Source organism: Phyllobates terribilis, unplaced genomic scaffold (assembly GCF_046119375.1).
Source record: "Phyllobates terribilis strain yellow unplaced genomic scaffold, ASM4611937v1 Scaffold_2__4_contigs__length_985480577, whole genome shotgun sequence".
Classification (NCBI taxonomy): Eukaryota; Metazoa; Chordata; class Amphibia; order Anura; family Dendrobatidae; genus Phyllobates; species Phyllobates terribilis.
The window spans coordinates 18928462-18999262 of NW_027362762.1; the positions used below are offsets into that span (position 1 = coordinate 18928462).

The window sequence follows — 70801 nt, forward strand, 5'->3', positions numbered from 1 at the left end:
AAACACTTTGAAATGTCGTAATATTTTGCAAAAATTTTGTGATGTTTGTCAGTTTTACGCTGGTTTTCTCCAGCTGTAACTAAAGTAAGCAGACAGGGGGGCTGGACGGGACATGGGGAGCCCCGATAAGCAAATTAATCAAACTTTATGCTACTTTAGTGGTGTAAATTATGCCAGAAATGTACTCCAGCCCCTGGCCAGAATAACAATTCTGGTGGACACACAGAAAGGTGAAAGATGGGTCTAATTCATCAAGAGGTGGGCGCCTCTAAATGATTTAGTAGAAATGAGCAAATTTTACAAAAATCTGCCTTTGCCAAAATGTGGAATTTTTTTTTTATAATTTGCTTCCATGTGGATTCAGCAAAATTGTTTTCAGAACCATCAAAATGTAAAAAAAAAAATAATAAACTGCTCACCTCTCCGGCCACTCCGCTCTCTCCCATCACTTGTTCAGTCCCCGGCCTCATCATAGCCGGAAGTCCCGGTTTAGTGTGAAAGGCTGAGGATTTCAGCTTGAGCGGCGGCAATGAGAAGATGCGGCGAGGGCCGGAGGGGTGTCGGTAAAGAGCATATTAGAGAGACCCTAAAAGCATAATTAGGGACATTACATTTGCAAAGTATAACTTCTCTGCAAATAGAATTTTCCATGAAAAATGCACGAACAGGTGAATTGCGAATTTATGCCTCCACTTATCTCTATAAATTAGGTGCTGTAAAGGATCCACACCTCGTCTCCTGCCAGATGTCACTATTACGTCAAATGGATCACGTGATACGGATCCGCACTTTGCACCAACGTGACATTCCGTACCGTTCGAGGACACATAAGGTCAGATTGGTACAGTTTTACATAGACACCACCTGTCCGCACGGGTTCAAGAAGGTACCGAGAGTGAGAAGAGGTAGTCCACTCAGTCACTGACGTGGCACCACACTCGCTCACACGCCTGACAGGCTGAGAGGCCCCTTTCACTAGCCCCAGTGAAAAAGAACGTTATCAGCCCGGTAGAGCCACCCCAGTTCCTATTCGATATAAGCCCCAGTCCGTTAATGGGAATTATATCAGGCCAGAAACCCGCCCCGGTAGCATGAGAATTAAACCAAACAACGGACGTGTGGATTCGTGGATAGAGATAAAAGAGCAGCCCAAGGTAAAATTATATATTTAATCGCCTTAAGGGTACACTAGACAATACACTATATACACAAGGGTTAAACATATAATGGTCAGAGAGGCAAACACAACAGAGATAGGACAAAAGATATAAGCAGATCATGTCAATTACCGGTGATGTCTGACCATGTGTGCGCTGGCCATCATGGGGACCTGAGCTTCCAGTGAGTTCCTTAGTCCTTCGCAGCACATTACTGGACATGAGCCCCCCTGTTCGAAGTGGCCGCGTGCATCATAGAGAGAGACACATGGCCTTACTCTAGCTTATATCTCGTAAGGGTACCTCCCCTCCTGCCCTCTGGGCTGAACCTGAGTCCCCTCCCCGTGCCCCTGGCAGATAACTCCAAAACTTCAGATCGGTCATAACTCCTTTAAGGAGTCCTATGGAGGTGGTTCTGGTGTCATCGGATCCAGCCCTGCTACAAGTAGAGACTAAGCACAGCTGTACTATCTGTGTACTACTGTTTATTATCTGTACTACATATCTGCCCACCCTGTGAGGACAGAATCGATCGGGACACTGGACGGTGTGCTGTCTGGTTTGGGGATCTCTGACATAGGACGTACAATAAGTTTATATTCTCCTTATGAAAATATAGCTGACTCAGACCACATGGTATCCACAGGGCAAGCAAGTCCTTTGTTCTGAGTTGAGCTGGCTTGAGGTGTGATATCCATCACTCACAGTGGTTTGACTCTGGAGCCTCCTGGTTCTGCTAGCTGTTGTGTTACAACTGCACACTGAAGGGGTGGTTATAATCCCATGCCAAATAGGATACAAATGATTGACATGGAATTATATCTCCAATATTCTTCACAGGCGCATCTTATTCCAGCGTTGCCTTAGATAAGACTGGTATGCAAAACTCTAGTCTTAATGAATCGAGCCCATAGCATTTTCCACATTTCACACATGAAACACGCTTCTCCCTTATGTGATTTTTCTGACGTCTCACAAGATGCTATTTAACCATAAAGCATTCTTCCCATTCAGAATATTAAAATAGCTTCTCCTCTGTGTGAGTTCTTAAGACGTTTCATAAGGTTTGACTTCTGAACAAAGCATTTTCCACATTTGGAATACGAAAAATTTCTTCTCCCGTGCGTGATTTCTCTGATGTTCAACGAGAAGCGATTTCCGGGTGAAACACTTTTCACATTAACGCGAAAACTGCTTCTCCTTTGTGTGAGTTCTTAGATGTTTCGTAAAATATGACTTGTGGCTAAAACATTTCCCACATTCAGAACATGAAAATGGCTTCTCTACTGCGTGAGTTTTCTGATGGCTCTCCAGATGATCTTTAACCATAAAGCATTTCCCACATTCAGAACATGAATACGGCTTCTCCCCTGTGTGAGTTCTTATATGTTTCTTAAAATATGATTTGTGATTGAAGCATTTCCCACATTCAAAACATACCAAAATTTTACCCAGTCTATTTCCAGTGCTACTTTTTCCAAGATGGGATTGATTATCTTCTACTTCATTAGAGGGTAATAAAAAGAGGCATCCATGGGGGCTTTTCTGTTTTTCATCTGAAAAAAATAAAAAATATCCCAAAATCTTAATTATATTGATTGATATTTTATAATTTCTATGTGAAGGAAAAAAAAAAAGAGCAAGATATGTATCAGAATAGAATACAACCGACTGATCATTGTCCGTTCAATATACATGTACTATGTCCTGTCATCGAAAATAGAATCTACAGTTTCATCTACAAATTAAACAATCCTACTCTGTGTGCCGTCTATTAGGTCACTAATAAATACATTCCTCATCCTTGAAATTAAGTCACAAACAGAAATCCCAGCACTTTCAGCCTCGCCTGCTATCACTGAGGTTATTAATGGTCGTCTGAGGAAGGTGCTGCCACTGATTGTACAATTCATCAAGATCAGCTGCCGGCAGCATCTGTGTAATCACCGACCATTGACGTCCTCGATGTGCTCGATCTGAGACAAATCCAGAGACGCTGAGGCCATGGACATTATTACAGGAAGGAATACAGGACAGGGATATTATTACAGGAAGGGGCCAGGATGGGGGACATTATTACAGGAAGGAGCCCAGAATGGAGAATATTATTACAGGAAGGAGCCCAGGATGGAGAACATTATTACAGAAAGGGGTCCAGGACAGGGAGTATTATTACAGGAAGAAGCCCAGGACAGAGGATATTATTACAGAAAGGGGCTCAGGACCAGGGACATTATTATAGAAAGGAATACAGCGTGGGGACATTATTACAGGAAGGGGCCCGGATGGGAACATTATTACAGGAATGAGGCAAGGATGGAGGACATTATTACAGGAAGGAGCCCAGAACGAAGGACATTATTACAGAAAGGGGTCCAGAACAGGGAGTATTATTACAGGAAGAAGCACAGGACAGAGGATATTATTACAGAAAGGGGCACAGGACCAGGGATATTATTATAGAAAGGAATACAGGACGGGGACATTATTACAGGAAGGGGCCAGGATGGAGGACATTATTACAGGAAGGAGCCCAGGATGGGGGACATTATTACAGGAAGGAGCCCAGAATGGAGAATATTATTACAGGAAGGAGCCCAGGATGGAGAACATTATTACAGAAAGGGGCTCAGGACCAAGGACATTATTACAGTAAGGAGCCCAGGATGGGGACATTATTACAAGAAGGGGCCAAGACAGGGGACATTATTACAGGAAGGAGCCCAGAATGGAGAATATTATTACAGGAAGAAGCCCAGAACGAAGGACATTATTACGGAAAGGGGTCCAGGTCAGGGAGTATTATTACAGGAAGAAGCCCAGGACAGAGGACATTTTTACAGAAAGGGTTCAGGACCAGGGACATTATTACAGAAAGGAATACAGGACGGGGACATTATTACAGGAAGGAGCCCAGGATGGAGGACATTATTACAGGAAGGAGCCCAGAATGGAGAATATTATTACAGGAAGGAGCCCAGGATGGAGAACATTATTACAGAAAGGGGCTCAGGACCAAGGACATTATTACAGTAAGGAGCCCAGGATGGGGACATTATTACAAAAAGGGGCCAGCACAGGGGACATTATTACAGGAAGGAGCCCAGGATGGAGGATATTATCACAGGAAGGAGCCCAGGATTGGGGACATTATTACAGCAAGGAGCCCAGGATGGAGGACATTATTACATGAAGGAGCCGAGAACGGAGGATATTGTTACAGGATGGGACCCAGAACGAAGAATATTATTACAGGAAGGAGCCCAGGATGGAGAACATTATTACAGAAAGGGGCTCAGGACCAAGGACATTATTACAGTAAGGAGCCCAGGATGGGGACATCATTACAAGAAGGAGCCAGGACAGGATATTATTACATGAAGGTGCCCAGAATGGAGGACATTATTACATTTTTATTATACTAAATAAAATATCATCAGTGTACCCCTATTTTGTATCATTGTATTAGTGCCAGGCAATATGATGGCATGGACCTGGATTAACAAAAAAAATAATACAAATGACTACAAGGAACACATTTTTCTGGAAGACCTATTAAAATATAATTTAATATTACTCTGATCCTTGTAGTAAAACCTTGTGTTGTTATCAACTAATCCAACTCACTGGATGATGAATTTAGAAAAATATCGGCAGGTTTTTATGCCATAGATGTCTCTCCTCCATTGGAAAATAGATCGTACATTTTAGGTAAACTCAGTCTATTAAATCAACTGGCTCTTACCACTTATTAATCCTGACATGGATTTATCCTGTTCATTCGTCATTTCACCATGATTTTCCTGAAAATATTCCGCGTTAAGGACATGAGAAAAAAAAAGAATAAAAAAAACACAAGATTATCTTCAAAAACCTCAGAAGTCATGAACCAATTTGATCTCCTCCAGTTTTTTGATCGGATGGGATCACCAACCAGCCAAATAGTTTACTGCATTTACTTTTAATCTCGGAGGATGCAGTTGTGTCTTATAATAACAGTTCTTAGATTATTCAGAAAAATATTTAGATTTGAGAGTCCTCAGTGGTTGATACCTTTTAATGGCTAACTGAAAAGATGGTAACAAACTGCAAGCTTTCGAGACTACTCGGGTCTCTTCATCAGGCATAGTAATGGCTAACTGAAAAGATGGTAACAAACTGCAAGCTTTCGAGACTACTCAGGTCTCTTCATCAGGCATAGTAATGGCTAACTGAAAAGATGGTAACAAATTGCAAGCTTTCGAGACTACTCAGGTCTCTTCATCAGGCATAGTAATGGCTAACTGAAAAGATGGTAACAAATTGCAAGCTTTCGAGACTACTCTGGTCTCTTCATCAGGCATAGTAGTATACTGTGCCTGATGAAGAGACCCGAGTAGTCTCGAAAGCTTGCAATTTGTTACCATCTTTTCAGTTAGCCATTAAAAGGTATCAACCACTGAGGACTGTCAAATCTAAATATTTTTCTAACTACTGGCTAACACGGTACAAGAATATATATTTTCCCTAGATTATTCAGCAAAGTCACAATTTTTAGTCTAAAGAAGATTTTTTTTTTTTGCATGAGATTAAACCTCTCCAGCCCCCAGCTAGTGAAGGGAAGGTCTCATCTGTGGATTCCTTACTGTGTAAAGGTGCTCGCCGGATTTTCGAATAAATGAACTATGCCTTCAAGATGACTTTGGTACCTAAATCTGATAATCATACCCTAGATTAGAGTTGTTAATGAGTAAGACGATCACCATAACTCATAAGTCAATGACTCTTAGGCAGGGTTCACATGTTTGTGGCTCCGTTGGGTATTCCATCTGACATCCTTAATAATGAGATTAAGACGTAATCCCCCACGGAGTCACTTGGTACTCTGTCTATGGCCTCCATACTTTTAGGTGGACACAAAAGTGTGGTAGACTGTGCCTCCCTAAATTATAAAGGCCAGACAAGGTACAAGGTGACTCCGTCTGCTTCCTTTTATGAATGGCTCCATCGGTAGTTCTGTCCAATTCATGTTTTTAAGAACTTAAGATGGAAGGCACACAAAGCCACAAATGTATGGCAGAAACAAAATGTGAACAGAGCCAACAGTACATGACTGTATTATTCTAGCCTTAGAAGCAGCTGATTGGCATTGTGCTGATATTTTCATCTACATAACAGAACTCAACATTCATCCTCACTGAATATTATTGACCAAGTGAATGTCCAAACTGGCGGAAATTTAACTTCATCTTTTATGAAACCAGAAACTAACAATTTGTAGCCGCTGCCGACACCAGCCGGCATCGCGTCTACACTCAGGGCCGTATTTGGAGTTTCACCCTCACCCCCCATCACGTCCCCCCACATCGTGCCCCCTTTGCATCCAATATCTCCCCCCCCCCGTCGCGGCCGTTTCCCCAAGTTTCATGTAGCTTCTCCCCCCCCATTCCATGTAGCACTTATAAAAGGTTGGGGTGGGGGGGGATGGGAGCGGCGCACACAGACCACAGGGCTGCAGCATTGCATATGGGGGTGGGGGGGATGGGAGCGGCCCACACAGACCACAGGGCTGCAGCATTGCATATGGGGGTGGGGAGGATGGGAGCGGCCCACACAGACCACAGGGCTGCAGCATTGCATATGGGAGTGGGGGGATGGGAGCGGCCCACACAGACCACAGGGCTGCAGCATTGCATATGGGGGTGGGGGGGATGGGAGCGGCCCACACAGACCACAGGGCTGCAGCATTGCATATGGGGGTGGGGAGGATGGGAGAGGCCCACACAGACCACAGGGCTGCAGCATTGCATATGGGGGTGGGATGAGAGCGGCCCACACAGACCACAGGGCTGCAGCATTGCATATGGGAGTGGGGGGATGAGAGCGGCCCACACAGACCACAGGGCTGCAGCATTGCATATGGGGGTGGGGAGGATGGGAGCGGCCCACACAGACCACAGGGCTGCAGCATTGCAGATGGGGGGTGGGGGATGGGAGAGGCCCACACAGACCACAGGGCTGCAGCATTGCATATGGGGGTGGGGGGGATGGGAGCGGCCCACACAGACCACAGGGCTGCAGCATTTCAGATGGGGGTGGGGGGGGGTGGGAGAGGCCCACACAGACCACAGGGCTGCAGCATTGCATATGGGGGTGGGGGGGATGGGAGCGGCCCACACAGACCACAGGCCTGCAGCATTGCATATGGGGGTGGGGAGGATGGGAGCGGCCCACACAGACCACAGGGCTGCAGCATTGCATATGGGGGTGGGGGGATGGGAGCGGCCCACACAGACCACAGGGCTGCAGCATTGCATATGGGGGTGGGGGGGATGGGAGCGGCCCACACAGACCACAGGGCTGCAGCATTGCAAATGGGGGTGGGGAGGATGGGAGAGGCCCACACAGACCACAGGGCTGCAGCATTGCATATGGGGGTGGGATGAGAGCGGCCCACACAGACCACAGGGCTGCAGCATTGCATATGGGGGTGGGGAGGATGGGAGCGGCCCACACAGACCACAGGGCTGCAGCATTGCATATAGGGGTGGGGAGGATGGGAGCGGCCCACACAGACCACAGGGCTGCAGCATTTCAGATGGGGGTGGGGGGGGTGGGAGAGGCCCACACAGACCACAGGGCTGCAGCATTGCATATGGGGGTGGGGGGGATGGGAGCGGCCCACACAGACCACAGGGCTGCAGCATTGCAGATGGGGGGTGGGGGATGGGAGAGGCCCACACAGACCACATGGCTGCAGCATTGCATATGGGGGTGGGGGGGATGGGAGCGGCCCACACAGACCACAGGGCTGCAGCATTTCAGATGGGGGTGGGGGGGTGGGAGAGGCCCACACAGACCACAGGGCTGCAGCATTGCATATGGGGGTGGGGGGGATGGGAGCGGCCCACACAGACCACAGGGCTGCAGCATTGCACATGGGGGTGGGGAGGATGGGAGCGGCCCACACAGACCACAGGGCTGCAGCATTGCATATGGGGGTGGGGGGATGGGAGCGGCCCACACAGACCACAGGGCTGCAGCATTGCATATGGGGGTGGGGGGGATGGGAGCGGCCCACACAGACCACAGGGCTGCAGCATTGCATATGGGGGTGGGGAGGATGGGAGAGGCCCACACAGACCACAGGGCTGCAGCATTGCATATGGGGGTGGGATGAGAGCGGCCCACACAGACCACAGGGCTGCAGCATTGCATATGGGGGTGGGGAGGATGGGAGCGGCCCACACAGACCACAGGGCTGCAGCATTGCATATGGGGGTGGGGAGGATGGGAGCGGCCCACACAGACCACAGGGCTGCAGCATTGCAGATGGGGGGTGGGGGATGGGAGAGGCCCACACAGACCACAGGGCTGCAGCATTGCATATGGGGGTGGGGGGGATGGGAGCGGCCCACACAGACCACAGGGCTGCAGCATTTCAGATGGGGGTGGGGGGGTGGGAGAGGCCCACACAGACCACAGGGCTGCAGCATTGCATATGGGGGTGGGAGAGGCCCACACAGACCACAGGGCTGCAGCATTGCAGATGGGGGTGGGGGGGGTGGGAGAGGCCCACACAGACCACAGGGCTGCAACATTGCATATAGGGGTGGGGGAGGATGGGAGCGGCCCACACAGACCACAGGGCTGCAGCATTGTGACTCGCCCCCTGGGCCGTGGGGCACTCGGAACCGGGCAATAGGGAGACAATGGGGGTAGTAGTGGCGACCCGGTCCCGTGGCTCAGGGCGGTCAGACCAGTGGCAGTCTTTTAGATGTTTTAGATAATGTCCGACTACGCCACCCGTGGATTGCGGTTATTAGGAACCGCCGCTGCAGGGCAGACCGCTGGGGCCGATGATGTATGCAGCTGGGATGGTGTGACTCCCCACGGGAAGAGTGCAGCCCCAGGGCAGTGTAGTGGATGGTGGGAGTGATGGTGGTGAGAGTCCCAGTACCGGTAAAGCCGGAGGAGCGAAAAAGCACACATACAACGTACTGCAGTCCAGGGTCTTTACTCACGGTTAATATCCAAGTCACTTCTGCAGGGAATGACTGCCCGAGCCGTGCTGCGTCCACCAGGTGAGGGGCTCGGTCAACTCCCAGACAGCTCAGGAGTATGGCTCAAGACCCCCTTTTGTCCTTTCTCTGGCCTGCCTCACCAGTGACCCACTTTTGTCCAGCTGCCGCGGACTTGTGCGGTTAAACGTGGGCCCCGTCCTCCGCTGTCCTATATGGTGCCTTCCTAGCAGGTTTGATGAGGTGCTGCACCAATAAATGATCACAGCCTCCGGTCTTTGGCTGAGGGTTGTTTCTCCTCCACCAACTTGGGATCCGGTACCCTTAATCTGCCTGACCCTGCACCCTGGATTCTCGTGGGTTCTTAGGGTCCCTTCCACCTTCTTGTTCCTGAGCCCTTCTGTTTCTTCCTCTCTTTCTTTGCTGTTCCTTTCTGTTCTTGTTCCTTTCTGTTCCTGGCCCTCTCCTCAGGCCTGCCTCATGGAGCTGGGCCCAGACTGAGCCACAGCTCCCTGTCAGCCCTCTCTGGCCGAACTCCTCTCTCTTCTCCTCCTGCTTGAACTGACCCAGAACTAAGATGGTGCCCACCTTTTATACCTCCCTCTAGAAACATGAGCCCAGGTGACCAGCAACCAATGGGCTCCTTCCTACGCTCAGGAACCGACCCTATCTGCCCCTACAGCACTGGGTGTTCCACCCCCCTCCCCACTCCACACAGGGACATAGTCGGTCGTGCCTGCACTTCTGTCTAATGGGAGCACCGTTGAGCTGTCCCTCGGAAATGGGGTGTGTGTGCTGTATGCAGCTAACTGAGCCCTGGTCCATACTCCATCCTTACCCGGGAGTGGAATACCACACCTCTGGCAGAGGTGCAATACCCCTGTAGCGGCCGAACCCTCGGGGCGCTACATTTCCCCCTGGTAAACCACAGCACGTCCTCGGGCTGGAAAAGAGCAAAAACAGTTAATTACAGGACATGCAAAAACTTTTTCAATAACTTTTTACATTTAGAAGCGGACGACACAGATGAATTCCCTTTATGGGACACACTTTTCTTTCACTAGGCATTATAAAATATTTTCAATACTTCCGGAACTCTTTTGTATAAAACACCTTATAAAACTCTTGCATTATCACCTAGCAGCATATAAAACTTTCTTATGTCAAACATTTTTAAGTAAAGCACATTCTTAGATTCTTCGGTCATGGCCGCGGTGCAACTTGCGACCAAGTGTTCTTTCTTCTTAAGGGTGCAACAGTCCAGCAGATTTGTCTTGAGGTAGACGTTGCAGTCTTTTTATAAAACCAGTAGGGGGCGCTTTAGGAAGCGCAACTATTTACAGGGAATTGGCCGCTCTCAGTCCTCGGCCAGTTTTGGGAAGGGGAATGGCTGCTCGCAGTCCTCAGCCTGTTAAAGGGAAGAGGGATGGCTGCTCTCAGTCCTCAGCCAGGTTACTTAGGGGATAGGGCAACAGTCACACAGTCCTTTATCAGTCCCAACGGGGACCACACTTTATTCTGGAAACAGTCCCAAACAGTTCCTTTGTACCCAGACGGGTAACTATTTACACTGGTATGCTACTGTTTACTGGTAGCGATACCCTCCAGCCGCTCCTTGCTCCTCATAATCTTCAGGCCCGTCCGGGTCCTCTTGGTACTCAGAGTCCGAGTAGTGCTGTTCCTCCTCCTCTACTACTCTGTGGACGTGGAGGGCGTACCATCCCTTCACGCCTTGGTGCCGGGTGTAAGACACCACATCCCTTGGATATAGATCCCTCCCTCGATGACCTTCTGGCAGGTGGCTCTCTACATCCCTCCTCGTCACAAACACGTCGCTGATGGTCTCAGGGTCTTCAATGAAACCCCAGCCATGTTCCATGTGAAATTTCACGACAGTCCCGGTGACTCGGGGACCGCGGGCAGCTTGGGGATCTCGCCGGGCCTTCATTTTCTGCTCCGCACTTCGGGCCTGCAACTTCTCCTGTTTCACGTGCCGCTCTCGCTGCTCCCTCTTGAACATCTCTAGCTGTTGGCGGCAGGTCTCCCGTCGGCTGGCGGCGTCCGGGGGCGCTAGGCCATGCGACCGGGCCTGCGATTGTGGTCTGCTGATCATGCCCGGGGTCAGAGGGCACGGCGTGGGGCGGGGCTCGCTGGCGGTGTCGATGGCCTGGGAACCGGTTGGTAAAGGTGGAGGAACGGTGTCAATGGCGGGTTCAGGTACGTTGGGCTCCGCAACAGGGTGCAGGGGCAGGTCAGCGGCCCCAGGGTTCGGGGTAGGGGCGTCTCCGTTACCTGCCTCTGCTGTCGCGGCCTCCTCCGCAGCGTCGTCCTCGGCCTCCGCTCGGCTTTCACTGCCTTCGGTGGCTGGTGTGCCGCTGGATGTCGACGGCGCCTCCTGCTGCAGGATCACGGCCCGCCGGGCCATTTCTTCTTTCCACCCGGCAATCACGTCCCGCTGCGCCCGGACCATCCTCCGGTCCAGCTCCTCCAGCGCAGCCCGCACATACTCGGGGTCTTCCTTGGGGAGGTGTGCTAGCAGCTCCGTGAAGCTGCATGGGGATTCGGCCTGCAGCAGGCCACGCGCCAGGGCGCTGGAGCTGGTTCCTGTCTCTATCTTCGGGTGCGTCCTGGCCAGACTGATCCAGACCACCCCCTGCCCCGCAGTTTTCTTCTCTTTCCGCCCCCATGGGGGTTGGTCCTGGGGCATTCTGCTGACAATCACTCTCAGGGGCAGCCCCCCCACGTTGACGGACATTTCTACCGCCGTGCTCATGGTTGTTGGGGGCGGACTTCCTCTTTGGCGCCATTCTGGGACCCGGCCCACGATGGGAGGCGGCCTCCTGTGGTCTTTTGGCGCGCACATTATGGCGCTCGTTCTTCTGGGGCGGGCGCCATCTTTAGTACAATGAAACAGTCTCTTTTCAGGCGCGCAGTACCCGTTGTTAGCGGGCACGAAATCCTGCCGACTACGCCAAAGCTGACTCGGTGGGGGGGATGGGAGCGGCCCACACAGACCACAGGGCTGCAGCATTGCAGATGGGGGTGGGGTGGGGGTGGGAGAGGCCCACACAGACCACAGGGCTGCAGCATTGCATATGGGGGTGGTGGGGATAGGAGCGGCCCACACAGACCACAGGGCTGCAACATTGCATATAGGGGTGGGGGAGGATGGGAGCGGCCCACACAGACCACAGGGCTGCAGCATTGTGACTCGCCCCCTGGGCCGTGGGGCACTCGGAAACCGGGCAATAGGGAGACGATGGGGGTAGTAGTGGCGACCCAGTCCCGTGGCTCAGGGCGGTCAGACCAGTGGCAGTCTTTTAAATCTTTTAGATAATGTCCGACTACGCCACCCGTGGATTGCGGTTATTAGGAACCGCTGCTGCAGGGCAGACCGCTGGGGCCGATGATGTATGCAGCTGGGATGGTGTGACTCCCCACGGGAAGAGTGCGGCCCCAGGGCAGTGTAGTGGATGGTGGGAGTGATGGTGGTGAGAGTCCCAGTACCGGTAATGCCGGAGGAGCGAAAAAGCACACAGACAACGTACTGCAGTCCAGGGTCTTTACTCATGGTTAATATCCAAGTCACTTCTGCAGGGAATGACTGCCCGAGCCGTGCTGCGTCCACCAGGTGAGGGGCTCGGTCAACTCCCAGACAGCTCAGGAGTATGGCTCAAGACCCCCTTTTGTCCTTTCTCTGGCCTGCCTCACCAGTGACCCACTTTTGTCCAGCTGCCGCGGTTAAACGTGGGCCCCGTTCCCTGCTGTCCTATATGGTGCATTCCTAGCAGGTTTGATGAGGTGTTGCACCAATAAATGATCACGACGTCCGGTCTTTGGCTGAGGGTAGTTTCTCCTCCACCAACTTGGGATCCGGTACCCTTAATCTGCCTGACCCTTCACCCTGTATTCTCGTGGGTTCTTAGGGTCCCTTCCACCTTCTTGTTCCTGAGCCCTTCTGTTTCTTCCTCTCTTTCTTTGCTGTTCCTTTCTGTTCCTGGCCCTCTCCTCAGGCCTGCCTCATGAAGCTGGGCCCAGACTGAGCCACAGCTCCTTGTCAGCCCTCTCTGGCCGAACTCCTCTCTCTTCTCCTCCTGCTTGAACTGACCCAGAACTAAGATGGTGCCCACCTTTTATACCTCCCTCTAGAAACATGAGCCCAGGTGACCAGCAACCAATGGGCTCCTTCCTACGCTCAGGAACCAACCCCTATCTGCCCCTACATCACTGAGTATTCCACCCCCCTCCCCACTCCAGACAGGGACATAGTCGGTCGTGCCTGCACTTCTGTCTAGTGGGAGCACCGTTGAACTGTCCCTCGGAAATGGGGTGTGTGTGCTGTATACAGCTAACTGAGCCCTGGTCCATACTCCATCCTTACCCGGGAGTGGAATATCACACCTCTGGCAGAGGTGCAATACACCTGTAGCGGCCGAACCCTCGGGGCGCTACAATTGCATATGGGGGTGGGGGGGATGGGAGCGGCCCACACAGACCACAGGGCTGCAGCATTTCATATGGGGGGGGGGAGCAGCCCACAAAGTCCACAGGGCTGCAGCATTGTATATGGGGGGGGGGTGGGAGCGGCCCACACAGAACTGGGCTGCAGCTGGCACTGCAGCATTGCATATGGCCCATATGCAATGCTGCAGTGCCTGATGCTGCCCATGTCTGGGATTCAGACCCCACTGTGTCCCTCCCTGCTGCTGCCTGCCATCATGTCTGACCAGTGTCAACAGTCACAGACTAGTCAGACTCCTCAGACTCTGAGACTAGTCAGAGACTCAGGCAGTTTGGGTTCTGTCAGGCTGGCACTGCTGCCCGCTGGCTGTACTGTCTGTGCACAGCACAGAACACAGTACCGGCGGCAGCTGCTGACTGCGCGTCTGCGCCTAAACTATGATCCCGCCGCCCGCCTCGCCGCCTGCCATCATCAATTAAGCTGCAGAGCAGACTGTCTGCAGAAGCAGCAGCTCCTCAGCCAGCATCATGCACCGGCACCACGGCCCGGGTGGCAGTGTCGTCGCAATGGCACATCACAACAGGACACAATTACCGGTGCTGCCTGCTGAGATGAGCCGCCGCCAGTGATATGCTGCCCGGGCCTCTGCGGGAACTTCAAGTGCCCGGGCTCCTTTCCAGATCGCAGCAGCAGAGCAGACTAGAGTGGGTGGGCGTGATCGGTGGGCGAGAGGGCACGATCAGGGGTGGATTAAGAGTAGCAAGGGCCCCGGGCAGTTTAGAAGGCGCGGCCCCCCCCACACACACACACACCCCCACCCCTGATGTATCACGTGTCACATGATCCCCTGTGATAGATCATGTCATACTTCACGTGAAATTAATTTGGCACCATATTAATGATAATAATTTTTTTTAGGCTGTGTGCCCACTATGCGTTTTTTAAGCAATTCCGCTGCAGAAACGCTTAAAAAACGCTTGGTAGAAAGTCTGCCATCTTCCCCAATGATAATCCGCATGTGCTGTGCACATGCTGCGGAAATTTCCGCTGCGGATTTTCATTGTGGAAAAATCCGCAGCACTACCAATTATTTTGCGGAAGCGCGGCGTTTTCGCCGCCATTGACTTGCATTGGAACACATGGAAACCGCATCACTGCATCTGTACATGCAGAATCCATGCGTTTCAATGTGCGGATGGTACCCGGGTGTGGACAGGAGACTCTCCTCAGGACCTGGGTACCATAGAATCTGTAAAAAAAAGAATAAAATAAAAAATAAATATTATACTTACCTTCTGATGGCCCCCTAGTCCTTATACGATGCGTAATGACTTGCCGGCAGCTCGCGATGGTCTGAAAAGGACCTGCCGTGACGTCATTTAGTCATGTGACGGGTCACGCGACCGCTGACGTCGGCAGGCCATCAGAAGGTAAGTATATATTTATTTTTTATTTTTTACCATTCTTTTGGTCACACTATATATGCAGGTTGCCGGTTGCATGGATTTATATAGTGTGACCAAGTTGTCAAGCACGTTCCAAGTGCTGCTAAAATCGCTTGTCAACCCGCATGCGGAAATGCATGTGAAGAACGCTTCACATCCGCATGTCCCTGGCAGGAAAAACGCATGTACAATCCACATGTACAATCCGCATGCACAATCCGCATGTACAATCCGCATGCGTTTTTTCTGCCAGGGAGATGCAGAAACGCTCAAAAAAAATCCGAAGCATTTCTGCATCATGGGCACATAGCCATACATTAATTGTATGACTCAATATTGAGCACATGTAGCCATCTCTACACAGCGGGAGGCTGCACGTAGCCATCTATACACAGCGGGAGGCCACACGTAGCCATCTATACATAGCAGGAGGCCACACGTAGCCATCTATACACGGCAGGAGGCCGCACGGTGCCATCTATACACGGCGGGAAGCCACACGGCGCCATCTATACACAGCGGGAGGCCGCACGTCGCCATCTATACACAGCAGGAGGCCGCACGTAGCCATCTATACACAGCAGATTGCCGCACGTAGCCATCTATACACAGCAGGAGGCCGCACGTAGCCATCTATACACGGCGGGAGGCCGCACGGTGCCATCTATACACGGCAGGAGGCCGCACAGCGCCATCTATACACAGCAGGAGGCCACACAGCGCCATCTATATGTGGCACCCCAGGGGTCTGGTTGCCACAGTGATAGAAATATTACGTCTGGGAGCAAGTGGGAGGTTCCCTGGTCAGGAGACCTTGAACATGCAACACCTCCTGTCCCAGACCAGATAGGGGAGGAACCTGCCCTATATAAACTGGATCTGGGGCGGGGTTAGAGAGTCAAAGCCTGGAGTTTGTTCCAGACACAGGGAAAGTAACAGCGAGGAGCTCTGTAGGAGCAGGAGCTGAAGACCAGGGACTTGAGCTAAGCGGAGTTCGTCCTGGCAGAAGACGCCAAGAACCGGACACAGGAGTCCGAGGCTGTGGGGACTTATATATACCCAGCAGCAGAAACCCGCCGGCAGGGGATTTCAGGTCCTCTGGCCATAGAAGCCCGGAGGCTCAGTCACGAGCAAGGGACCAGCACCGCCATCGAGGAGCGGGGACTATCAGAAGGCCCCAAGTTACCAGCCATACGGGTGAGCACCACACGGTACACTCAGGGACGTGGGCTACTTCCACTCGCTTACAGCAAGGTAGCCAGGAAGAGTGCAGATAGACGGGGAGGCCAAAAACTCCACCTGGCCAGGGGAACTCCAGTTTGCTCACAGACTGACCAGGCCTCTTATGCTAGCCAGTACTCCTGGGAGGGTCTGCCTTAACATCATCAGTAAAGACCCTGAACTGCACTGCAAAGCCTCTGAGTCGTTCCTGCTTGCGCCCGTACACCATCACTCCCAACATCCACACTCACTACCCTGAGGCTAAACTCCTCCCGTGGGGAGTTGTACTACACTCTGCTGCCCTCACAACATCAGCCTCAGAGGTCGGTCCAGCAGCGGCGGTTCTTATTGACCGCAATCCACGGGTGGCGAAGTCGGGCATTGCATTATACCGATACAGAGACTGCCATAGCATTTAGTCTGACCACCCTGAGCCACGGGACCGGGTTGCCACTACTACCCTCCAGCATCGTTTAGAGGCCCGGTTCCGGGTGCCCCATGGCCCAGGGGGCGAGTCATATACACAGCAGGAGGCCGCACAGCGCCATCTATACACGGCGGGAGGCCGCACAGCGCCATCTATACACAGCAGGAGGCCGCATGTAGCCATCTATACACAGCAGGAGGCCGCACGTAGCCATCTATACACAGCAGGAGGCCGCACAGCGCCATCTATACACAGCAGGAGGCCACACAGCGCCATCTATACAGAGCAGGAGGCCGCACAGCGCCATCTATACACAGCGGGAGGCGGCACGTAGCCATCTATACACAGCGGGAGGCCGCATGTAGCCATCTATACACAGCAGGAGGCCGCACAGCGCCCCCCCAGAGACAGCGGGAGGCCGCACGCAGTCACGCACACACAAACATATACAGACATATACATACACGCATAAACACATTTGAAACACAAAAATACATATAAACAGTCATCACACAATGATATCTGCATGCACACACATACATACATACACACACACACACACACTCAATCACACATACACTCTGTCATACACACACACAAACACACACACTCTCACACACAGACTCACCATCCACCGGCTCGGCTCCAGTCCTCTCCGGTGCAGCACTGCAGGCCGGGCGCGCACTGCGTGACGTCACAACTAGGAGACACGGCGGCGCACAGGGAAGTTAACTGCTGCAGTGCTGGCCTGGCCGGAGAAGAAGCAGCGGCCGTGCGCTACTACTGGGGGAGCGGTCCAGGGGTCCCCTCGCCACTGTCTGCCAGTTTGTGCCACAGCGCCGCACATATAATGAGGGCAATCCGGCCATAGACACCCCGGATTGCCCTCATTATAATCCGCCTATGGGCGTGATGACCGGGGGGGGGGCGGAGCCACCCGGCCAGCTCGAGGCACGAACCAAAAAAAAAAACCACACAAAAAAACCCGCTCAGGCGCCGCCCTCCCCGAATTCCGGCGCCCTAGGCACGTGTCTACAAGTGCCAAAGGGCAAATACGGCCGTGTCTACACTCCACTACTAAAGAAGGTTAGTAGAAAGCTTCATTACATCGGTCTATCGAGGATTTCCAGAAATCTCAGCTCCATCTACCTGAGGATCCAGGGGGACATTCTGCTTCTCCTCTGGAGGATCCTGGGAATATAGAGGACTGGGACTTCTCTCCGGTGGATTTCCAGAAATCTCAGCTCCATCTACCTGAGGATCCAGGGGGACATTCTGCTTCTCCTCTGGAGGATCCTGGGAATATAGAGGACTGGGACTTCTCTCCGGTGGATTTCCAGAAATCTCAGCTCCATCTACCTGATGATCCAGGGGGACATTATACTTTTCCTCTGGACGATCCTGGGAATATAGAGGACTGGGACTTCTCTCCGGAGGATTTCTCGGACTGGATCCATCTATAGGAAATATACACAGGACTGAATACATCGTCTACATGTGATGATCAGATGATGGGGGAGTCTAGGTGACCTCAGACCCGGCCTCTCCTCTATAATCAGGACGGTCTCCTCTTACCCGGTGATGTGAGGGGCTGGTGATCCTCCGTCATGACGTCCTTGTACAGATCCTTGTGTCCTTCTATATACTCCCACTCCTCCATGGAGAAATAGACGGTGACGTCCTGACACCTTATAGGAACCTGACACACACAATGACCCGTCATTAGCAGACCCCTCCCCCGGCGTTATTATATAACGTCCCAGCATTCCCGGCAGCGCTCACCTCTCCGCTCAGCAGCTCAGTGATCCTGTGGGTCAGTTCTAGGATCTTCTGCTCATGTATCAGTGAATGAGGTGGAGGCTCGGTGATGTCACTCGGGGTCCTGCTCTGCCCTCCTGACACACGGGGGGTCACACACTCCCCAGACGACGTCTTCACTACTGTGTGATCCTGTGTATGGGGAGACGCCGATCACTACATCTATTCTAAGGTTCCTTCACCTTTCCCGTCATTTCCCGGCTTTATTCCTAGAGATCACAGTGATGTGATGTGAAGCTCTCACCTCTCCAGTGATCCAGTAGATTATCTCCAGGGTGAGGTCTAATATCCGAGCAGCCATGTGGCTTCTGTCATGCTCCATCCTCGGAGGGTCATTGATGGAATGGACCATCATTTTATGAAGAAAACTTTAGGTGTGAGAGTCCTGAACCTGAGGGATAATAAGGACTACTGAGCTCTTCTTACATGTCGTAAAGTGCTTGACAAATTGTGAATGACTAAAAAATAATTAACGCAAACCATGGGGCAATGTTGGGGACTTTCATTAACCTGTATATTGATCATATCATATGAAGAAAAGTTAGTTTAAGGCATCAGGACCGGAGTTTGGGGGGCCCTATTTCTGAAAAAGTCTCCAGCAGAGATTGCAAAACGCCTGTATCTCCTGTAAATGCAGTGTTATTCCTTAAAATCAGTCTCATGGGAATATTTACACATGAAACTGAACGCGGAGCAGAAGGTGAGAGCAGAGTCATGGAGGGCGGCACAAGTTTGGATTCATCGGATCAGTAGCACAGAACCGGTGACCCACGGAAGATGAGCTGGGAGGTCCGTAGGTTCTCCATAGTACGACTGCTAATTAATCTATTTGGACCCAGTAAAGGGGAGTGATCGATGAGGGAGAAGGTGTCTAGGTGCTAGTCTGCTTGAGACTAGATTACTGGTCGGATGGTACTCCCCTTCCTCGGCTCTTGGTGCTCCGGTCTCTGTTAGGTGGCTGCAGTCGTGACGTAAGAACTGATATGTGGAGACCGGAGCAGTGGTGGAGAGACGAGGAAGGTGGGAACCATCTGACGTTTTACAGGTTCTTCACTGAAGACAAGTTCTCACCTGATGGTAACTTTTAGAACGGTTGCAGTCCGACCACTGATGGGCGGAATAGGGAACTTTTATCCCCATTAGAACGGAGCAATATCTTCGCATTGGGTCCCACTTTTACTTTTTTTGCCCAGGGCCACATGTCATCTTATCCGCTCCCGGCCGGGCATAGGCTGTTGTCCTGGCCTCATCACTGTCCGGCGCTTGCAGTCCCTCATAAACTGACGATTCACTTGCAGGACAGCAATGGAGCCGGGCGCCAGAGATATTCTCTGGGAGCTGCATTGCCTTTATTTGCACCAAATTTGTTAAAATTTGGCATAAATGTAGTAAAGGTGTAACAACACCTTTGTCCACAGATACTTTAACAGGTTTTGAAAATGACAAATGAATAGATGTAAGGAACTTACCCTTGTCCGGGATCTATAGATCTTCTCACGCTGCGCAGGGAGACTCTGCAGGAACAGCAGGTGGAGGAGCGCAGCGCATCGCAGGTGGAGGAGGGTTAAAGAAGGAGTTTTTTTTTTTCAGTGAAGGAAAACAAAAAGAATCCTGAAATGCGATCACTGCGTCTTCTCCGATCTCCGGGGAGGTTTTTTTTGTGATGAGATTTGCAGCCTCTACTCAGTCTTTTTGCTAAGTGCTTCCTGCCCCCTCTAGACTACAACTCCCAAAATCCTTTGTGGTCTGTAATCCCTCCCCCGTCATCAGTAAAGGAACCTCCCCCATAATCAGATACAATGCACATGTGTCCTTCATTCCCTCCTGCAGAGGTTGTTCCCACCACTGGGTACGGCAACATTGTGAAGCTGCAATGGAGACCGATCCAGAGCAGTTTCTAATTATTGATGACACCTTTCATGCTGCTTAAAGAAAAATTGTGTCTATTATTTCCTCCTCATTATTGCACTGTTAGTAGCTCGTCTATTACATCATCTATTTAGTCTATTGAGCCTTCAGTCTTCTATCATCTTAGGCCGACCAATCAAAAAACCCCAACTCGGCTCTGATGACGTCATCATAATTACAGCAGCATCATCTACTTTTATAAATGTTCTCCGTATAAAGTATACAGTTGTAGGATTTCTTAGCATATTGACGTGTTTCTATATATTTTTTCAGATATGCCTCATTCTTGCGTTAACAAAGCAGTTTTTGCTACCTATGCGTAGAAGTCACTTTTGCGTCACAAAGACGAAACTTGACTACCATGATAAGGAAAGCCTACAACCAGTATTTTGGCTGCAGAATAAGAGATCAGGACAAGAGTTGTGCTCCACACATATGCCGCAATAGATGTGCATCACATCTTACCCAGTGGTTGCATGAGAAGAGGCAATCTGTGCCTTTTGCAGTCCCAATCATCTGGAGAGAGACAATTAATCACACTACCTGTAGCGCGCACGCTCCCTTCCTCTTAAAGGGGCCTCGCGCGCCGCCCTAAGGAGTCCCCGGCCAATTGCCGGAGGTCCTCCAAAATGGAGGTGCCCGAGCAATAGTTGATGCACAATGTACTTATCTCTGCTTCAGCCCTCAGGTCCCGCTGCTAGCCTGACTACTAGTCCTGCCCGCCAGCCTGATTATCAGTCCAGTCCGCCAGCCTGACTACTCTCCAGCCCAACAGTCTATCTTCCATTCAGTCCGCCAGTCTGTCTATGGGCTTCGCCCGCCTGCTTACCTGGGAGCACCTGCCTGTTACCTGTCAGCCTACCTGGAGGCTCCCGCCTGTCACTTGCCGTGACCACCTGTCTGCCTACCCGGAGGCTCCTGCCTGTCACTTGCCGTGACCACCTGTCTGCCTACCCGGAGGCTCCTGCCCGTCACTTGCCGTGACCACCTGACAGCCTACCTAGAGACTTCCGCCAGTTCATCTACCCGGACCTCTCGTCAGCCTGCCTGCTGTGCCCATCTGCAGTATCGGTCAGTCTCAGCCATCTGACCCGTGGGAGTCACCTGCTCTCTTACAAGGTCGTCCCCAGAGTAGCACCTGGTCCCTCTGCTCGGTCCCTCAATGGTCACGGAGTCGTTAGCCGCCGTTCGACCAGGGTCGGTCCGAGTTGATACTTAGTTACGTCCCTCTGGGTCCCTCCTTGCACCACAGCACAGAGGTTCCACCACCTGGATCCGTAACAGTTTGCTCAGGCCATGGAACCCGGTGGCCCCCAAGCCCCCTCTCTCTCTGACCTGTACCAGGAGGTTTCTCGTCAGAGATCCCAACAGGAAACCATCCTGAACTTCCTGCGGAGTGTCAACTCCCGCCTGGACACACTGCCTGTTCCACCTGTGTCCGCCTCGAGTCGTGCGACTCCCGCTCCGGCAGCACCACTGCCCACCAATACCACGGCATCCAACCCAGGTCCCCGGCTTTATGCACCTCCTCGTTTTGGAGGCGACCCCACTCTAGCTCGGGGTTTCATAAACCAGTGCACCCTGCACTTTGAACTTTTGGCACATCAGTTTCCCTCCGACCGGGCCAAGGTGGCATTCATCATGTCTCACCTCACTGGGGAAGCACTGGCATGGCTTATTCCCCTGTGGGAGAGAGGGGATCCCCTGGTGTTCGATCTATCGCCTTTCCTCGCTGCTTTCCGGAAAGTCTTCGATGAACCAGGACGAAAATCCTCTACTGCCTCCTCTTTGCTCTGTCTCCGCCAAGGGAGTCTCACCGTGGGCCAGTATGCCATACAGTTCCGTACCCTCACTTCTGAGCTTGCCTGGGACAACGAGGCCCTGGTATTCATCTTCTAGGACGGCCTTTCCGGCCGGATTAAGGATGAGTTGGCCGGCCGGGACATTCCTACCACCCTGGATGACCTGGTGTCGCTAGCTACCCGGATCGACATCCGTTTCCTGGAACGTGCTAAAGAGACCACCCGGGAGTGAAGATTTCCTCACCTTGCTCCGCCTTTCCAGAGACCTGTCTCTCAATTAGCTACTCCCCAGGCACGCTTGCCCGAACCTATGCAAGTCGACCAGACCAAGATGGTCAAATCTCCCAAGAGTCACGCCGAGCCGAGGGGAGCTGTTTCTATTGTGGCAGTAAGGAGCACTTCATCCGTTCCTGCCCGGTGAAGCCGGGAAACGCCAGTACCTAGGACCACTCGGAGAGGTCGTCCTAGGCAAAAGTAAAACCTCTCCTTCCCTGACTTTGTCTGTCTCCATCTCCTGGGGAGAGAACCGCTACTTTGAAATTGCACACCTAGATTCCGGAGCTGCTCGGAACCTCATTTCCCTGTCCTTGGTAGAGAAATATCATATTCCCATCAAACCTCTGGCTGAACCATTGGCAGTCGCCTCCATGGATGGAAGACTCCTTCCGGTGACCATCCTGCTCGTCACAGAACCTATAACCCTGCAGGTGGGAATGATGCACTCTGAGAGGATCTCTTTCCATGTGCTTTCCGGTCTCTCTCACTCCCTATTGCTAGGTCTACCCTGGCTTCAGAGACATGAACCCGAGCTGAACTGGCAATCCGGTGAAGTACTCCATTGGGGGCAGGATTGCCATGAGTCCTGCCTGGTCCCGGTCCGCCCGGTTCGTCTGCCCCTCACCCCGGCTAATCTACCCGGTTTACCGGCACCTTACTGGTCCTATGCAGATGTCTTCGACAAAAAGGAAGCAGAGACACTGCCACCTCATAGGCCATATGATTGCCCGATCGACCTGGTACCCGGTGCCACTCCACCCCGTGGGCGTATTTACCCGTTGTCGTCGGCCGAAACCCGGGCCTTGTCGGAATACATTAAGGAGAATCTGGCTAGGGGATTCATCCGGAAATTTACCTCCCCGGCTGGAGCCGGATTTTTCTTCATCAAGAAGAAGGATGGTTCGCTACGCCCCTGTATAGACTATTGAGGACTTAACCAAATCACGGTCAAAAACAAATACCCCCTGCCACTCATCTCCGAGTTGTTTGACCGCCTTAAGGGAGCTAGGATCTTTTCCAAGCTGGATCTACGTGGGGCGTATAACCTGGTTCGGATCCGTCAAGGAGACGAGTGGAAGACGGCATTCAATACCCGGGACGGTCACTATGAATACCGTGTAATGGCCTTCGGTCTCTGCAATGCTCCCGCCGTCTTCCAAGAATTAGTCAATGACATCTTCCGTGATCTTCTATATTCCTGCATGGTGGTGTACCTGGACGACATCTTGGTCTTCTCTCCGGACCTTCCCACACACCGGAGGGATGTTCGTCAGGTCCTGCTTAGGCTCAGGCAGAATCAACTCTATGCCAAATTTGAGAAGTGCCTCTTCGAGCAGACCTCCCTTCCGTTCCTGGGTTATATTATCTCCCAGACAGGTCTACGAATGGACCCCGAGAAGCTCTCTGCCATCTTAAAATGGCCCCGTCCGGAGGGGTTGAAGGCGATTCAGCGATTCCTGTCCTTCGCCAACTACTACCGTCTCTTCATCCCGCACTTCTCTTCTCGGACTGCTCCCATCTCTGCGCTCACTCGTAAGGGAGCAAATCCCAAGGTATGGCCGCCCGAAGCCGAGGAGGCCTTCCTTTCCTTAAAGCAAGCCTTCTCCTCTGCCCCAGTGCTACACCGTCCGGACAGCAACAAACAGTTCTTCCTGGAGGTTGATGCTTCCTCCTCCAGAGCCGGAGCGGTGCTCACCCAAAAATCTTCATCTGGGAAAATGGTAACCTGCGGCTTCTTCTCCAAACTCTTCTCCTCGTCTGAGCGCAACTACTCCATAGGAGACCGAGAACTGCTAGCCATCATATTGGCGCTGGAGGAGTGGCGTTACCTGCTTGAAGGGGCTCTATACCCAGTGATCATCTATACTGATCACAAAAATCTTGCATATCTCCAGAATGCCAAAAGACTCAATCCGCGTCAGGCTCGGTGGTCTTTGTTCTTTGCTCGCCTCGACTTTATTCTACATTTCCGCCCGGCGGACAAGAATGTTAAAGCTGACGCCTTGTCCTGATCCTTCCTGTCCTCCGATCTAGAGGAGGAGCCTACGCACATCATTGACCCCTCCAAAGTAATGAGTATGGCCCCCTTAGATCTGACTCGTTTCCCACCCGGTAAGACGTTTGTAGCAGTTCCAGATCGGGAGAAGATTCTTCACTGGGGTCATTCATCTAAACTAGCCGGTCATGCTGGTCAGAAGAAGACTTTCCTGCTCATTACCCGGCATTACTGGTGGCCCACCCTGCGCAAGGATGTAGTTGACTTCTTCTCGGCCTGTTCGTCTTGTGCCCGCAACAAAGTTCCAGCCGATCACCTCCTGCCCCTTCCCGTACCTGCTGCCCCTTGGCAACACATTGCTATGGACTTTATTACAGATCTCCCTGTTTCTGCTGGCTGTACAGTCATTTGGGTGGTCGCCGACCGCTTTTCTTAAATGGCCCACTTCATTCCTCTGCCTGGTCTCCTGCCTGCATCAGAGCTGGCTAAAGACTTCTTCCTTCACATTTTCCGTCTCCATGGCCTACCCCTCCACATTGTGTCGGATCGAGGGGTTCAGTTCACCTCACGCTTCTGGAGAGCTACGTGTAAGCTGCTGGATGTCACCCTGGATTTCTCCTCCTCTTATCATCCACAGTCCAATGGCCAAGTGGAGCATATCAACCAGATCCTTACCAGCTACCTCCGGCACTTTGTTAATGCTCACCATACCGATTGGGTGGACCTCCCACCATGGGCCGAATTCTCCTACAACAACGATGAGAGAGAATCGACTTCCAAGTCCCCGTTCTTTGTAGTCTATGGTCAACATCCCTGGATTCCGTTTCCCGTCTCTGCTTCTGTGGACAACCCTGCCGCGGAGTCTCTGGTCAGCGAATTTTCCACCATTTGGGAGAATACTAGGTCCGCACTTCTTCAGTCCTCCGAGCGGATGAAGAGATATGATGACAAGAGACGTCTGGATCTGCCTCAATCCGGTCCGGGCGACAAGGTTTGGCTCTCCTCCAAACATGTTCAGCTCAAAATACCCTCCTACAAGTTGGGTCCTCGGTTCATCGGTCCATTTGAAGTCCTCAAACAAATCAACCCAGTGGCCTACAAGTTAAAACTCCCGGCCACCTTATGGATTCCCAACTCCTTCCATGTATCTCTCCTCAAACCTTTTGTGTTTAATTCTTTTTCCAACAATCCAGGTGCTCCCCCTGCTCCGGTTTCCGCTGAGGACGTTTTTGAGGTAGAGACCATTCTGGCCACCAAGAGGGTAAGAGGAAAAACCTTTTTTCTGGTGGATTGGAAGGGGTTTGGCCCAGAGGAGAGAACTTGGGAACCCAGGGAGAACATTCATGCCCCGCTTCTTCTTGAAAAATTTCTTTCTGGCCTAAAAAAGGGGGGGTAAGGGGGAGGGGTACTGTAGCATCGGCATCTCTGCCAGGCAGAGACGCCGTCCCTCTCACCACCGCGCTCCCTGCCCGGCGTCCTCCAGCGCTCCTCTTCCTGCTTCTGCGCCACCCTAAGGAGTCCCCAGCCAATTGCCGGAGGTCCTCCCATATATAAGGCACCTCCTCCAAAATGGAGGTGCCCGAGCAATAGTTGATGCACAGTGTACTTATCTCTGCTTCAGCCCTCAGGTCCCGCTGCTAGCTTGACTACTAGTCCTGCCCGCCAGCCTGACTATCAGTCCAGTCCGCCAGCCTGACTACTCTCCAGCCCAACAGTCTATCTTCCATTCAGTCCGCCAGTCTGTCTATGGGCTTCGCCCGCCTGCTTACCTGGGAGCACCTGCCTGTTACCTGTCAGCCTACCTGGAGGCTCCTGCCTGTCATTTGCCGTGACCACCTGTCTGCCTACCTGGAGGCTCCCGCCTGTCACTTGGCGTGACCACCTGTCTGCCTACCCGGAGGCTCCTGCCTGTCACTTGCCGTGACCACCTGTCTGCCTACCCAGAGGCTCCCGCCTGTCACTTGCCGTGACCACCTGTCTGCCTACCTGGAGGCTCCTGCCTGTCACTTACCATGACCACCTGTCTGCCTACCCGGAGGCTCCTGCCCGTCACTTGCCGTGACCACCTGACAGCCTACCTAGAGACTTCCGCCTGTCAGCTGCTGTCTCTGCCAGTTCATCTACCCGGACCTCTCGTCAGCCTGCCTGCTGTGCCCATCTGCAGTATCGGTCAGTCTCAGCCATCTGACCCGTGGGAGTCACCTTCTCTCTTACAAGGTCGTCACCAGAGAAGCACCTGGTCCCTCTGCTCGGTCCCTCCCTGGTCACGGAGTCGTTAGCCGCCGTTCAACCAGGGTCAGTCCGAGTTGATACTTAGTTACGCCCCTCTGGGTCCCTCCTTGCACCGCAGCACAGAGGTTCCACCACCCGGATCCGTAACACTACCAATTGATATTTCTGCATGGTGCCTCCCATTAGAAAAGGAGTTACAAGGAAGATGTGGACTTTACATTATCCAAACCTTCCATCTGCAATACGCCCAGTACCACATACAGAAGAACTACCGCTTCCAAAAGCTCCAGAAACATTGTCAGGCGAGTCAAGTGAAGAAGAAGAGGGCGCTTGGTGTCATAGAGCATCTTCCTCTCACGGCCCAGACGTTCTGTCAGCAGCCTCAACTGAACCTTATAACACAAAGTGAACTGAATGATCTTGTTAGAGATTTGGATCTGCCCAAGAGTAGGGCTGAGGTCTTAGCTTTCAGGCTCCAGAAGTGGGATCTTCTAGCGAGCGATGGCCAGATTTCTTTGTTCCGCAAATATGATAAAGATCTTGTCCAATACTTCTTCATGGACTGTGATCTTGTAGCAACAACATCAACAGTTAAATGGAAGTTCTAAAGATAAGTCATAATCCAGAGGAATGGAGGCTCTTCATCGCAAGCCATCTTGCTGCATAATGGCAATGCGCTACCTTCAATTGCAGTTGGTTCTGCCGTCCACATGAAAGAAACTTATGACCACATGAAACAGCTGTTGAGGGGCCTGAACTTTAGTCCAACATTTGTGGCCCATCTGTGGTGACATAAAGGTGGTTTCCCTCTTACTTGGTCTTCAGGGTGGATACACAAAGTTCTGCCGCTTTCTGTGTGAGTGGGATACTCGTGTAAGAGAATATCACTGCAATAAGAGGTCGGGCTCTCCGACATTCACTTCATCCAGGAAAGAGTAACAATGTCCGGTATCCAGCACTTGTTCACCTACATAAGATTGTGTTACCACCATTGCAAATCAAGTTGGGCCTAATGAAGAACTTTGTAAAGGCAATGGATAAAGATGCAAAAGCATTCAAGAATGTCATCGATAAATTTCCAAGGTTGAGGGAAGCAAAGATAAAGGAAGGAGTCTTTATAGGACCTCAGATTCGTAAGCTTTTTCAAGATGAGGATTTTCTCCATTTGTTGCAGGGCAAGGAAAAGGCTGCGTGGGTAGCCTTCACATTAGCAGATAACTATGATGAGCTGATGGAAAATCTCCTCAAAACATATAAGGATCTTGGCTGTAACATGTTCTTAAAGATTAATTTCTTACATTCGCATCTAGACTTCTTTCCACCAAACTTCGGAGCAGCGAGTGACGAGCACGGTGAGAGATTTTACCAAGATATTGCGGCTATGGAGAAAAGATATCAAGGTAAATGGAATCCATCAATGCTTGCAGTGTTACACTAGTCACTACTCAATGTGATGCTAGTCACTCCTCATAGACTTACTATAAGGCAGGATAGTCAAGAGGTCCAGGGTCAGGGCCAAGAGGGCTCGTAATAGACAAAGGGAAAAGACAAAAGCATAGTCAGGTAACAGTCCGAGGTCAGAGTATCAGGAAGGTAGTGGATCAAGACAAAGGGGTAAGTCAAACAGATGGTCAAAAAGGTAAATCCAAGGTCAGCAACTGAGATGAGAATACAGCTCAGACCACAGAGCAGACATACTCAACACTTGAGCAAAGCTACAGTTGGCCTGACAACAGACAGAGTGCTAAATACCCTGTAATCACCCAGAATAGATGACACCTGGAGGAGATTCCAGCCAGATAAGACGACTGTGCTGTCAATCACAAGACTCATACCTCTGCCTCAGATCGGGTGGTAGAGCTGTCACTCACAATCCTGACAGCTAAGCCAGCCATACGACAACGTGAGTGCTGGAATCATCACAAGCAGATTAATGTTGGATAATTGCAAGAGATGATCCGATGCAGGAGTACAAGAGACAAGCAAAAAAAGAGTCGTCACTGAATGAGGAGCAAATGTTGTAGAGCAATTTACGTAACTGTTTAATTCGCAAGTGTTTACATGTTTTACTTATTGCAATTGTTACTAAGTTTCCGCTAAATAAATATCAGAAAATTGGCACAAAATATTCGCATCCTTTATATTTGCAAAATGAATAATGTTTCAAAATACTGAAACATTTATGCATTAATTATACGGAGCAGTAAAAGGAAAACTCTTTGATATCATAAAAAACAAGACCCAACTAAAAATTGTCATTGTCAGATTTGAATTCAGGAGGTCAAGATCATTAAGAAATCGCTGATTTCATAACTGAACCTGACAATGTCTGAAAATATGTAGAGCAGTGAATAATTGACATGCTCTGAGACTGCCGCCGATGCTGGGAAAGCTGGGTTGCTGCTCAGTGAGGAGACATTCTGAGATTACTGCTGATACTGGGAAAGCTGGGTTGCAGATCGCTGATTCTTTCTGTGACTGCAGCTAGTCCTGGGAAAGCTGGGTCATTACATATGTAAAGAATTCTGCAATGAGAAATTGAGCAGAGTGGGCAGTGGTGGGGTTTTACGTGGAGAAAAAAAATCAGAACTTTGTAAAATAAAAATTCTTTTTGTGTGTGTTACCATTTTTTTGAGACTCCTAACTTATTGTTTCATTAATAGGCCTATGTCATAGCTGATGTTTTAGTGATTACATTTACAATGTTTTATCACTTTTGTTTTAATTTTTTTTTAGGAAGGCGTAGCATCCAAAAACAACTAAATTCTTGTTTTTCAGGTTTTTTTTTCTTAGTTTATAGCATTTACTGTATGGTTTCAATATTATTTTGATAGGTCAGACATTTATGGACGCAGTGATACCAAATACACTTTATTTTTTTTTTTCATCTCTTCATTTTTAATAATGGAAAGGGCCGTGATTCGAACGTGATTTTTTTAAATTTTTTTTTTTTACAATTTTTACAAATTTTGTTACATCTTTACTATATGTTTCAGTGCCCTTAGGGGACTTGAATACAATGCTGAATTTCAGTACATAGAGAAAATGACGTTGTCCTGCATACTGCTTGCTGTCTGTGTCATCAGTGATCAGAGCTTTCTCCGTTCACTGTTGTTTAACCATTGAAATACCAATGTAAATCACTGACAGAGGCATTTAAATGACATGATTGCTGATGTACATGCTCCGTCTTCCATCGGTCGCTGAAGGGCTGTCATGGCAGGTGGAGGCTGATCTTTACAAGAGGACTAAGATAGCAGCAATGACGGCCTTCAGCAGGACTTGGGCTACCATGTCATGTCAACAAACGCCTATTGCTGCTATTACAGACAGATGCTGGCTGCGTAACACAGGCTCAGCTCCTGAGCCTGCACTAAAAGATGGTGACGCAGTGTACGACATACTATTATTCCTTCCATTGATCATACAAGATCGCTGCCGTAGCTGGGTTATAGTTCAACAATATTTTCTCAGAATGTTGCAGATGCTGGGCAGCAGCTCGGTGATTGTCAGAATGGAGAAGGTGGAGAAACTTTTCTTTTTCTCCAAGTACGAGAAACACTTATGACCAGGGGCAGACACTGACTTCTTAGGGCACCTGTGCAAGAAATGTGTCTGGGCCCCCACCTTTTATGGTGACAAAGCTACAGATGTATATAAAGCCACACACACATATACAGTGCCTACAAGTAGTATTCAACCCCCTGCAGATTTAGCTGGTTTGATAAGATGCAAATAAGTTAGAGCCTTCAAACTGCAAACGAGAGTAGGATTTATGAACAGAAGCATAAATCTTACAAACCAAAAAGTTATGTTGCTCAGTTGAATTTTATTAAATTTTAAACATAAAAGTGTGGGTCAATTATTATACAACCCCTATGTTTAATATTTTGTGGAATAACCCTTGTTTGCAATTACAGCTAATAATCGTCTTTTATAAGACCTGATCAGGCCAGCACAGGTCTGTGGAGTTATCTTGGCCCACTCCTCCATGCAGATCTTCTCCAAGTTATCTAGGTTCTTTGGGTGTCTCATGTGGACTTTATTCTTGAGCTCCTTCCACAAGTTTTCAATTGGGTTAAGGTCAGGAGACTGACTAGGCCACTCCAACACCTTGACTTTTTCCCTCTTGAACCAGGCCTTGGTTTTCTTGGCTGTGTGCTTTGGGTCGTTGTCTTGTTGGAAGATGAAATTACGACCCATCTTAAGATCCTTGATGGAGGAGCGGAGGTTCTTGGCCAAAATCTCCAGGTAGGCTGTGCTATCCATCTTCCCATGGATGCGGACCAGATGGCCAGGCCCCTTGGCAGAGAAACAGCCCCACAGCATGATGCTGCCACCACCATGCTTGACTGTAGGGATGGTATTCTTGGGGTCGTATGCAGTGCCATCCAGTCTCCAAACGTCACGTGTGTGGTTGGCACCAAAGATCTCGATCTTGGTCTCATCAGACCATAGAACCTTGAACCAGTCTGTCTCAGAGTCCTCCAAGTGATCATGAGCAAACTGTAGACGAGCCTTGACATGACGTTTTGAAAGTAAAGGTTCCTTACGGGCTCGTCTGGAACGGAGACCATTGCGGTGGAGTACGTTACTTATGGTATTGACTGAAACCAATGTCCCCACTGCCATGAGATCTTCCCGGAGCTCCTTCCTTGTTGTCCTTGGGTTAGCCCTGACTCTTCGGACAAGCCTGGCCTCGGCACGGGAGGACACTTTCAAAGGCTGTCCTGGCTGTGGAAGGCTAACAGTAGTTCCATAAGCCTTCCACTTACGGATGATGCTCCCAACAGTGGAGACAGGTAGGCCCAACTCCTTGTAAAGGGTTTTGTACCCCTTGCCAGCCTTGTGACCCTCCACGATCTTGTCTCTGATGGCCTTGGAATGCTCCTTTGTCTTTCCCATGTTGACCATGTCTGAGTGCTGTTCACAAGTTTGGGAAGGGTCTTAAATAGTCAGAAAAGGCTGGCAAAAGAGATCTTTAATCCACACATGTGAAGCTCATTATTCTTGGTGCCTGAATTACTTCTTAATACTTTAGGGGGACCAAACAGAATTCTTGTGGTTTGAGGGGTTGAATAATAAATGACACTCTGAATTAACTTTTAACGTTTTAAAAAAAAGCAAAAAAAAAAAATTTGCTGCAGTGCATTTCCCACTTCCAGGCTGATCTACAGTACAAATGTCACAATGCCAAGTTAATTCCGCATGTGTCAACCAGCTAAATCTGCAGGGGGTTGAATACTACTTGTAGGCACTGTATACCTCTTACATAGTCTCCTTTATTATGTATATTGCCGTCCCTTATTACACAGTGCCCTCTCTTGTTATGTACAGCACCGTCCCTTACATACTGAATTATTTATAGAGCCCTGTTCTTTATTACATAGCGTCCTCTCTTGTTTGATATATAATGCAATTGTAGCACCCTGAGGATTCGGCTGCTACAGGGGTATTGCACCTCAACCCAGAGGTGTGATATTCCACTCCCGGGTAAGGATGGAGTGTGGACCTGAGCTCAGAAAGCTGCATGCACTACACACATCCCATTTCCGAGGAGCAGACCAACGGTACTCCCACTTAGAAATGTGCGGGTACGACCGAGTCTGTTCCTGGCTGGAGTGAGAGGGGGGTGGTACATCCCAAGTAGTGTAGGGGCAGATAGGGGGAGCAGCCTGGGTAAAGATAGGAGCTCATTGGGTGCTGGTCGCCTGAGCTCACACATAGAGGGTGTATATAAGGTGGGCACCATCAGAGAACAGGGTCAGTCTGTCAGAGTAAGAAGCAGAGGTCCAGATGAGCCTGCAGAGAGAGAGTGGAGCAGAGAAGAAAGACCCAGAGAAGACAAAGAGAGGACTCTGAGAACCCAAATTCAATCCCCGGGTGAAGAGTCGGCAATAGGGTACCGGATCCCAAGCTGGTGGGGGCAAAAGCACACCCTAGCCAGAGACCGGAGGCCGTGGGCAGCGTCTGCCACGGCCACCCACCACATCCACTCCGAAGGCATACCACGTGGAGGGTCAGGGAACCCAAGGCCAAGGGTCTCCCAACAGAAGGCCCGAGGGAGCTGGACCTAGGTGGATCACTAGTGGGGACGGCCAGAGGAAAGGACAGAAGGAGAGCTCAGGGTCACGCTCCGGACTTGCTTGGGGGTTGGCTGAATCCAGGACCTGGTGGACGCAGCACGGCTCGGGTGGTCACTTGAAGCTGGAGTGACCGGAACATCAGCAGTGAGTAAATACCCTAAACTGCACAACCCGACTCTGTCTTCCTTTAACATCTATGCTGCACCACCACAACCCCCATCCTCTGCACCTGACCCCCTGAGGCTATACCCCACCCGTTGGGGGTTATACCACCAAAAGCTGCACCAACACCATCAGCCTCAGCGGACCCTGCTGCAGCGGCGGCCATAGTGACCGCAATACAACGGGTGGCGTAGTCGACAATAAAGAACTTAATAACATCTGTAGGACTGCCACATACAACTGAGTTTGACACCCTGGGCACGGACCGGGTCACAGCCACTCGGAAGACTACAACCCCCATCTGATCCGGCTCCGGGTATTCCCCTAAAGAATATGGCCCAGGGGGCGCGTCACAATGATGGCTGATGGAGCATGGGAAATCTTCTTTTCTGATGGAGGAGCTGATGAACTGGTCTTCTGGTCACCGGCTGCCCCATCAGCTGTCATTTTATATCTAACAAGAGACGACTATGTAATAAAGAGAGGGCGCTGTGACTGACAAAAATAACAAGAATATGCTATATAAGGGACAGCACACACTACATAACAGCAGAGGAAGCTATATACAGTAATAGGAGATGACACCATATATAACTAGAGAGGATGGTACGTAATAAGGGAGGGTGTTATACATAATAAAAGAGGAACCTATGTAACTAAGGATGGCGCTATACATAATAAGTGAGTACACTATATACTAAGGGACTGTGGTATACATAATAAGTGAGTACACTATATACTAAGGGACTGTGCTATACATAATAAGGCTACATTCCTGTATCTGTGTGCAGTGTCGGTGTGCTGCCCGCTTTTACAGACGCATTGAGCATGTCCTATTCTAATCCTCAAAATTGGATCAGAACAGGACATTCTCTGACCCTCTTAGATCTCATTCTCAGATCCGTGATTTTCATGGATGTGTGAATGGATCTATAAAACTCTACAAGTCCGTGGACCATCCGATAAAAAAATCTGTAGGTGCACGGACATTTCACACAAATGTGAGAATGTAGCCTAAGGGATTTTACAGATAACATCATCACTTCAAGTCACACAGCGCAGATACAGAATAATATTTACATCCAGGCACTTACCGCTGACGTCTCATCTGATCAGAGTCGGTTTCTGCTGCTTCTTCTCCATCTGGTCAGACCTTCATGTCGACATCTCCCGGCCACGACTCGTCTTGTCACGATGATCTCCAGCCTAGAAAATAACAAGGTCACATATATTGTATATATACATGTGTCTCCCCACACTGCGCCCCTGACTACAGATATGTATCCCCCCCACATTAATATACTATTAGCCACTTAGTAATCAAAATATAAAGTAATAAGCAGCACTGTGCCCCCCATTAACTATAATCTCCACGGCCAATAATATAAATTATTCAGTCTCTGTGACTCTCTCCAATTAACTGTAAGGCTATGTGCACATGGAAAATATACAAGGCTTTACAGTACAAGCAAAGTGAAACCCCCATCATTGCCCTCTCCCAGCACCTCCATGATTGCTCTCTCCCAGCACCCCGTCATTGCTCTCTCACAGAAACCCCCGTCATTGCTCTCCCCAACCCCATCATTGCTCTCCCCATCCCCACCATTGCTCTCTCCCAGCACCCCATCATTGCTCTCTCCCAGCACCCCCATCATTGTTCTCCCACCACCCCCATCATTGCTCTCCCCACACCACCCCCATCATTGCTCTCTTCCAGCACCAGCAACCACCATCATTACTCTCCCCAGCCCCATCATTGCTCTCCCCATTCCCACCATCCCCAATCATTGCTCTCTCCCAGCACCACCGTCATTGCTCTCCCAGCAACCCCCATCATTGCTCTCCCAGCACCCCATCATTGTTCTCCCACCACCCTCATCATTGCTCTCTCCCAGCAACCCTCGTCACTGCTCTCCCCAGTCCCACCATCCTCATCATTGCTCTCCCCATCCCCACCATCCTCATCATTGCTCTCCCCATCCGCACCATTGCTCTCCCCATCCTCATCAATGCTCTCCCCATCCTCATCACTTATCTCCCCATCCCCATCATTGCTCTCCCCAGCCCCATCATTGCTCTCCCCATCCCCACCATCCTCATCATTGCTTTCCCCATCACCATCACTGCTCTCCCTATCCCCATCATTGCTCTCCCCAGCCCCATCATTGCTCTCCTCATCCCCACCATTCTCATCATTGCTCTCCCCATCCCCATCACTGCTCTCCTCATCCTCATCACTGCTCACCCCATCATTGCTCTCTTCAGCCCCATCATTGCTCTCCCAATCACTGCTCTCCACATCCCCATCATTGCTCTCCCCAGCCCCATCATTGCTCTCCCCAGCCCCATCATTGCTCTCCCCATCCCCAGCATTGCTTTTTCCAGCTCCATCATTGCTCTCCCCATCCCCACCATCCTCATCATTGCTCTCCCCATCCCCACCATCCTCATCATTGCTCTCCCCATCCCCACCATTGCTCTCCCCATCCTCATCACTGCTTTACCCATCCTCATCACTACTCTCCCAATCATTGCTCTTCCCATCCCCATCATTGCTCTCCCCATCCCCATCATTGCTCTCCCCATCCCCACCATCCTCATCATTGCTCTCCCCATCCCCATCACTGCTCTCCCCATCATTGCTCTCCTCAGCCCCATCATTGCTCTCCCCATCCCCATCATTGCTCTCCCCAGCCCCATCATTGCTCTCCCCATCCCCACCATTCTCATCATTCCTCTCCCCATCCCCATCACTGCTCACCCCATCCCCATCACTGCTCTCCTCAGCCCCATCATTGCTCTCCCCATCCCTGCTCTCCCCAGCCCCATCATTGCTCTTCCCAGCCCCATCATCGCTCTCCCCATCCCCATCATCGCTCTCCCCATCATCACTGCTCACCCCATCCCCATCACTGCTCTCCACATCATTGCTCTCCTCAGCCCCATCATTGCTCTCCCCAGCCCCATCATTGCTCTCCCCATCCCCATCATTGCTTTCCCCATCATTGCTCTCCCCATCCCCATTATTGCTCTCCCCAGTCCCATCATTGCTCACCCCATCGCCATTCTCATCATTGCTCTCCCCATCCCCATCATTGCTCTCCCCATCCTCATCACTACTCACCCCATCCCTATCACTGCTCACCCCATCATTGCTCTCCTTAGCCCCATCATTGCTCTCCCCATCATTGCTCTCCCCAGCCCCATCATTGCTCTCCCCATCCTCATCACTGCTCTCCCCATCATTGCTCTCCCCATCCCCACCATTGCTCTCCCCAGCACCATCATTGCTCTCCCCATCCTCATCACTGCTCTCCCCATCATTGCTCTCCCCATCCCCACCATTGCTCTCCCCAGCACCATCATTGCTCTCCCCAGCACCACCATCCTCATCATTGCTCTCTCCATCCCCATCACTGCTCTCCCCATCATTGCTCTCCCCAGCCCCATCATTGCTCTCCCCATCCCCATCATTGCTCTCCCCATCCTCATCACTGCTCACCCCATCCCAATCACTGCTCTCCCCATCATTGCTCTCCTCAGCCCCATCATTGCTCTCCCCATCCCCATCATTGCTCTCCTCATCCTCATCACTGCTCACCCCATCCCCATCACTGCTCTCCCCATCATTGCTCTCCTCAGCCCCATCATTCCCATCATTGCTCTCCCCAGCTCCATCATTGCTCTCCCCATCCCCACCATTGCTCTCTCCAGCCCCATCATTGCTCTCCCCATCCCATCATTGCTTTCTTCAGCCCCACCATCCTCATCATTGCTCTCCCCATCCCCACCATCCTCATCATTGCTCTCCCCATCCGCACCATTGCTCTCCCCATCCTCATCATTGCTCTCCCCATTCCCATCATTGCTTTATCCAGCCCCATCATTGCTGTCCCCACCTCCATCATTGCTGTCCCCCACCTCCCCTCATTCACCTGTTCCTCTCCCCAGCATTTCAGTATAAAAAAAAAACAAAAAAAAAAAAACAAAACTTACATTTCTGCTTGTTCCCCTGCAGCAGCATCCTCCTCGTTGCCGGAAACTTTCGCTCTGACCCAGGTGCACGCTGCATGATGACGTCATCAAGCAGCACGAGCCTGAGTCAGGGAGGAAGCGCCGGGCAGGAAGCAGAGGGGAGGATGGATCCCTCAGCTCCGCTGCCATTTTCCTCCTGTCAGAAGCGGAGCTGGAGGGATCGCTCCCTGCCCACCGCATATGATGAGGGCAATCTGGCCCTAAATATTAACTGCCCGGCAAGGGCCCCCCTGCACCGCTGGGCCCCGATGCAGTTGCAGCAGCTGCACTGGCGGTAGGTCCGCCCATGCTTATGACATTAGGACCACACTGTGATCAAAGTCTGATCCAAGAAATCAGTCAGTTTTTCTTGTACGTGGAAAAAGTGGTCGTCTGAAAGAGGCCTTAGGTTAAGTTCACACGGGCGTGTAAAAAATCGTCCGAGATTCATCCGGAAAAAAAACAGGCAATTTTCAAATCACAGGTCATCCATATGCAATCTGCATGGCATCTGATTTTATCCAAAAGCAGTTAGTAAAATTGACAAGATCAAAAACTGTTTCATATGTTAAAGAATTGCACTCTATCCATAAAAATCAGATACTATACGGTTGATTAAGGAATCGGAGTGTTTTTGCTCACTAATAGACTTTAATATTGGCCTTATAAAGAAGTAATTATTTTTAGACAGTGATTTTAATATTTTCTTTAAAGAGTCTGATCACAAGATTTACATTACCTATGAATAGGGAGCATAAGAAATAACATAAAGTGATTGCTTTCACTAAAAAAAGTATCCCATCCAACATAAAGAGAACAAGATGAGCACTGTGAAGAAGAAGCTTCACGACATTGTGAGGATCTCAGAGCAAAAGGAGGAACACAGAATTTATTTCAGATAATCTGTTCTGTGAATCTGATGGCCAATATCCAAAATTCACAGGCCAAAATGAGAACACAGTAGTTGCTGGCATTACTTCATTCTGTGGTATCAGCTTATAGAAAGAAAAAAAGAAAAAACGATACTTGTGGCGCTCACCACCACGGCTTGACTTCATGCTTTTTAATATCTCATATAAGAACATGGACAGACAAAAGCCAATGTCTGTTTCTCATGAAGGCATGCCATCACGTGAGACATCGCTATAGACTTTTGTCTATCCTCGTCTTTATACTGCGATAATAAAAAGCATAAAGTCAAGCCGTGCCGTGGTGAGTGCCCTGAGTATTGTCCTTTCTTCTCAGACTTGAACTAACAGCATTACGGTAAACCATCAGTGTCGTTGCGTTTCTTGCTATGATGGAACCATAATGTTAAGCTGACTTACAGACTGGGATCATCTCAGTCTCTCGACTCTTCAAAATTTTTGGGTATACAGTGTCCAACATAAGGAGGAAAAGTAGCTCCTACTTTACCACTAATATGAAACGCAAAAGCAAAGGTAAGGGCTCACCACGCTTGCTTGAGAATGAGGAGCTGAGAAGACTAAACCGATGGATGCCGAATCCCGCAGGTGCAGCACAGCAAAGGCATGTAGATAAGGAGGAAATGGTGCATCAAAAACGAAAAATGTGAAGGATCTGTATTCCTTACGTTCTAACTACAAAACTGTTGTGACTTCTGATGTGACTGTCACCCCATGGTTTTCTATGGTTACCCAGCTACTTCTAGAATATATTCTAGTCCTTTTACTATTTTCAGGTCAGCCACTTGTGGGAAAATCCACTGATACATCTTCCTAATTCAATCTCATTTCAGCTTGATAGTGTATCAGAGCAATGGCAAAATGGAGAATCTTCTTACAGTTTCTTCCAGATCTGAATCGAACAGTTCATGCAAAAAAACCTTGGGTCCTGATTCATAAAACACTTTTTGCCAGAATTCTGGTTTGAAATGTAGAAAAATTTTAAATTTTGAATGAAAAGGGGCATTATGAGTGTGAGACATGTAGATCAAGAGAGCAGACTGTCAATCATTACATGTCTCACACTGGTAACACCCCATTTCACACACACTAAGCTGTGGAGGAAGATTTTCAGGGAGATCTATGTCCAGCCCATAGATCTTAAAAGCTCAATTTAGTGAATCCTGCTTTGAGCAGGGGGTTGGACCAGATGACCCAGGAGGTCCCCTCCAACTCTACCATTCTATGATTCTATGTTAAAAAAAATGTGGATTACTCGGATCACAGATATCAAGGTACTATTTGATTCAATTTTCTATGACCTACATACCCATATAGATGGCTAAGGAGGGTTGATCCTACAGACAGATTTCCTTTAAACTGTAATTTTTTGATGACACACTCCTTTTAAGTTATACAACAGAAAGCATCCTGAGACGAGAGAAGATCCTACATTAGACCTCTACACCTACTCTATTTCCTACATTTTGAACTTTAGAATTGCTTCCTTCTCTGTGTGAATTTCCTGATGTGTAACGAGATGTGATTTCTGGGTAAAACATCTCCCACATTCTGAACATGAATACGGTTTCTCCCCTGTGTGACTTCTCTGGTGTTCAACAAGAACTGATTTACAGGTAAAACACTTCCCACATTCTGAGCATGGAAATTGCTTCTTTCCTGTGTGACTTCTCAAATGATCTACAAGAACAGAGTTATACGCGAAACATTTCCCACATTCAGAGCATGAAAATGGCTTATTCCCTGTGTGAGTTCTATGATGTCGCTCAAGAGAATTTTTACGCATGAAGGTCTTTCCACATTCTGAACATGAAAACTTCTTCTCCCCGGTGTGAATATTTAGATGTTCCACAAGACTTCACTTCTAAGTAAAACACTTCCCACATTCTGAACAAGAGAATGGCTTCTTCCCTATGTGACTTTTTAGATGTGCCTCAAGATGATGCTTTAGCTTAAACCATTTCCTACATTCGGAGCAGGAGTACGGCTTCTCCACTGTGTGAGGTTTTAGATGTCCTATAAAATTTGATTGGCGACTGAAGCACTTTCCACATTCTGAGCATGTAAATGGCTTCTCTCCTTTGTGACTTCTCTGATGTTCAGCTAAAACTGATCTATAGCCAAAGCATTTCCCACATTCTGAACATGAGAATCGCTTCTCTCCTGTGTGTCTTCTTAGATGCAACTCGAGTTGATGTTTAAGATTAAACCACTTTCCACATTCCGAGCATGAAAATGGCTTCTGTGCTGTGTGAGTTCTCTGATGTTCAACAAAATTGGATTTTCTACTAAAATATTTCCCACATTTTGAACGTGAAATTGGCCTTTTATCCTTCTGAATTCCTTCACATATGGAAAGATTAAACTTATTTTTATAATGTTTCCCATATTCAGAACCTGATTTTTTTTGACCAGGTCTATATTCTTTTCTATACTTAAATGTAATTGATCTTCTACTTCATAAGATGAAGATAAAAGAAGATTTCCATGGGAGGCTTTCACCCATTCTTCACCTGGAAAAAAAACAACAGAATTTTTCTCCCAACTAAATAATTGTATACTTTTTCTTGTAATAATTTCAATACATTGAGTAAAACTTAGGCTGGGTTCACATGTCCATGATACACAGTCTGTGCTTCAAATTCCCAGAAAGCTGTCATTCAGTGGTGAGGGGTGGGGTTATACAGAGCTCATGAATATGGAGGACTACATGGCACCAGGTTTACTAGTCCTCTAGTGATCATCTTCTGTTGATAAAACAGTGATTTTTCAAAAATGCAGCAAGCAGCCGAGTAAGTGACATATCACTGGAATCAGGTTCTCTGTCTCTACATTATGCTACACTCAAATTATGTGGAAAAACCTGGTGACAGATTTCCTTTAAATAGTGGCTTTCTATTCCATTTGATAAAGATCCCGAGTAAGTGACTTCCATCTATGGCGGCTTTATGCCCTGATGGAGCATATACATAGGGTCTGTCATAATGAGAAAACAGTAAGGTAAGAAGAAAGTGAGCCCATACCACTTCTTTAGATTTTTCATGTTTGTAAGATTTCCAAACACCCCTGGTAATTCTTGTTTGGGCGCCTCTTGAGAAAGCCAACAAAATCCAGGCGAAACGCGCGTTGAGGCGCTTCCCCGCCACGGGTCACTTCTTCCAGCACCTATAGCTTTCTTTCCACCTCCCCGTAAGGCTTTTTTTGTTCATGTATTGACTATGGGCATACTTTAATATTGTGACTGACAGGAGTCCTATAAATGTATATTGCAATTTGCCCCTAGCCACCGTTCATTTATTTACTCACTTTACCTGGGCTTCCCCACCCCACTGTTTACAATTTAACCTTGTGGGTGTGGGGTTGTAGGCTATATGGTGCTGTACCTTCTTGATCCTATGCACCTCTGTTTGTCTGTGCTGTGACTCAACTATTTATTATGATAATGTATTTAATAAAGATTATTTTCTACTATGTTGCTCCTTGGTTTCTCCCTTTTCCGATATTGTTTGGGCACCTGCAGTCTGGATTTTCCTAATACTGCCTCCACAAAAATAAGTGATAGTCCAATAACAAAAAAAATAATTGAATCTTGCCTTTTTCATACCACGCATTTACATGCCTTTACTGCAGCTGCCTGACACTGGTTTCTAGCGTTGGGTTTAATTTCCGTCAATATTTCCCAAGTTATTATCAGTGACAGTTTTATCCCGTGTTTTCTTATTTAGCCTCTTTAACAACATCATTTCTGTTTTTGCACTCTCATTTTTCCCCTCCCCTACTTCCAGGAGCCATAGTTTTTTGTTTTTTTTTTACTTTTACATCAGCATAGCCGTATGAGGGCTCATTTTTTTTGTTTAACGACTTGTACATTTCAATAACACCATTGACTTTACCATATAATATACAGATAAACGGACGAAAGTTCGGTTTTATTTTGACAGCATTCATTGCGCAGTAAAATTGACCTGGCAACAGGTCGGTGCGATTACGACAATCCTTTTATCCTATTTTTTTATATATTGGCGGTTAAAAAAAATTCAGGACTTTGTAGAATAAAAATTAGGTTTATGTAATCATTTTTTGAGACTTGTAACCTTTTTATTTTTCCATTGATATTCAGGTGAGGGCTTATTTTTTGCGTGGCGAGCCGTAGTTTTCATTTGTGTCATTTTGGGGCAAAAATGTTCACTTTTTATTGCATTTTTTTGAGGGAGTTGGGGAAATCTGAATTACGGCAATTTTTTTTCTGGGTCTTTGCAGATGTGACGTTACTCAATATGTTCAGTTTTTTTTTAGTTTTCTTATTTTTGTTTTATTAGAAAAAAAAAGGGGGGAAGGGTAATTCAAACTTCATCAGGGCACCGATGGGATGGGATGGCTATTCTCTTTTTCAACTGTTTAGATGTTTGTGGCTTCTGTCCTTCTCGGGACCGACTTTCCTGAACCTGAGGGATAATAAGGAGGAATGAGAACATAATCCGTAATGGGAGAACGTCCTACATGATATAAAATGTCTAATTTTAAGACCTTCTCACAGTGTACAACGGGGTGGGGAACGTAGTTACTAGATTGCCAGTCATAATATGATATATTAGTCATCCTGATATATTTAAAGGTTTTTTTTTAGCCTTATAGTATAAAAATCCTATCCTTAGGAGAGGTCACAGATATCTAATCGGTGGGGGTCCTACTAATACTTATGCCCATCATTTATTTTCATACGGTCATCATTGACTCCATACCCTGTGTGGTGGCCACTCTTCAGTACTGCCGCTCAGATCCTGTTGACTAGAAGTGGAGTTGAGCTGCAGTACCTGAGAGCAACTACTACACAGGGTATGTGCCACGGCTGTGTCAGAGGTGACTGACAGCCGCACTGCAGTGGGTTGCAGGAGATCTCCACGTTTCGCATTGCAGACAGCTTCTTAAATAAGAGGCTGTCTTTAGGACCGAGGGGCTCTCTCTCTCTTGCTAATTAGCTCTCTGGCCTGGGTGTATATTTACATGGTGTGTCTGAAAGGGAGTCGCCGGCTGTATCCATTTCTGCTTTTGAAGCTTAGCAGGAGCAGTACTTCGTCCTCTCTGGAGCTTGAGGCCGTGTGCTTATTTGGACTTCATCTAAAGCTAAGCCATTTCCCCTTTTTCATCCACCTTTGTTGTCTATAGAGTTTAGTGGAGGTTGACTAGTGCTCATCTCCTTCCATCCCTAGCCTGGGAGAGTAGGGCAAAGCACTCGTGCGTCGATTGCTGAGGAGGCAATATAAGGACATTAGAGGAGACAGGGTGACGCTAGACCAGACTAGGAGGTCTCCACTCCCCCCTTTCCCTAGTGTCTGGGCTCCCTTTCCCTTTTCCCTCTGTGTTGCACTAAGTCTTTCCCACACCTGGTGTGACAGTATGGAGCTGTGCTGTGTGGCTCCGTTCAGTGTCCTGCCATTACTGGAGGTGGTGGATGCCGGGTATCAAACTCACACAGTCTGAATTTTCGTACCTATCCGACATCCTTGAAACTCCACCAACGATAACCCACTGAATCAAGTCTATTTACTGACTACATCAGTAATATGTTATATTATATACATCTATAACATAACGTAGCAGGATGGGGGAGCATATAATATGATGGGAGACCATAATGCAGGATGGGGAAGCATATAGACCAGGATGGGGGAGCATATACAAGGATGGGGGACCATATAGACCAGGATGGGGGAGCATATAGACCAGGTTGGGGGAGCATATAGACCAGGATGGGGGTCCAGGATGGGGGGAGCATATACCAGGATGGGGGACCAGGATGGGGGAGCATATAATAGGATGGGGGAGCATATAGACCAGGATGGGGGAGCATATACCAGGTTGGGGGAGCAGATACCAGGACTAGCTATTGAACCTGTTCTACGCCCCGGTGGCGAGCATTTTTATTGGTACATTTTTGTGCTATGTTAAAAGGAACGTGTCACCAGAAATAACACTGTTAGCCTGCAGATATGGGTTAATCGGCAGGTTAACAGCATTATTATGCTGCCCAGCGCCTGCACACAGCCAAATACAGCAGAGAGAAAATTAACTTTATTCTTACTGCCAGCATTTGGCTTCAGTCATGGAATCGGAGACAGCGCTGCTTCAGTCATCACTGTATACAGAGTGGCCGCTGTAACTGCGCCCTGGCCCTGACTGACAGCTGAGCCATAATGCAGACGAGTGTCAGTCAGGGACAGGACACAGTTACAGCGGCCGCTCTGTATACTCAGAGCAGTGACTGAACCCGCGGCCCATCGCCCCTATGACTGAATCTGAATGCTGCCGGGGAGTATAAAGTACACTTTCTCCCAGCTGCATTCGGCTGCGTGCAGGCGCCGGGCAGCATAATACCGCTATTAACCTGCAGATTAACCCCATATCTGCAGGTTAACAACGTTATTTCCCTTTATTTTTAGTTTTAATTTTTAATATTTTCCCAGGTTTAATTTTGTAGTACAATACTTCAATAAAATGGCGACGGTGTCAGCGCGCGCACATACGGCGCTCTCCAACGCCACTTTCTTGACGACACTGTATGTGCGAATTCGCAGACACAGTATCTTAAAAATATGGCGCCAAAAATGTACCAATAAAAATGCTCTCCACCCAGGCGTAGAACGGGTTCAACAGTTAGTTTATATATACACGTCCATCATCTGGGGGGAGGACACCCCTCTTGCTCTGACATATAACAGACCAAACTAATAGTCTCCAAACAGGAAGTGACATCACACTGACCTGGGCATCAGGAGTCGCTTCTGCCTGCCCAATAGATTCTAGTATGATCACCTGATGTGCTTCTAACAAGAAGCTGCCATGTGTTCCACTGACAGGAAGTGCCATGCATTCCAAATACAGGAAGTATGTGTTCCACAATACAGGATGTGTCACACACCACATGGCCAGATAAGGTTGGAAAATGTTAAAATGACATTTCCCGGTGAATGCATTTGTTTTAAAAAAATGTAAAAAAAAAACACAGTAGGATCTTTCTTTAGTATGAAAACCAAAGTCACCAATGTAAACTCAATGTAATCACATTGTTCAGCTCCTGCACCTCCTCCTCCAGTTCGGCCTCCACCTCTGAAAGACCACATGAGTCACAAGCTGAAAGCACTGCAGCACTGCCTTGGAAAAGCGGCAACAGGCTGTGCTGAAGATAACTTGCTTAATGCTTAGGTGATAAACCGCCCACCACTGCAGACACTCCTCCATACACTTGTTTCCTCTCCAGACCCCTCTGTTCCCCTCCAGACTCTTCTGTTCCCCTCCAGACCCTTCTGTTCCCCTCCAGACCCTTCTGTTCCCCTCCAGACCCCTCTGTTCTCATCCAGACCCCTCTGTCCTCTCCAGACTCCTCTGTTCTCCTCCATACATTTGTGTTCCTCTCCATACCCCTCTGTTCTCCTCCAGACTATTTTTTCCCTCCAGACTCCTCTGTCCCCCTCCAGACTCCTCTGTCCCCCTCCAGACTCCTCTGTCCCCCTCCAGACTCCTCTGTCCCCCTCCAGACTCCTCTGTCCCCCTCCAGACTCCACTGTCCCCCTCCAGACTCCACTGTCCCCCTCCAGACTCCACTGTTCTCCTTTAGATTCTCCTGTCACTTTCAGACTTCTTTGTCCTCTTCCAGACTCCTCTGTCCTCCTCCAGACTCCTCTGTCCTCCTCCAGACTTTTCTTTTCCCTTCAGTGCCCTATGTTCCCATGACCTCAGTGCATGTAACATCGCACAGTCTACAGATTTTTGTTAATGATGAAACTTTTCCTTTATCTACAAAGTGCTGCCCCTTTAAATCTCTGCAGTGACAGTTAAAAGGATGAACCAGGGAGCCAATAAAGCTGAGACAATGTAAAGTACAATGACTTCTACTTTGTGTTAGAATTCCAGTGATTAAAGGGGGTGCACAGTACAGGGGGAGGTCTGGTCCAGTACAGGGGGGGTCCACAGTACAGGAGGAGATCTGGTCCAGTACAGGAGGAGGTCTGGTCCAGTACAGGGGGGTGCACAGTACAGGAGGAGGTCTGGTCCAGTACAGGGGGGGAGGGTGCACAGTACAGGGGGATGTCTTGTCCAGTACAGGGGGAGGTCTGGTCCAGTACAGGGGGAGGTCTGGTCCAGTACAGGGGGGGGGTGCACAGTACAGGAGGAGGTCTGGTCCAGTACAAGAGGAGGCCTGGTCCAGTACAGGGGGGTGCACAGTACAGGAGGAGGTCTGGTCCAGTACAAGGGGGGTGCACAGAACAGTAGGAGGTCTGGTCCAGTACAGGGGGAGGTCTGGTCCAGTACAGGGGGGGGTGCACAGTACAGGAGGAGGTCTGGTCCAGTACAAGAGGAGGCCTGGTCCAGTACAGGGGGGTGCACAGTACAGGAGGAGGTCTGGTCCAGTACAGGGGGGTGCACAGTACAGGAGGAGGTCTGGTCCAGTACAAGGGGGGTGCACAGAACAGGAGGAGGTCTGGTCCAGTACAGGGGGGTGTACAGAACAGTAGGAGGTCTGGTCCAGTACGGGGGGGGTGCACAGTACAGGGGGAGTTCTAGTCCAGTACAGGGGGGGTGCGCAGCACAGTACAGGGGGAGGTCTGGTCCAGTACAGGGGGGTGCACAGTACAGGAGGAGGTCTGGTCCAGTACAGGGGGGTGCACAGTACAGGGGGGTGCACAGTACAGGGGGGAGGTCTGGTCCAGTACAGGGGGGTGCACAGTACAGGGGGAGGTCTGTTCACAGTACAGGGGGAAGTCTCTTCACAGTACAGGGGGGTGCACAGTACAGGAGGAGGTCTGGTCCAGTACAGGGGGTGCACAGTACAGGGGGAGGTCTGTTCACAGTACAGGGGAGGTGCACAGTACAGGGGGAGGTCTGGTCCAATACAGGGGGAGGTTTGTTCACAGTACAGGGGGGTGCACAGTACAGGGGGAGGTCTGGTCCAGTACAGGGGGGGTGCACAGTAGAGGGGGAGATCTTGTCCAGTACAAGGGGGTGCACAGTACAGGAGGAGGTCCGGTCCAGTACAGGGGGGGTGCACAGTACAGGGGGAGGTCTGGTCCAGTACAGGTGGGTGCACAGTACAGGGGGAGGTCTGGTCCAATACAGGGGGGGTGCACAGTACAGGGGGAGGTCTTGTCCAGTACAGGAGGGGGGGTGCACAGTACAGGGGGGAGGTCTGGTCCAGTACAGGGAGGTGCACAGTACAGGAGGGAGGTCTGGTCCAGTACAGGGGGGTTGCAAAGTACAGGAGGGGGTCTGGTCCAGTACATGGGGGGTGCACAGTACAGGGGGAGGTCTGGTCCAGTACAGGGGGGGTGCACAGTACAGGAGGAGGTCTGGTCCAGTACAGGGGGGGTGCACAGTACAGGAGGAGGTCTGGTCCAGTACAGGGGGGGTGCACAGTACAGGAGGAGGTCCGGTCCAGTACAGGGGGGGTGCACAGTACAGGGGGAGGTCTGGTCCAGTACAGGGGGTGCACAGTACAGGGGGAGGTCTGGTCCAGTACAGGGGGGGGTGCACAGTACAGAAGGAGGTCTGGTCCAGTACAGGGGGGGGTGCACAATACAGGAGGAGGTCCGGTCCAGTACAGGGGGTGGTGGTGCACAGTAAAGGGGGAGGTCTGGTCCAGTACAGGGGGGTGCACAGTACAGCAGGATATCTGGTCCAGTACAGGGGGGGTGCAAAGTGCAGGAGGAGGTCTGGTCCTGTACAGTGGGGGTGCACAGTACAGGGGGAGGTCTGGTCCAGTACAGGGGGTGCACAGTACAGGGGGAGTTCTAGTCCAGTACAGGGGGGGGGGTGCGCAGCACAGTACAGGGGGAGGTCTGGTCCAGTACAGGGGGGTGCACAGTACAGGGGGGTGCACAGTACAGGAGGAGGTCTGGTCCAGTACAGGGGGGTGCACAGTACAGGGGGGTGCACAGTATAGGGGGGAGGTCTGGTCCAGTACAGGGGGGTGCACAGTACAGGAGGAGGTCTGTTCACAGTACAGGGGGGTGCACAGTACAGGAGGAAGTCTGTTCACAGTACAGGGGGGTGCACAGTACAGGGGGGTGCACAGTACAGGGGGAGGTCTGGTCCAGTACAGGGGGTGCACAGTACAGGGGGAGGTCTGGTCCAATACAGGGGAAGGTTTGTTCACAGTACAGGGGGGGTGCACAGTACAGGGGGAGGTCTGGTCCAGTACAGGGGGGGTGCACAGTAGAGGGGGAGATCTTGTCCAGTACAAGGGGGTGCACAGTACAGGGGGGTGCACAGTACAGGAGGAGGTCCGGTCCAGTACAGGGGGGGTGCACAGTACAGGGGGAGGTCTGGTCCAATACAGGGGGGGTGCACAGTACAGGGGGAGGTCTTGTCCAGTACAGGAGGGGGGGGGGTGCACAGTACAGGGGGAGGTCTGGTCCAGTACAGGGGGGTGCACAGTACAGGAGGAGGTCTGGTCCAGTACAGGGGGGGGTGCAAAGTACAGGAGAAGGTCTGGTCCAGTACATGGGGGGTGCACAGTACAGGGGGAGGTCTGGTCCAGTACAGGGGGGGGGTGCACAGTACAGGAGGAGGCCTGGTCCAGTACAGGGGGGATGCACAGTACAGGAGGAGGTCCGGTCCAGTACAGGGGGGGTGCACAGTACAGGGGGAGGTCTGGTCCAGTACATGGGGGGTGCACAGTACAGGGGGAGGTCTTGTCCAGTACAGGAGGGGGGGGTGCACAGTACAGGAGGAGGTCTGGTCCAGTACAGGGGGGTTGCAAAGTACAGGAGGGGGTCTGGTCCAGTACATGGGGGGTGCACAGTACAGGGGGAGGTCTGGTCCAGTACAGGGGGGTGCACAGTACAGGGGGAGGTCTGGTCCAGTACATGGGGGGTGCACAGTACAGGAGGAGGTCTGGTCCAGTACAGGGGGGGGGGGGGTGCACAGTACAGGGGGAGGTCTGGTCCAGTACAGGGGGGTGCACAGTACAGCAGGATATCTGGTCCAGTACAGGGGGGGGTGCAAAGTACAGGAGGAGGTCTGGTCCAGTACAGTGGGGGTGCACAGTACAGGGGGAGGTCTGGTCCAGTACAGGGGGTGCACAGTACAGGGGGAGTTCTAGTCCAGTACAGAGGGGGGGGGGGTGCGCAGCACAGTACAGGGGGAGGTCTGGTCCAGTACAGGGGGGTGCACAGTACAGGAGGAGGTCTGGTCCAGTACAGGGGGGTGCACAGTACAGGGGGGTGCACAGTACAGGGGGGAGGTCTGGTCCAGTACAGGGGGGTGCACAGTACAGGAGGAGGTCTGTTCACAGTACAGGGGGGTGCACAGTACAGGAGGAAGTCTGTTCACAGTACAGGGGGGTGCACAGTACAGGGGGAGGTCTGGTCCAGTACAGGGGGTGCACAGTACAGCAGGATATCTGGTCCAGTACAGGGGGTGCACAGTACAGGGGGAGGTCTGTTCACAGTACAGGGGGAGGTCTGGTCCAATACAGGGGGAGGTTTGTTCACAGTACAGGGGGGTGCACAGTACAGGGGGAGGTCTGGTCCAGTACAGGGGGGGTGCACAGTAGAGGGGGAGATCTTGTCCAGTACAAGGGGGTGCACAGTACAGGAGGAGGTCTGGTCCAGTACAGGGGGGTGCACAGTACAGGGGGGTGCACAGTACAGGGGGGAGGTCTGGTCCAGTACATGGGGGGTGCACAGTACAGGGGGAGGTCTGGTCCAGTACAGGGGGGGTGCACAGTACAGGAGGAGGTCTGGTCCAGTACAGGGGGGGTGCACAGTACAGGAGGAGGTCCGGTCCAGTACAGGGGGGGTGCACAGTACAGGGGGAGGTCTGGTCCAGTACATGGGGGGTGCACAGTACAGGGGGAGGTCTGGTCCAGTACAGGGGGGGGGGGGTGCACAGTACAGGGGGGAGGTCTGGTCCAGTACAGGGGGGGTGCAAAGTACAGGAGGAGGTCTGGTCCAGTACATGGGGGGTGCACAGTACAGGGGGAGGTCTGGTCCAGTACAGGGGGGGGGGGGGGGGGAGTGCACAGTACAGGAGGAGGTCTGGTCCAGTAGAGGGGGGGGGGTGCACAGTACAGGGGGAGGTCTGGTCCAGTACAGGGGGGTGCAAAGTACAGGAGGAGGTCTGGTCCAGTACAGTGGGGGTGCACAGTACAGGGGGAGGTCTGATCCAGTACAGGGGGTGCACAGTACAGGGGGAGGTCTGGTCCAGTACAGGGGGAGGTCTGTTCACAGTACAGGGGGGTGCACAGTACAGGGGGAGGTCTGGTCCAGTACATGGGGAGGTCTGTTCACAGTACAGGGGGGTGCACAGTACAGGTGGAGGTCCGGTCCAGTACAAGGGGGGTGCACAGTACATGGGAAGGTCTGGTCCAGTACAGGGGGGTGCACAGTATAGGAGGTCTGGTCCAGTACAGGTGGGTTCACAGTACAGGAGGAGGTCTGTTCACAGTACCGGGGGGTGCACAGTACAGGGGGAGGTCTGGTCCAGTACAGGGGGTGCACAGTACAGGGGGAGGTCTGTTCACAGTACAGGGGGAGGTCTGTTCACAGTACAGGGGGAGGTCTGGTCCAATACAGGGGGAGGTTTGTTCACAGTACAGGGGGGTGCACAGTACAGGGGGGGTCTGGTCCAGTACAGGGGGGGTGCACAGTAGAGGGGGAGATCTTGTCCAGTACAAGGGGGTGCACAGTACAGGGGGGTGCACAGTACAGGAGGAGGTCCCGTCCAGTACAGGGGGGGTGCACAGTACAGGGGGAGGTCTGGTCCAATACAGGGGGGTGCACAGTACAGGGGGAGGTCTTGTCCAGTACAGGAGGGGGGGGGGGTGCACAGTACAGGGGGAGGTCTGGTCCAGTACAGGGGGGTGCACAGTACAGGAGGAGGTCTGGTCCAGTACAGGGGGGGGGGTGCACAGTACAGGAGGAGGTCTGGTCCAGTACAGGGGGGGGGTGCACAGTACAGGAGGAGGTCTGGTCCAGTACAGGGGGGGGGGGTGCACAGTACAGGAGGAGGTCTGGTCCAGTACAGGGGGGGTGCACAGTACAGGAGGAGGTCTGGTCCAGTACAGGGTGGGGTGCACAGTACAGGGGGAGGTCTGGTCCAGTACATGGGGGAGGTCTGGTCCAGTACAGGGGGGGGGTGCACAGTACAGGAGGAGGTCTGGTCCAGTACAGGGGGGGGTGCACAGTACAGGGGGAGGTCTGGTCCAGTACAGTGGGGGTGCACAGTACAGGGGGAGGTCTGGTCCAGTACAGGGGGTGCACAGTACAGGGGGAGGTCTGGTCCAGTACAGGGGGAGGTCTGTTCACAGTACAGGGGGGTGCACAGTACAGGGGGAGGTCTGGTCCAGTACATGGGGAGGTCTGTTCACAGTACAGGGGGGTGCACAGTACAGGTGGAGGTCCGGTCCAGTACAGGGGGGGTGCACAGTACATGGGAAGGTCTGGTCCAGTACAGGGGGGGTGCACAGTATAGGAGGTCTGGTCCAGTACTGGGGGGTGCACAGTACAGGAGGAGGCCTGGTCCAGTACAGGTGGAGGTCTGTTCACAGTACAGGGGGAGGTCTGGTCCAGTACAGGGGGTGCACAGTACAGGAGGAGGTCTGGTCCAGTACAGGGGAGGTCTGTTCACAGTACAGGGGGGTGCACAGTACAGGGGGAGGTCTGGTCCAGTACAGGGGGGTGCACAGTACAGGGGGTGCACAGTACAGGAGGAGGTCTGGTCCAGTACAGAGGGGTGCACAGTACAGGAGGAGGTCTGGTCCAGTACAGGGGGGTGCACAGTACAGGGGGAGGTCTGTTCACAGTACAGGGGGGTGCACAGTACAGGAGGAGGTCTGTTCACAGTACAGGGGGGTGCACAGTACAGAGGGAGGTCTGGTCCAGTACAGCGGGTGTGGACAGTACAGGAGGAGGTCTGGTCCAGTAAAGGGGGGGTGCATAGTACAGGAGGAGGTCTGTTCACAGTACAGGGGGTGCACAGTACAGGAGGAGGTCTGTTCACAGTACAGGGGGGTGCACAGTACAGGAGGAGGTCTGTTCACAGTACAGAGGGAGGTCCGGTCCAGTACAGGGGGGGGGGGGTGCACAGTACAGGTGGAGGTCTGGTCCAGTACAGGGGGAGGTCTGGTCCAGTACAGGGGGAATGCACAGTACAGGGGGAGGTCTGGTCCAGTACAGGGGGTGGGGGTGCACAGTACAGGGGGAGGTCTGGTCCAGTACAGGGGGGGGGGGTGCACAGTACAGGAGGAGGTCTGGTCCAGTACAGGGTGGGGTGCATAGTACAGGGGGAGGTCTGGTCCAGTACAGGGGGGGGGGTGCACAGTACAGGGGGAGGTCTGGTCCAGTACAGGGGGGGGTGCACAGTACAGGAGGAGGTCTGGTCCAGTACAGGGGGGGGGGTGCACAGTACAGGAGGAGGCCTGTTCCAGTACAGGGGGGGTGCACAGTACAGGAGGAGATCTGGTCCAGTACAGGGGGGGGGTGCATAGTACAGGGGGAGGTCTGGTCCAGTACAGGGGGAGGTCTGTTCACAGTACAGGGGGGTGCACAGTACAGGGGGAGGTCTGGTCCAGTACAGGGGGGGGGGTGCACCGTACAGGGGGAGGTCTGGTCCAGTACAGGGGGGGGTGTGCACAGTACAGGGGGTGGTCTGGTCCAGTACAGGGGGGGGGTGCACAGTACAGGAGGAGGTCTGGTCCAGTACAGGGGGGGGGTGCACAGTACAGGAGGAGGCCTGTTCCAGTACAGGGGGGGTGCACAGTACAGGAGGAGGTCTGGTCCAGTACAGGGGGGGTGCATAGTACAGGGGGAGGTCTGGTCCAGTACAGGGGGGTGCACAGTACAGGTGGAGGTCTGGTCCAGTACAGGGGGGGTGCACAGTATAGGAGGTCTGGTCCAGTACTGGGGGGTTCACAGTACAGGAGGAGGCCTGGTCCAGTACAGGTGGAGGTCTGTTCATAGTACAGGGGGGTGCAGAGTACAGGGGGAGGTCTGGTCCAGTACAGGGGGGTGCTGTTATGTTCTGCTACTAGAGCTAAGGAAAGAGAGGAGATCTGTCCCTACGATAGAACTCAGCTTAATCCCTACGATGTAACAGGGGACCTGATCCTGCGATCAGACCTGCTAAAGTCCTAAGCTAGTCTGTACGGAGACCTATAGATGTGGGGAAGGAATCCCTACAAGTACTAAGGACTGGGAGGAAAATGGGACACCTCCTAACAGAAATAGTAGCAGACAGACGAACAAACAATATATATAGAACATAGAGGTCCGTAGACCAAGCAAACTAACAGTTAGATACAGAGCACAGGCTAGCTAGAAAGTAGTTATACAATGAAGTCCAGCAAAGCCAGAAGGGCGGAGCAGGACTAAATAGGCCAACAAGGTCATGTGACCAGCAATAGAAAAAACCTAAGAGCAAGGTTCTAACAGTACCCCCCCTTCTAAGAGGATCCTCCGGATCCCCTAGGACCAGGCTTATCAGGAAATCTCCTGTGAAACGCTCTGATAAGTCTGGACGCGGAAACATCATCTGACCTCACCCAAGAGTTATCCTCGGGTCCGAAACCTTTCCAGGCCACAAGATACTGCAAACTACCTCTATACCGTCTAGAGTTAAGGATGCGAGAAATTTCATATTCCCCGTCCTCCACCACCGGAGGAACAGAGGCAGAGGCGTCACCATCCGACACAACAGCTTTTTTTAACAGAGAGACATGAAATACCGAATTAATTCTCCAGGAGGTAGGAACCTCCAACCTAACAGCAGATTGGTTGACAACCTGAAGCACCTTAAAGGGCCCTACAAACTTGAGACCCAATTTCTTAGAAGGAATCCTCAACCGCAGATTCCTAGAGGACAACCAAACCATGTCACCAACAGCAAACAAAACCTCCTGTCGTTTCCTATCAAAGTAGTCTTTAGATTTTCTGTTGGCCTCCTGAAGATTACCACGCACATCCGTCCAAACTCTCTCCAAATCACCGGAAAAATTCTCCTCCTCAGGCACGGCAGATCCCAACTTGGAGAACGACCCAAACGACGGATGTCTCCCTGAACAACAAAAAAAAGGCGAACAACCAGCAGAAGAAGATGTATGATTGTTCAGAGCAAATTCAGCAAGTGGCAGAAACTCAGACCACCCCTCTTGATTGTCTGCCACAAAACAACGCAAGAACTGCTCAACATCCTGGTTTTTCCTTTCTGTCTGGCCATTAGATTCAGGATGATATCCGGACGAGAACGACAAATGAACTCCCAACCTGTCACAAAAGGCACGCCAAAAACGAGCCACGAACTGAGGACCCCTATCAGAAACAATGTCAGTAGGAACGCCATGAAGTCTGACAATTTCCTTGACAAAGGCCTTAGCGAGAGTTTTAGCGCAGGGCAGTTTGACGAAGGGAACCAAGTGACACATCTTGCTAAAACGGTCCACGACCACCCAGATGACAGTAAAACCCTCAGAGGGGGGGAAGGTCAGTTATAAAGTCCATAGCCAAATGTGTCCAAGGAGCACTGGGAACCTCCAAAGGACAAAGCAACCCCGCAGCAGGAGTATGTGAGGACTTAGATCTAGCACATATATTACATTGACGCACCCACTTAATGACTTCCTTCTGCCATCCAGGCCACCAAAAACTGCGACCCACCAGTCTCTTGGTCTCAGAGATTCCGGGATGACCTGCCAACCGAGATTAGTGACACTCAACAAACAAATCTCTCCTAAAGGTCCCAGGCACAAACAACCTCCCATGAGGAGTGTTAGATGGGGCATTCTCCTGTGCTTTAAGAATCTCATCTTCCAAAACGGAGTCCAAAGCAGCTATCACAACGCCTTCTTGTAAAATGTTCTCCTCTTTCTCAGCACCGACTATGGGAGAAAAACTGCGAGACAAGGCATCCGCCTTAACATTCTTGGTACCAGGGATGTAAGTAACTGAGAAATTAAACCGCGAGAAAAACAGTGCCCACCTAGCCTGACGGGCATTCAGGCGCTTGGCAGCATCAAGATATATCAGATTTTTATGATCCGTAAGAACCTGAACGGGAAATTCCGCACCTTCCAAGAAGTGGCGCCAGTGTTCAAATGTGAGTTTAATAGCCAATAATTCCCGATTACCAATATCGTAATTCAGTTCAGTCTCCGAAAATTTTTTTGAAAAAAAGGCACAGGGATGTAATCCATCCCCGTTATCCTGAGACAATACTGCGCCAACCCCCACAGAGGAAGCATCAACCTCAACCAAAAACGGCTTAGTCACATCAGGCTGCATAAGGATGGGAGCAGAGGTGAACCTCTCCTTGAGATACACAAAAGCTTCAATGGCCTCAGAAGACCACTGAACCGCATCAGCACCTTTCCTGGTGAGATCGGTCAGAGGTTTGACAATACTAGAAATTTTTTTTATGAATTTTCTGTAATAATTGGCGAAACCTAAAAACCTCTGTATCGATTTCAAACCAATAGGCCTAGGCCATTCCTGTACAGCTTGAACTTTAACCGGGTCCATCTCAAAACCTTCGCTGGAGATAATGTAACCCAAAAAACTAATTCTCTGTACAGCGAACTCACATTTCTCCAGCTTAGCAAAAAGCGAATTGTCCATTAATAACTGTAATACCTCACGTACGCTCCGCCAATGAGACTCCAGATCCGGCGAATAAATCAAAATGTCATCCAAATACACAACCACATTTTTGCCGATCAAAGGTCTAAGGATGTCATTAATAAGATTCTGAAAAAATGCAGGAGCATTAGTAAGACCAAAAGGCATAACCAGATTCTCAAAATGACCCACAGGAGTGTTAAAAGCAGTCTTCCATTCGTCACCCTCCTTCATGCGCAACAGATTGTATGCCCCCTTAAGGTCAATTTTAGAGAACCACTTGGCCCCCATTAACTGGTTAAATAAATCAGGAATCAATGGCAGTGGGTAAGGATTGCGTACAGTAATTTTGTTAATCTCACGAAAATCCAGACAAGGACATAAACCGCCGTCCTTTTTTTTTTTTACAAAAAAAAAATCCAACCGCCACAGGAGACTTAGAGGGCCTAATGTGACCGGCGGCCAAACTTGTCTGTATGTATTCCTCCAAAGCCTTTCTCTCAGGAATAGTAAGGTTAAATAAACAACTTTTAGGAAGAGTCGCTCCAGGGACAAATTCAATAGAACAATCATAGTCTCTATGGGGAGGCAAAACCTGCGACTCCTCCTCAGAAAAAACTCTCCAAAAATCCTGAATAGGTACAGGCAACTCCCCTCTATCCACAGCAGCAATACGCCCGTTACAACACTTGTCATAACATTTATGGCTCCAGGATTTAATTTCACTGGTAGACCAATCCAGTACAGGATTGTGAAATTTTAACCAGGGCAATCCCAATATTACTGGAGAAGGCAAGTTATTCAAAACTACCAAATCCAATTTCTCATGGTGAACACCATTAATAGTGAGAGGAAATTCACAGACCTTGAGAGTAATATTCTTCAAAGGGGAACCATCCACAGAAACCACAGCAATGGGGGATGATAAAGGTTCGGGTTTTAAATTGAGTCTTTCCAAGAATCCCCCATCAATTACATTCAGAGTAGACCCACAATCAACAAACACCCGAAATTCCATTAATTTCTTCTGAGCAATCGTGGAAGCAGCTAAAAATACACCCTTGGAATTTAAACAGGCAATACGGGCATGACTGACCATTTTTTTTTCTTTCTTCACACGAAGCTCACAGCCTTTAATCAAATGACCAGATTTTCCGCAATAGAAACACAAGCCTTCAGAAAATCTACGGTCTTTTTCTTGAGAGCGAGGTGCCACCGATCCAATCTCCATCGGCTCTCCACTGTTAGTACACACATTCTCATAACCAGAAACTGACATAGCAGAGGATTTGCTCTCATTAACCCTTGCACGCAGTCTCCTATCCACCCGTATAGCTAATTGCATAGCCTGTTGCAAATCTTCAGGTGTAGGATAAGCAATTAGCAGGTCTTTAACCCTTTCATTGAGCCCAGCAAGAAATAGACTTTTCAGAGCAGAATCGTTCCACCCTGTTTGAGTAGACCAACGACGGAAATGAGTACAGTATTTTTCCACATTACCTGATCCCTGTTTCAAACGTCTCAACTCAGTCTCAGCTGATGAGACACGGTCAGGATCATCATATAATAGTCCCAAAGCAGAAAAAAAACTATCCACTGATCTGAAGCATGTATCACTAGGTTGCAAAGAAAAGGCCCACTCCTGAGGCTCTTTGCGCAAAAGTGACATTATGAACCCTATGCGCTGGGATTCATCCCCAGAGGACTTGGGTCTCAAACGAAAATACAATAAGCAAGCATTTTTAAATGAAAAAAATTCTCGGTGTTCACCAAAAAATAAATCCAGCAAACATACCTTAGGCTCCAAGAAATGTGCTCCAGGACAGTTACTCATGTGCTGACGGAGCTCGGCCACCTCCAGAGAGAGTCCCTGCAGGCGATGAGCCAAATCCTGAACCGACACCATGATGGAACAGAAAAATCTTTCCTTAGAGAATTTGCAGGCTGGACTTACTGTTATGTTCTGCTACCAGAGCTAAGGAAAGAGAGGAGATCTGCCCCTACGATAGAACTCAGCTTAATCCCTACAATGTAACAGGGGTCCTGATCCTGCGATCAGACCTGCTAAAGTCCTAAGCTAGTCTGTACGGAGACCTATAGATGTGGGGAAGGAATCCCTACAAGTACTAAGGACGGGGAGGAAAATGGGACACCTCCTAACAGAAATAGTAGCAGACAGACGAACAAACAAAATATATAGAACATAGAGGTCCGTAGACCAAGCAAACTAACAGAGTTAGATACAGAGCACAGGCTAGCTAGAAAGTAGTTATACAATGAAGTCCAGCAAAGCCAGAAGGGCGGAGCAGGACTAAATAGGCAAACAAGGTCATGTGACCAGCAATAGAAAAAACCTAAGAGCAAGGTTCTAACAGGTGCACAGTACAGGGGGTGCACAGTACAGGAGGAGGTCTGGTCCAGTACAGAGGGGTGCACAGTACAGGAGGAGGTCTGGTCCAGTACAGGGGGGTGCACAGTACAGGAGGAGGTCTGGTCCAGTACAGGGGGAGCACAGTACAGGAGGAGGTCTGTTCACAGTACAGGGGGGTGCACAGTACAGGAGGAGGTCTGTTCACAGTACAGGGGGGTGCACAGTACAGAGGGAGGTCTGGTCCAGTACAGGGGGTGTGCACAGTACAGGAGGAGGTCTGGTCCAGTAAAGGGGGGGGTGCATAGTACAGAAGGAGGTCTGTTCACAGTACAGGGGGTGCACAGTACAGGAGGAGGTCTGTTCACTGTACAGGGGGGTGCACAGTACAGGAGGAGGTCTGTTCACAGTACAGGGGGGTGCACAGTACAGGAGGAGGTCTGTTCACAGTACAGGGGGGTGCACAGTACAGAGGGAGGTCCGGTCCAGTACAGGGGGGGTGCACAGTACAGGTGGAGGTCTGGTCCAGTACAGGGGGAGGTGTGGTCCAATACAGGGGGAATGCACAGTACAGGGGGAGGTCTTGTCCAGTACAGGGGGGGTGCACAGTACAGGGGGAGGTCTGGTCCAGTACAGGGGGGGTGTACAGTACAGGAAGAGGTCTGGTCCAGTACAGGGGGAGGCCTGGTCCAGTAGAGGGGGGGTGCACAGTACAGGAGGAGGTCTGGTCCAGTACAGCGGGTGCACAGTACAGGGGGAGGTCTGGTCTAGTACAGGGGGAGGTCTGTTCACAGTACAGGGGGGTGCACAGTACAGGGGGAGGTCTGGTCTAGTACAGGGGGGGGGTGCACAGTACAGGGGAAGGTCTGGTCCAGTACAGGGGGGGGGGGGGTCTTGTCCAGTACATGTGGGGTGCACAGTACCGAGGGGTGCACAGTACAGGAGGAGGTCCGGTCCAGTACAGGGGGGTGCACAGTACAGGGGGAGGTCTTGTCCAGTACAGGTGGGTGCACAGTACAGGGGGGAGGTCTGGTCCAGTACAGGGGGGTGCACAGTACAGGAGGAGGTCTGGTCCAGTACAGGGGGGTGCATAGTACAGGGGGAGGTCTGGTCCAGTACCGGGGGTGCATAGTACAGGGGGGTGCACAGTACAGTGGGAGGTCTGGTCCAATACAGGGCGAGGTTTAATTATATATATTTTTTTTAATTAAACTGCTTAATTGTTCCCCTTGGAGCATGTGATCATTTGTACATTAATTATACTGCATTCACAACTGTATAGTGTATTGTAATCTTCTTTAAGGGTATGTGCACACGTTAAGTGTTTGGTGCAGAAATTTCTGCACCATTTCTGCATCTCTTGGCAGGAAAAACGCAGCGTACAATACTTTTTTTTATGCGTTTTTGGTGAAGATTTTTTGCATCAAAAATGCTGAAACGATTGACATGCTGCAGATTTAAATCTGGAGGTCAGAAATATGCAACGTGTGTATGAGACTTCAGAATCCTCATTCACTTTGCTGGCATCAGGAAACCCTGCTGCTTTTGTGACCAATCTGCAATGTGTGCACAGACCCTAACCGTCTTAGGTTAAGTTCCCATGATGAGTTTTTGGTGGCTTTCTGATGTTGCAGATTTTCTGCACCCAATAAGTAAAACAGGTTACCTGCATTTTTTGGGGTAAAAACGCAGCATCAAAAATTTATTGTGTGAATGAAGCCTCAGGCCATGTGCACACGGTCCAGTATTTTACAGCTGGATTTTTCACCCACTTCTGGTTTTGGCTTCCAAATAAGTGATGTAAAATACTGAACGTGTGACTGACGCGCCCCTGGGCCTGTGTCGCGCTGCGTTGCGCACGCGGGAGCTTACCCGGAGCCGGATCTCTTGAGGGTTGTAGTCTCGTGGCGGTGATCCGGTCCGTGCCCAGGGAGTCAGACTAAGTGGCGCTGTATCAGCGGTAGATGATGGACGACTACGCCACCCGTTGAATGCAGCTATGGAGCTGCCGCTGCAGGGCAGACCGCTGAGGCCGGTGGAAGGATGGTGCAGCGTGGATGGTATAACCCCCAACGGGAGGGGTATGGCCTCAGGGCAGCCGACGTGGATGATGGGGGTAGCAGGAACCACTCAGAGACAATGCGGTGTAGTTCAGGGTCTTTACTGGTGACAAAGATAGACCCTCCCGGAGTACTGGCTAGCGGTTGGGGCCTGGTCAGTCCTTGAGCAGATGGGATCTCCCCTGGCCAGGCGGAGTTGTAGGCCTCCCAAACTAACGATACTCTTCTGGCTACCTTGCTAGAAGCGAGTATAAGTAGCCCACGTCCCTGAGTGTACCGTGTGGTGCTCACCCGTATGGCCGGTGACTCGGGGCCTTCTAGTAGCTTCCGCTCCACGACGGCGGTGCTGGTCCCATGCGTGTGACCGTGCCTTCGGGTTTCTTGGCCAGAGGACCTGAAATCCCCTGCCTGACGGATTCTGCTGCTGGGTAGGAGTTAGTCCCCACAGCCTCGGACTCCGGGTCCGGTAAGAAATCTTCTCAGTCAGGGCGAGCTCTGCAGCTGCCAGCCCCTGACTCTTTGTAACACTGCTCCCACAGAGCTCCTGTTGTTTCTTCCTATGCTGCTTCTCTTCTCTACTTCTGGCATGGCCCAGGAGCTGGGCCCAGCCGGAGCCACAGCTCCCTGTCAGCCCTCCTGGCTGAACTCTCCCTCTCAACTCTCTAACCCTGCCTCAGCCCCAGGTTTATACAGGGGAAGTTCTTCCCCTCCCAGGACTGGGCAGGAGGTGTGGCATGCATAGGATTCCTGACCAAGAGACCTCCCACCTGCTCTCAGACATAACATTGCTGTTACTGTGGAAACCAGACCCCTGGGGTGCCACATTCCCCCCTAGTGAAATTTAGTACTCCGGGACTAAACATATTTTTAAACATAACAAGGTATAAACAATAATAGTACAATAAGAAAAACATATAAAGATGGTCACGGCGTGTCCGCAACCGGGTGCAGTTTTTGAAGAAAAGCAAGGTGTCCATTTCACCAAAACAGGGAGACGTAACCAGGTAGGGGTCTGTCCTGCCCCGAGTCCTTAACAGTCTTTAGTCCGTCCTGGGTTACGCTCCAACTATGTACAAAGGATTCCCGGCAAATCCACCAAAGACTCCCATAAATTACTAGAAACACATAATTATTTACAGGATATGGCCGCTCTCAGTCCTCGGCCAGTGGGGATAAGGAATGGCTGCTCACAGTCCTCAGCCTGGTTTAAGATAGGGGCACATGGGGAACAATTCACTAATCCCAACGGGGACCATATTTTAATTAGCAGCAGTCCTTGTACCCTTACGGGTAACTATTTACAGCTCTTTATTCACGCTACTTCCCTTCAGTAGCTATGTCCTCTTTGTGCTCCCTCCTGAGGGTAGTCCTCAGACCCGTCCGGGTCCTCTTGGCTTTCCTCGTATTGGTAGTACTGCAGCTCCTGCTCGGTTAGCTGGGTTAGTATCTCTGCGACAGTCCTCCTCCCAGGTGGCCAGGACTTTACCTCCCTTTGGGCTGCCCCGGTTAATTGGGCCACCAGGATGCTCACTTTTTGCTCCTCTGTGAGGGGGTACACCTGGAAGAGGCTATCCAGCTTTTCTCTAAAGTCATGCAGGGTATGTGACTCCCCTGAGTACTGGGGTAGCCAGGCTGCCCCCGGGATATAGGGCATGGTGAAAGGCATGACCGCAACAGCGGTGGCGCTGGCGGGGGTTGAAGCGGTGAAGCTCTCCTCCGTATCCGGCATCCTTCTCCCCCCTAGTGGACCGTGGCCTACCTTGCGATGATCCTCTTCCGTAGGCCGCGGCTCCGCAGTGGATCGTCAGGGTTGAGGACCTTCCGTCGCGCTCCTGTGACGTCGGCGTCTGCTGGGCTCCTTCCAGGACCTTACGCAACGTCCGGACGTGAGGCGGGGCTTCAGTTCTCGCGCGCTTTCGGAGTCCACGCCCCTCTTCTTCCCGCGCGGCGTCCTCAAGATGGCGTCCAATGGCGGGAAAACTCCACGTATGGCGGGAAGAAGGCTGAAGATGGCGCCGGATGGCGGGAAAACTCCACCGATGGCGGGAAGGAAGCGGAAGATGGCGGGAATCTTCACCACAGGTAAGTTTGAACAGTCTTTTTCAGGCACGCAGTACCCGGTGGTTGCGGGCACGAGATCCTGCCGACTACGCCAAAAGTTGACGCGCCCCTGGGCCTGTGTCGCGCTGCGTTGCGCACACGGGAGCTTACCCGGAGCCTGACTCTTTGTAACACTGCTCCCACAGAGCTCCTGTTGTTTCTTCCTATGCTGCTTCTCTTCTCTACTTCTGGCATGGCCCAGCCGGAGCCACAGCTCCCTGTCAGCCCTCCTGGCTGAACTCTCCCTCTCAACTCTCTAACCCTGCCTCAGCCCCAGGTTTATACAGGGGAAGTTCTTCCCCTCCCAGGACTGGGCAGGAGGTGTGGCATGCATAGGATTCCCGACCAAGAGACCTCCCACCTGCTCTCAGACATAACATTGCTGTTACTGTGGAAACCAGACCCCTAGGGTGCCACATGACCATCGCCTTAAGGACCGAGCATTTAATTTTTATTGTAATTTTTTTTCTGTGACGCCATTAATTTTACCACGTAATGAAGTGAAAAACTAAAAGAAATCCCAAGTGGCATAAAATATTTCTGACAGCGACATTTAACTCTTGCATTAGGCGCTAGATCTGATGGTATCATGAGCTCTGGCGCGATGTCCAGCGTGGTACGAGCCCTAATCCCGGCATCCATTGCTGCTTGTGTATGGTGGGTGCACGTCCGTCAGTGAGGATTATATAAGGGGGATTCAGCCTGAATATAAGGTAGCAAACGCCACGTCATCAAGTAATCACAGGACACCGGATTCTGCTCTAGTTATCTGTAACGACGGTTAACGGTTTTATTTTTTTATGGTGACGCTCGTGCACGTCTGGACGTTAGTACGGAGCCATCGCTAGCGGGAGACGTCCCCTTCTCACCGGTCGGCTTTAATAATGGCGCTGCCTGCGTCTGTGAACAGATAAACATGAGATCAGGTTCTGCCTCTGGATCATTTCCACTCAAAATCTAGAAATATCCCGAAATGTTACACATTCTGTTCAGCCGTCTCTTAAAGGCGACTCCACACAGGACAAAGTGGGTTCACTAAGATAAACTTGTTGCCCGTAGCAACCAATCACAGCTCAGCTTTTACTTCTAAAGTGGCTCGGAATGCTGCATTGTGGCTGGTTGCTATGGGCAACAAGACCATTCTGTTTATGGCATAGGTCCGCGGTGACGTCTGGGCGCGTCTGTATCTCCTTCTAGACGCCATGTTGTATTGCAATGTTCCTTTTCCGGAATCCGGAGCGGAATGAGCCGCGGAATCCAGGATTCCAAATGGAATGTTCATGACATCACGGAATATGCAAATCGCTTAGACCACACCCTCTGACTAAACAAAGGGGCCACACCCACTTACTATGTCATTGAATTATGGCATGACAACAGTAAGGGGCTATAGAATCCCCCCTGGAGCCCTGGGCCATCACTTATCCTGCTCCTGGACCGGAAGAAAGTACTGCCATCATGCCATCAAGAAAGACGCAACAACACAGCGGACGTAGGAGGCAACGCAGAACCAGGAGGAGCCCCCTGAAACACCATGCCGGGGCCAGCACAGGTGACAGTATGAGCGTCCTCTAGCAACGCTGCGGACTGCAGGGTACTGACGTGTATTCTCCTCTCAGGTCACGGACGCAGACGTCACCGGCATGCAGTGTAAAGTCAGAGGACGCAAGAAGTGAAGACGATGTCCCCCCGCATCCACGCCACTACTCAAGACCCTCAACGCTTTCAGATGGACGAAAACCATAGTGAATCCGCCATAATGCGGCCGGAGACATCAGTCATTAAATCTAAGGAGCAAAACTCTGCTGTCCTGTGATCGATTTATCAGACGAGATGTGTTTCTATATTTCTGTAAAAAAAAAAACATTATAAAAAGGTTTATGAAATAAATGAAAAAAAAAAAAAAAAAAAAAAAATCACAAAAAAAACACCACAATAAAATAAACATAAAAAATATAAAAAGAATTAATAAAAAAAAGGTAAAAATATTATCGAGGGGCGGTAAAAAAAACACATTAAAATGCAGTTTATGGGAAAAAAATATATATATATATAACCACAATAAAATAACAAAAAACACATTGAAATTGTGGAGAATATTTCTGTATCATAGAAGTGATTGTAAGATTTCTCACCTCCTACAAAAAACACTGAATAAATATATAAATGACAACTCATAATTAACACGAATTATCATATGGTATCACACAGCACAGGATTAGATACACGGCTCAGCAGATGGTATCACACAGGAGGGATTAGATACACGGCTCAGCAGACAATATCACACAGGGAAGGATTAGATACACGGCTCAGCTGACCGTATCACACAGCATAGGATTAGATACACAGCTCAGCAGACAGTATCACACAGCATAGGATTAGATACACGGCTCAGCAGACAGTATCACACAGGATAGGATTAGATACACGGCTCAGCAGACAGTATCACACAGCATAGGATTAGATACACGGCTCAGCAGACAGTATCACACAGCATAGGATTAGATACACGGCTCAGCAGACAGTATCACACAGCATAGGATTAGATACACGGCTCAGCAGACAGTATCACACAGGATAGGATTAGATACACGGCTCAGCAGACAGTATCACACAGGATAGGATTAGATACACGGCTCAGCAGACAGTATCACACAGGATAGGATTAGATACACAGCTCAGCAGACAGTGTCTCACAGGAGAGGATTAGATACACGGCTCAGCAGACAGTATCACACAGGAGAGAATTAGATACAGTATCTCAGCAGACAGTATCACACAGGATAGGATTAGATACACGGCTCAGCAGACAGTATCACACAGGAGAGGATTAGATACACGGCTCAGCAGACAGTATCACACAGGAGAGGATTAGATACACGGCTCAGCAGACAGTATCACACAGCATAGGATTAGATACACGGCTCAGCAGACAGTATCACACAGGAGAGGATTAGATACACGGCTCAGCAGACAGTATCACCCAGGATAGGATTAGATACACGGCTCAGCAGACAGTATCACACAGGAGAGGATTAGATACACAGCTCAGCAGACAGTATCACACAGGATAGGATTAGATACACGGCTCAGCAGACAGTATCACACAGCATAGGATTAGATACACGGCTCAGCAGACAGTATCACACAGCATAGGATTAGATACACGGCTCAGCAGACAGTATCACACAGGATAGGATTAGATACACTGCTCAGCAGACAGTATCACACAGGATAGGATTAGATACACGGCTCAGCAGACAGTATCACACAGGATAGGATTAGATACACGGCTCAGCAGACAGTATCACACAGGATAGGGTTAGATACACAGCTCAGCAGACAGTATCACACAGCATAGGATTAGATACACGGCTCAGCAGACCGTATCACCCAGGATAGGATTAGATACACGGCTCAGCAGACAGTATCACACAGGATAGGATTATATACACGGGAAGTGCCATGCATTTCAAATACAGGAAGTATGTGTTCCACAGACAGGAAGTGCCATGCATTCCAAATACAGGAAGTGTGTGTTCTACAGACAGGAAGTGCAATGAATTCCAAATACAGGAAGTGTGTGTTCTACAGACAGGAAGTGCCATGCATTTCAAATACAGGAAGTATATGTTCCACAGACAGGAAGTGCCATGAATTCCAAATACAGGAAGTGTGAGCTCCACAGACAGGAAGTGCCATGCATTCCAAATACAGGAAGTGTGAGCTCCACAGACAGGAAGTGCCATGCATTCCAAATAGAGGAAGTGTGAGCTCCACAGACAGGAAGTGCCATGAATTCCAAATACAGGAAGTGTGAACTCCACAGACAGGAAGTGCCATGCATTCCAAATACAGGAAGTGTGAGCTCCACAGACAGGAAGTGCCATGCATTCCAAATACAGGAAGTATGTGTTCCACAGACAGGAAGTGCCATGCATCCCAAATACAGGAAGTGTGAGTTTCACAGACAGGAAGTGCAATGCATTCCAAATACAGGAAGTATGTGTTCCATAGACAGGAAGTGCCATGAATTCCAAATACAGGAAGTGTGTTTTCCACAGACAGGATGTGCCATGCATTCCAAATACAGGAAGTATGTGTTCCACAGATAGAAAGTGCCATGCATCCCAAATACAGGAAGTGTGAGCTCCACAGACAGGAAGCGCCATGCATTCCAAATACAGGAAGTGTGAGCTCCACAGACAGGAAGTGCCATGCATTCCAAATACAGGAAGTGTGAGCTCCACAGACAGGAAGTGCCATGCATTCCAAATACAGGAAGTGTGAGCTTCACAGACAGGAAGTGCCATGCATTCCAAATACAGGAAGTGTGAGCTTCACAGACAGGAAGTGCCATGCATTCCAAATACAGGAAGTGTGAGCTCCACAGACAGGAAGTGCCATGCATTCCAAATACAGGAAGTGTGAGCTCCACAGACAGGAAGTGCCATGCATTCCAAATACAGGAAGTGTGAGCTCCACAGACAGAAAGTGCCATGCATTCCAAATACAGGAAGTGTGAGCTCCACAGATAGAAAGTGCCATGCATTCCAAATACAGGAAGTGTGAGCTTCACAGACAGGAAGTGCCATGCATTCCAAATACAGGAAGTGTGAGCTCCTCAGACAGGAAGTGTAAAGTGTAAAATTCCTGTTCACAATTTTATCCACTGGTGTAACTCGTAGGACCGTGGGATCAGTATTGTCCCTATCATGAGACACTGCTGGGGGTGATCGGCTTTTTATTGGAACTGTGTATATTGATTCTTCTCTAAGGTTTTTTATAGTTCACACAACATACTTTAATTAAAGGGGTTGCCCAGTACTTTATATTACCCCCCCCCCCATGTATCCCTTCGGGGCCCCTAAGCATTTTTTAAATTACCTTACGTTGCAGATACTGCCTGTGAGTGGTGCTATCACTGGCCGCTCACAGGCATCACGTGACCCCCGGCTGCAGTCGGCTCTGACATCCACTGACGTCACGACAAGTGCTGGCAGCAGCCGGGGGTCACCATCTTCCTGTTTCCATGTGGATGCCAGGCTGTGGGCATGGTTACCCCCCACCCCGCGTCACACCCGGCATCCACCGTGCGCTCTGCCTCTCCCCATTCATTGGGAAAGTGCGCGGTGGATGCTGGGTGTGACGCGGGGGGGAGGGTAACAGCCCAGCATCCACAGCGGGGTACCCCAGTGCTGAGTCTCGCCTCACTTGTCGTGACGTCAGAGTGGGGTCACGTGATGCCTGTGAACGGCCGCCGATAGCGCCGCTCACAGGCAGAAACAGCAACAGAAGATATTTACAAAAATCCTTAGGGGCCCCGGGGGGATACATTGGGGGGGGGGGGGGTAATATAATATACTGGACAACTTCTTTAAGCTGCTGGGACAATGAAGCTGTTATTTTATGGTGTCAGGTTCTCAGTCATCGTCTATACTCAGTGATCATGGTTGCGCACGCTGTGTTGACAGCCACAACTTTTCTTTATATCACATTTGTATTTCTCTATGGAAAAAGTAAAACCGTTCTGCATTACATGTGGGGTGCGAGCCTATCTCCCCCGACTCTCCCATACACCGGAGTGCCCCCTCTGCCGAGCTCCCGCGTCCTCTATGAGACAGCTGCTCCTAGACTCCTCTGGTGATGGCTTATCTCATCCAGAATAAAAGAATTGGTGGAGTAAAGTCAGACATGCTGGATCCTCATGTCCCCCGATAGTGCAATGCTGGCTCATTCCGCTGACTACAACCCCTGGCAAAAATTATGGAATCACCGGGCTCGGAGGATGTTCATTCAGTTGTTTAATATTGTTGAAAAAAAGCAGATCACAGACATGACACAAAGTCATTTCAAATGGCAACTTTAGGGCTTTAAGAAGCACTAAAATAAATCCATATTAAAAATGTGGTAGTCAGTAAGGGTAACTTTTTTTTTTCAGACCAAGCAGAGGGAAAAAATTATGGAATCACTAAATTCTGAGGAAAAAATTTTGGAATCACCCTGTAAATTTTCATTACCAAAACTAACACCTGCATCAAATTAGATCTGCTCGTTAGCCTGCATCTAAAAAGGAGTGATCACACCTTGGAGAGCTGTTGCACCAAGTGGACTGACATGAATCATGGCTCCAACTTGAGAGATGTCAATTGAAACAAAGGAGAGGATTATCAAACTCTTAAAAGAAGGTAAATCATCAGGCAATGTTGCAAAAGATGTTGGTTGTTCACAGTCAGCTGTGTCTAAAATCTGGACCAAATACAAACAACATGGTAAGGTTGTTAAAGGCAAACATACTGGTAGACCAAGGAAGACATCAAACCTCAAGACCGGAAACTTAAAGCAATATGTCTCCAAAACTGGAAATGCACACCAAAACAAATGAGGAACGAATGGGAGGAAACTGGAGTCAATGTCTGTGACCGAACTGTAAGAAACCGCCTAAAGGAAATGGGATTTACATACAGAAAAGCTAAACATAAGCCATCATTAACACCTAAACAGAAAAAAACAAGGTTACAATGGGCTAAGGAAAAGCAATCGTGGACTGTGGATGACTGGATGAAAGTCATATTCAGTGATGAATCGCGAATCTGCATTGGGCAAGGTGATGATGCTGGAACTTTTGTTTGGTGCCGTTCCAATGAGATTTATAAAGATGACAGCATGAAGAGAACATGCAAATTTCCATAGTCATTGATAATATGGGGCTGCATGTCAGGTAAAGGCACTGGGGAGATGGCTGTCATTACATCTTCAATAAATGCCCAAGTTTACATTGATATTTTGGACAGTTTTCTTATCCCATCAATTGAAAGGATGTTTGGGGATGATGACATCATTTCTCAAGTTGATAATGCATCCTGCCCTAGAGCAAAAACTGTGAAAACATTTCTTGAAAGAAGACACATAAGGTCAATGTCATGGCCTGCAAATAGTCCGGATCTCAATCCAATTGAAAATCTTTGGTGGAAGTTGAAGAAAATGGTCCATGACCATGCTCCAACCTGCAAAGCTGATCTGGCAACAGCAATCAGAGAAAGTTGGAGCCAGATTGATGAAGAGTACTGTTTGTCACTCATTAAGTCCATGCCTCAGAGACTGCAAGCTGTTATTAAAGCCAGAGGTGGTGCAACAAAATACTAGTGATGTATTGGAGTGTTCTTTTGTGTGTTTGTTTTTCATGATTCCATATTTTTTTCCTCAGAATTGAGTGATTCCATATTTTTTTCCCTCTGCTTGGTCTGCAAAAAATTACCCTTACTGAGTACCACATTTTTAATCTTGATTTCTTTTAGTGTTTCTTAAAGCGCTAAAGTTGCCATTTGAAATTACTTTAGTTTTGTGCCATGTCTGTGATCTGCTTTTTTTCAACAACATTAAACAACTGAATGAACATCCTCCGAGCCCGGTGATTCCATAATTTTTGCCAGGGGTTGTAATGTGTACAGGGACCTTAACAGTTTATATATATATATATATATACAGTGCAGACCAAAAGTTTGGACACACCTTCTCATTTAAAGATTTTTCTGTATTTTCATGACTATGAAAATTGTACATTCACACTGAAGGCATCAAAACTATGAATTACCACATGTGGAATTATATACTTAACAAAAAACTGTGAAACAACTGAAAATATGTCTTATATTCTAGGTTCTTCAAAGTAGCCACCTTTTGCTTTGATGACTGCTTTGCAGACTCTTGGCATTCTCTTGATGAGCTTCAAGAGGTAGTCACCGGAAATGGTCTTCCAACAATCTTGAAGGAGTTCCCAGAGATGCTTAGCACTTGTTGGCCCTTTTGCCTTCACTCTGCGGTCCAGCTCACCCCAAACCATCTCGATTGGGTTCAGGTCTGGTGACTGTGGAGGCCAGGTCATCTGGCGTAGCACCCCATCACTCTCCTTCTTGGTCAAATAGCCCTTACACAGCCTGGAAGTGTGTTTGGGGTCATTGTTCTGTTGAAAAATAAATGATGGTCGAACTAAACGCAAACCGGATGGAATAGCATGCCGCTGCAAGATGCTGTGGTAGCCATGCTGGTTCAGTATGCCTTCAATTTTGAATAAATCCCCAACAATGTCACCAGCAAAGCCCCCCCCCCCCCCGACACCATCACACCTCCTCCTCCATGCTTCACGGTGGGAACCAGGCATGTAGAGTCCATCCGTTCACCTTTTCTGCGGCGCACATAGACACGGTGGTTGGAACCAAAGATCTCAAATTTGGACTCATCAGACCAAAGCACAGATTTCCACTGGTCTAATGTCCATTCCTTGTGTTCTTTAGCCCAAACAAGTCTCTTCTGCTTGTTGCCTGTCCTTAGCAGTGGTTTCCTAGCAGCTATTTTACCATGAAGGCCTGCTGCACAAAGTCTCCTCTGAACAGTTGTTGAAGAGATGTGTCTGCTGCTAGAACTCTGTGTTGCATTGACCTGGTCTCTAATCTGAGCTGCTGTTAACCTGCGATTTCTGAGACTGGTGACTTGGATAAACTTATCCTCAGAAGCAGAGGTGACTCTTGGTCTTCCTTTCCTGGGGCGGTCCTCATGTGAGCCAGTTTCTTTGTAGCGCTTGATGGTTTTTGCAACTGCACTTGGGGACACTTTCAAAGTTTGCCCAATTTTTCGGACTGACTGACCTTCATTTCTTAAAGTCATGATGGCTACTTGTTTTTCTTTACTTAGAATTTGTATTATGGCAAGAAAAAAGCAGCTAACAGTCTATT

The 70801-nt window shown here is 50.0% G+C and overlaps 1 protein-coding gene across 2 annotated transcripts; it reads right to left on the reverse strand.

The window, feature by feature from the left end:
* Nucleotides 1-1155: 1155 nt before the first annotated feature.
* LOC141189593 (uncharacterized) lies at nucleotides 1156-20274 on the reverse strand. 2 transcript variants are annotated; one of them, XM_073661156.1, is made up of 8 exons: nucleotides 20000-20274; nucleotides 18775-18921; nucleotides 18495-18662; nucleotides 18288-18411; nucleotides 17862-18169; nucleotides 9996-10100; nucleotides 4903-4960; nucleotides 1156-2713 (listed from the first exon to the last, which is right to left on the reverse strand). In XM_073661156.1, the coding sequence occupies exons 2-8, from the start codon at nucleotides 18883-18885 to the stop codon at nucleotides 2337-2339; spliced, it is 1251 nt and encodes a 416-aa protein (XP_073517257.1). In that variant the 5' UTR covers nucleotides 18886-18921; nucleotides 20000-20274; the 3' UTR covers nucleotides 1156-2336. The 2 variants fall into 2 exon arrangements, with proteins under 2 accessions (XP_073517257.1, XP_073517258.1); XM_073661157.1 differs by lacking the exon at nucleotides 9996-10100.
* Between the last annotated feature and the right edge of the window lie 50527 nt (nucleotides 20275-70801).

What these genes read in the sequence shown, in the direction of transcription:
- LOC141189593 (XM_073661156.1), bottom strand. Translation starts at nt 18,885, where the DNA reads ATGATGGTCCATTCCATCAATGACCCTCCGAGGATGGAGCATGACAGA. An exon ending in TCTACTGGATCACTGGAGAG is followed by an intron (nt 18,663 to 18,774) that starts GTGAGAGCTTCA and finishes CCCCATACACAG; the next exon opens with GATCACACAGTAGTGAAGAC. An exon ending in CTGAGCTGCTGAGCGGAGAG is followed by an intron (nt 18,412 to 18,494) that starts GTGAGCGCTGCC and finishes TGTGTGTGTCAG; the next exon opens with GTTCCTATAAGGTGTCAGGA.